Genomic DNA, 72,089 nt, shown 5'->3' with positions numbered 1-72,089 from the left:
TAACCCACTATGACCCATTTCCTCTGCAGGCTTGTATTTTCCAATCCTAACTTAAATGGATTCTTCTTTTTCCCACAGACAGAACTCTCTTGGGTGCATTAAAGTCTTTCCACTCTTCTCATCTTATGCTCTGCCAATTGAGGTTCCTCAGGGATTTACCCTAACCTCCACTTTGTTTAATGCATTGGTTAGCACTTGGTGCTATTATCTGGTCTCTTGTCTTTTGCTCTGCTGGCAAACACCCAAACTCATTGTGTCATTCTCCGATAAGTCAATTTCTAAATCTATAACATTCTAAGCCTGCATGTCTGCAATTGGCAAATGGATGTGCTTCAATTCTTTAAAACTTAACGGAGATAAAAGTGACATGATGTTGGTTGGGAAACAGACGTCCTTTTGATATCATTGCTGGTGGGCCAGTGAAGCTAGGGAGCCACCAGAGCCAGCAGTAGTGGTAAGAAGCATAGCTAAAACCCAACATCTGCTTCAGCTGCCATGTTTCAAAGGTGTCTGATGCAAGTTTTTGCTTACTGAGAACTTTGACTAAGATCATTCCATTGCTACCTTTACTCAAAAATCGATTGTCAAGTTGCTATTTAAACTTCACTTGTACTGATAGAGTGCACTTTTCTGCTCCTAGCGAATCACAGGTGCCTCCCCCATATTGTTGTGCTCTTTCCAAATGGAGGGTTAGTTTTCAACAGAGGTGTGTAAACCGCGAGCAAACATCAGTCAATATAACTTCAAACAGTGTCAAAACCCATTTGGTTCCACAAAAACGACAGAGTAGTCTTTTCAAACCATAAAACTTAATTAACAGATTAGTCAAGTTAAATGTATACTTGATAAATCATTAGTCTAAGGGCCATATTATCAAGAACGGCAATAATATTATCGCCGCGTTAGTGGCAGGAAACTGCCGCTAATGCGGCGATAAGGGGCTTGATAATATGACCTTGTGAATTCCCATATAACCCCAGGTTCACACCAGAACCTGGGCTTCTACAAGGGCATATGATCAAGCCCCTTATCACCGCTTTAGCTGCAGTTTTCTGCGCTAAAGCGGTGATAATGTTATCGCCGTTCTTGATAATATGGCCCCCAATCTTTAGTTTCAACAAATGTAACCAATACAAATCGAATTTTAATGAGCAAATGCAAGCTCTAAACATTTGGTCAGTCCTGAAAGCAAAACATATACAGCTTAGTTACATAAAGGAACCTCCCTACTGCTAAAATAAACAAGTCTATAGAAACCCAGGAAATTATAAGCAGAAGATGTCAGTTGGTAGAATTCTAAGATTGAACCAAATCTTATTTGTTCGAAAGTTGAACTCAAGAACAAGCATATTTGTTCGACAGTTGAACTCGAGAACAAGAAACATACGACCAAATTAATTGGGATTTCATGATACGTACTTTACAATGGTTCAGTTTTGGCCCATAATTCATTTCCTATGTCAAACTATTAAATACAAATCCAAAAGCATGTGTTTTTGTTAATGGTCTTTTTCCCCCATATTTCTCTCTCCAAAGAGGCACTCGTCAGGGCTGCCCCATCTCCCTACTTCTTTTCTTACTATGTATGGAACACTTTCTTGAACGCATTAGAAGAAACCCACTTATTACTGGTTTTTCTCTAAAATCTCACCAAATTAAACTTTCTGCATATGCAGATGATGTTCTTATTTATATGTCCAATTCTACGTCTTCTTTACCGTCATTCTTACGCGCAATTGTATTATTTTCCACTGTCTCAGGTTATAAATTAAATTTCTCCAAGACTGAGATTTTGCCCTTAAGCTCCTCATGTTATAGACAAATGTTTGATTCTACCAATTTTACATGGTGTCCTCAAAAAATCAAATATCTAGGTACATGGTTTTCCTCTAACATACGTGACACACTATCTCATAACTTTACTGCTTTAAAACTAAAAATTTCCAATTTGTTAAACTCTTGGTCTCCTTTATTTTTATCATGGTGGGGCAGACTTGATACAATTAAAATGAAGATTATACCTCAGATATTACTCACGCTATCAATGTTACCCTTCAAAATTCCCAAATATTATTTTACCCAACTTAACACTATATGTACTAAGTTTCTTTGGAGTAATAAGCATGCACGCATTGCCCTATCCAAATTGATTTGTCCCAAAACTGAAGGGGGGGGGGTCAGATTTCCTGATTTCAAATTATATTACAATGCTTTTTTGATCCTCAATTTTATACTATATCTAAGGATTATCAAGATTCTTCTAAACCCTCTTGGGTTACTGTTGAACGTTGTTTGCCTAATTACATCTCATTTCATAATTATTGTTTTTATGACCAATTGTACATTTATTTCCAAGTATCCAATTTTAAAATACTCTCAATACCTTTTGCATACACTTTTCTTTAAGAATTTTGACAATTATCAGTTTTTTCTTGCCTCATCACTATTGTATAACAAACACATCAACAAGCCATTTTACTACAAACATGGGAAAGAAAAGGGTATTTTTTATGTCTATCAATTGATTGTAGATAATAAGATTTTGCCTTTCAATCAATTGCAAGAAACTTTTAACTTACCTGATTCATGTATTTTGCAATATAACATTTTAGCACCAATTCTCCAGAGTGCTTTACAAAAGTTCAATTCACTATTAAGCCCAGTTTCATTTTCACCTGATACACCTTTATATCAAATCCCCTCTGATACTATTCCTAGTGCCTCTTTTACTTATAAAACATTATCCAAATGTAATGGCATACAGGCTAAAACAGCTGTTGAGCTTGATTGGGAACAGGATTTATCAGTAACATTATCTATTCTCCAATGGGATACGTTTTGGCAAAAACTTTTCAAAACCTCCAAAGCTGCTAATATTACACAATCCCTATATTTTACTTTCAGTAGAGTTATCATTACCTCCCTATGTCTACACACATTGGTCATGTTCTAGTGCTGAAGGTTCTTTAATACATTTACTTTATTTACTTTATTACTGTTCCAAGACTTATGCTTTTTGGAAATCTGTCTGGTTAAAGTGCTTATTGATTTTTTCTTATAACATTCAATTTAATATACATAATGTATTTCTAGGTACGATGTCTCCTGATTTTGATCTAATTACCTCTAAATCAATTTTATTTGATTTATTTATTGCTGTAGCTTTTAAGGTTATTTTAACGTGTTGGAAAGACATCTCTAAATTTTCCTTTTTTGCTTTGGTGGAACCTGCTATTCGATGAACATATAATTGCTTTGGTGCCCAATAATTCAATTCATGTAAAAATCAAAAATGATCTCTTATGGCTACCTTTCACTACTTATCTGTCTTCAAATTCTCCTTCCCCATAACTCATTTTTATTTCCAATAATGTTTGTATCTTTTTCTTTTCTTTCTCTCTTTCTCTCTCTCTTTTCCCTTGGTCCCTCCGAATCCCTCTCATAGCCCCTCTAGGTGATACGATCTAAACACCACTGCTCGGGTTTTCCTCAGCATCCTCTGCCATCAATCTTTTTCTATCCAGCTCAAAAACCTTCACCGGCTCCCTGACCCCAAGCAAACCATCGTTAAATCCTTGTGCTTTGTCTACGGGGCCTTCTCCAACAAAGGCTCACTGGATGTATGTCAGCTACTTCACTTTACTTTCCTGCATGAAATCTCTGTTCCTCTGTTGTCTATTTTGTTTGTGTTCTGCACGTCAAACTATTTAGACAGGGCAGATACTCAGTTAGCTGACTAGTTACTAAACTCTTGAAAAATCAGCCTCTGGAGTGCCGCCTTAGTTCAACTGAGAACCTGCTATCTGAGAGAATTAGAGTCACCTTTTTTACAGATGACTATTGCAGCAGTGGGAGTCCTCAGTTGGTACAGCTCCATGCTTTACTAAACTTTAAATAAATATGTAAATTTTGGGTGGGTGTTTCACTGTCAGGTAGAACATTCAAAATCAAGCTCTTTATTCTTCTTGTGTCCCACTGGTTCATGTGAGAAGGCATTTGTTTTAACTTTTTGTAGCCAGATATTGCCACTCACTGTGAATACGTCTTCACTGCCTGAAGAGACACTTTTCTTTTCACACGTGATTCAAAGTCAGACTTTTTATCCTTTGTTACCTTATTGATTGTCAGTATATTTCCATCACTTTTAAGATCCAGAACACTGTTTTGGGTAACCATGCTCTCTTTTAAGTCCTATTCCCCAATTAACATCTTCATGGATTCTCATTTTACTAACCAAATCCATGGGCAAGTTTAAAAAAAGAAATCTTTTATGAGGGAGGGGGAGGTGTGGTGGGAGGTGAGGGGGAGGGGGTTGCACTTGTTTTGTCGTTGGGGAGGTTTGTTTCATGTTTTCTTTCATGTTTGTGTGGCACCCTGATCGCAGGACCGCACTGGGAGGCGCGCTCACCATCCGCCCCCGCCAGGGATATACTCGAACCCCGCTACTCTAGGGCTTCCTTGACTGACCATAGACCTTCCGAAGGTGGACCGGTGACTGGCCCCTGCAAGGTTTTTACATGGAGCGTGAATGGCCTAGGGGAAAAAATTAAAAGAGGGTTGGTGATGGCACATATTAAACGGGTGCACCCCAATATAGTCCTGCTCCTGGAGACCCACCTTAAAGGAATGAAATGTGGGTTTCTTGCAAGGGGAGCCTACAAAGTATTGGCACATGCAGGATACACAGCGGGCTCACGGGGAGTAGCTATCTTGATTAAAAAATCCCCTCCCTTTACGGTAAATCGAACCTGGACGGACCCCCCAGGGGACTTATGTAGGAGTATTAGGAACATGGGGGTGGCAGAGGGTCACAATAGCCTCGATCTACGCTCCTCTGAAACTCCAAGCCAGGACCTTCTCCGGACTGGCTAATATCCTGTTAGACACACCAGACACATTTACCATCATAGGAGGTGACTTCAATGACGGCATGTCCATCCCCATGGACCGATCAGGGAATCGTACTGACAGCCTCCCGACTACACCTCTGGCTAGGGTTGTGATTACATTAGGCCTGACAGACGTGTGGCGGCTGGACCCGGATACCAGTAGCTACTCATATTACTCAGGGGCACATAAGGTACACTCGAGACTGGACTATGTCTTCCTCCCCCGACACGCACTTGGGGCTTATGACGAAGCCGAGTACCTGGCAAGGGAGATTTCGGACCACTCGCCCCTTTTGGTCCGGTTGGGTGGGATGCCTAGGGCCAGCGGTGGAGGTTGGAGACTGACAGCATGGGATCTGCAGAACAATGAGATACTGCAGGGCCTTAGGGCTGACACGAAAGTGTACTTTGCAGAAAATGTGGGATCGGTGCAGTCGGGAGTTGTAGTGTGGGAGGCCTACAAAACAGTGCTCCGGGGCAGGGCCCAAAATTGAATATCATAGGGGAAGCAGAAAGCGCAAGAGGAACTTAATTCCCTGGAAACCCAAATAATAGATTTAGAGCGACGATATCTGTCGGAAAGGGACCCACAGGTGCTCCGGCGCCTGACTGATATCCAACAGCAGTATAAATCCCTGGTAATGGACGAGGCCAAAGCACAGGCACTAGCGACCCTACACAGATTATATGACGTTGGGGACAAGTCCAGGAAGCTACTAGCATGGCTGAGCCATAAGGAAAGGGATGCTAGGTGGATAGAGGGCGTGGTTGATGGGCAGGGGCAGCTACAGAGGGGGGATGGCCAGATTTTTCAAACGTTTGCTTCCTACTTTAGGGAATTCTACAAAGCCAGGAAATTGGGGGAGTCAGAAGAGATCATAGCTTACCTGACTACTATTCAAACCTCAATCTTAGCAGACGAGGACAAGGAGACAAATGAAACCGACATATCGGCCAATGAAATTAGAGAGGCAATAACCAGACTCCGTCCAGGGAAGTTCCCGGGTCCAAATGAACTCCCGGCTGAATTTTTAAAAAAAGGAGTCGACTTGTAGACCGTCCACCTGCTAGCACTGTTTAAGGACGCGGCCCAAGAGGGCATCCACCCACTTGACCTACGGATGGCCACGATCATACCCATATATAAGCAAGGCAGGCCCCCTGAGGAATGCGCGTTTTATCAACCAATCTCCCTCCTGAATGTGGACGATCTTGGCCCTACGACTGTGCCAGGTGATTTCAGGCCCAGGAAATTCCGCAGGGTATGGGGAATATGGAGAAGGTATCATGGTCTTGATGGGGGTTTGGGACCAGACTGACACACTTAGAGACCTACTGAGTAAGGGTTTGTTCCAAGTTGGCGTGGGGGGGGGGGCATAGGTCCTAGAAATGAGGGGAATTATTGCAGAACAAAAGAGTATGGTAGACTTATGTCTTGTAGGGGGAAGCCGGATCATGTTGAACTGATGATCATGATGTTGTCACTATGGGTGGTGGGTGGGGGCAAGGGGGGTGCCTGGGTGTGTGGTTAATCAGTTGTGACTTGCCAGCTGTGTTTGTGTTGGTTAAAAATGCAAATAAAAATATTTAAAAAAAAATCTTTATTTACATTTTTTAGCATCGAATAGGGTAGAAAAAAAATTAAACATCTGCACGTACCCACAAAGTAAATGACCCCTCCACACATTGTATAGTTACATTTTCACAACATATTCCAATGCTCATTGGAGGAACTCAGAAAGCTGAGCTTGACTTAAATTATTTTTAAAACACTAAGAATAAGTTTGCTGTCTTACACATGACCCTGGGGCACATTAAGTGCTGAATGATTTGCAAGGGAACAGCCTGGGAACTGAAGTCGGAGGGGTTTTGCAATTCCTACCAACCACAGATATTATACCTCTACATCTTAGGGATAAACACCAATAGAAATCAGAAACCAATGGTATTGGGTGAAGAAATTAATTGGAAGCTGTCCTCAAAGTACCTTATCTGCCTCAGAAATTATAAAAGACTCGAATCCTGTTTATGTTGAGCCAAATTTCTAAAGGTTTTTCTCAAGGGTCAGGGAAGCTGGCCTTCTAAAGCTCTTAGAGTGATAAAGGGTGCAAGTTTATAGTGAAATAAGAACTAGCAGGTGGTAAGACTGACTTTGGCTGAATCCCTTGTTGAAGAGAGTAAGAAAAGTGACCCCAATGTCGATGCTTCAAGTTTTTCCTGCACAACGCTTTTGGTGTCAAAACCCAAGGATTAAGTGAAACCTCAAAGGTAATGCACCCTATCATCACCTCAGTGACCTGCCTTAACCCACTAGTACATTTTCAGTTTCGTCATTAAGACTAAAGCTAAAACTATGAAAGGGGGGTGGGGTCGCACACTACTCACACACCGGCGGTGTCGCCCCTAAGGACTCTGGTCAATGTAGTAAAGTGTTCGCGATGCATCATCTTTCGATCTTCTGCTATCTTCGCTGTCTTCGCCATCCCTGCGTGTTTCGGGGTATTACCCCTCATCAGCAGGGATAGGCAGTGTACTGGGGTTGCCGATGGCTGCCAATATCTGCCAGGTATAGTACCACTCAGGCGCGTAGGTGCGGGATCCCAGGCTCGTCAGCCCACGGCCTATCCCTGCTGACGAGGGGTGATACCCTGAAACACGTGTCCAGGGATGGTGAAGACAGCGAAGACAGCAGAAGATCGAAAGATGATGCATCGCGGAACACTTAACTACATTAACCAGAGTCCTTAGGGGCGATACCGCCGGTGTGTGAGTAGTGTGCGACCCCACCCCCCTTTTTGTAACTTTAAGCTCCCTTGAGCCGCCGGCTGACGAGCCTGGGACCCCGCACCTACGCGCCTGAGTGGTACTATACCTGGCAGATATTTGGCAGCCGTCGGCAACCCCAGTACACGGCCTATCCCTGCTGACGAGGGGTGATACCCCGAAACACGTGTCCAGGGATGGCGAAGACAGCGAAAACAGCAGAAGATCGAAAGATGATGCATCACGGAACACTTAACTACATTAACCAGACTCCTTAGGGGCGAAACCGCCGGTGTGTGAGTAGTGTGCGACCCCACCCCCCTTTTTGTAACTTTAAGCTCCCTTGAGCCGCCGGCTGACGAGCCTGGGACCCCGCACCTACGCGCCTGAGTGGTACTATACCTGGCAGATATTTGGCAGCCATCGGCAACCCCAGTACACGTCTATCCCTGCTGACGAGGGGTGATACCCCGAAACACGTGTCCAGGGATGGCGAAGACAGTGAAGACAGCAGAAGATCGAAAGATGATGCATCGCGGAACACTTAACTACATTAACCAGAGTCCTTAGGGGCGATACCGCCGGTGTGTGAGTAGTGTGCGACCCCACCCTCCTTTTTGTAACTAAAACTATGAAACTGGTGAGACTTGGACAGACTTATGGTTCATCACTGTCCATGTCAAACGGAACCTTGGACTTGATAACCCATACCCCATAGACTCACACTGATTTTTCAGATCCCCATTGATTTTTAAGGACACTTTATTTAACCATTCATGATTCCTCACCTCTAAACAATTTTTTCCTAGTGGTGTTGTTCTGTAAATTAATTATTTCTTTTTCCTATGCTGGTTTAGTTTCAGATCTTAACTTTTGTGTTGTTTTGTTGCTCCCACAATACATATTTTCTATGAGGGAGGCCTGGTGTGTATAGTAAGCCCAGGATTCTTCACTGGAATCTGCTTTTACTTTCTAGTCTCAGCAGTGCTTTATTTTGTGGGAGACAATCCACTGCTCTCGCCCTAGGTAATCATCTGAAACACCCTGAACACCTGAACCAGAATTCCCACAGGACTGAGAACCTGGTTCTGCAGACACAGATGAAGATTTGCCAGTGAGGAATGAGGTTGCAGAGTAGTGACCAGTGGAAGTGGTGGGTGTTCTTATGTGTACATGCACAAGATAGCCACCTATCAGAGCAGGCTCCAATTTCCAAACACTTGAGTATCGAGAACAAATTGAAACTCATTGCAAGCTCTTTTGGGTTCTTAGCCCTATAAGAAGTTCAGCAGAAGTTAGAAAATGTAATTATCAAACAAGTGATTGCTATCCATGGCAAGAATACAGAAAAGACCATGGCAAGGATGCCACTTCCTATTCTGAGATAAAGGGCAGACACCATATTTCAGAAATATCCACATCTGCTAAAGCAAATGTTCATCGACAAGTATGCCACTCCAGATTCCCTGATTCAAGGTTGGGAATTGTTTGTTTGCAAAAGTGACATTTTTCGCATTCATAGTGTAACAGACTTTTCCTTTTTGAAATCCAAAATGATCGAAATGCAGTAGATGGGAGACTATAAGTTGTCCTTTCAATGCGGGAGCAATAGGCAATCTCACAGGCTTCTGGAACAATTATGAAAGAACTGATCTGTGTATCATTTTAAGAGCATCAAGCTGAATTTAAAGTATCTGTTACTGACTTCGCATAAATAGGTTTTCTGATCTCTCTTCAAGGCACGAACTTTTCTGCATAATAATTGAGATGTGTTCTTCTCTGATTCTGGGGAACTTGCCATTTGCTATTTTCCATTTTCCTAAGACAAACTTTAATTAACTAAAATTAAATTACATTTATTTTGGAACTGTGACATGATCCTTTTAGCATCAACTTGAGCAAGGGATTTTAAATAGAAAATACCAGCTGTGACATTGCAATCAATACTTGTCTGTAAGCATTATGGCTTCAGACATTTATATGTAGTACAATATAAGAGAATGCAAAGTTCCTACCAAATGTCTTAAAAATAAAAAGCATTGGCAAAGTCAATATGACTCACCGTTGGGATGTTTGAATTCTGTCAATTGTTTTTAGTTATGCTATACAGCATCAATAAACCTCATGAGTATGGCAAAATTAAAGAAAAAAACCTATTGTATTATTTTGTAGGGGCACACGGACCACGCATGAAATGCTCATATAAAATGATGTGACTGTTTTTTTCTTTCCATTTGCCTATCCAATACAGATCAGCCAAAAAAAAAGTGGGCAAAAGCAACATAGAGGACAAAGCAGTCGGGGTGAACAGCATGAGCATTTGACAAAAAGCAACACAAGGGTCTAATGGGGGCTGTAGCAAAATGGGGGTTCAGAAGCAACACAAAGGGCTTAAGTTACGATGTCGGTCGGAGTTGCCTCCGACCGGGACCGTTGCAGTCTCGGAAACACCTGACCTCCGGTCGGCTGTCCCAACACCGTAATTACAATGTGACCGTACATGGTGCGGCTGCATACTCCCATTTCTTGTGCTGCACCCATAAACCGGCAGTAGCACAAGCTCCCATAGAGAAATGGGAGATTGTGTTAATCCCTGCACCGTGTAGCAGGCACCTCAAGGTGCTTGCCACAGAGTTTAGGGGTGCCCCCTCTGCCCCCAACCAGAGGCTGCAAGGAGAAGGGGGCTATGCTAGGGGCCCCTAAACTTGCTTTCCGGCAGGCTTTCCATGTTGGACATCCGGGTATGGAAAGCCTGTCGGAAATTCAGCACCTTAATCCCAACAGTGGAAACGCCATCCATTGGGATTACGTGCCAGTCTCCAACTGCCCAACGAGTTCATTGAGCCCATTACAATCCAGCCGGAATGACCGTCCTGTTTCAGTTCCGACCACCTAAGTTGTAATTAGACGGATGGAATTGAAACCGCAGTGAGGCCCAAAGTGTGCAAGGGAAGAAAACAGGTGAGAGGGAGAACAACATGGAACATCACATCAAGACTTCATTCAACATATCATACAGCCTGTAGAAAATGCACTTAAGTATAGTGATCACATATTGGTTTTCAGAGCCACACACAAAGAGCATGACAAACCTCTCATACAAGTATGTTGTTTGCTCAATGATGAAGGCTTAACTCTGATTGCTGACAAATTTAAATTCCACAAGAAAAGCTTGAACTTCTTTGGTCATGTCCTTTCTGATGGCGGTATGAAACCTGATCCAGCTAAAGTGCAGGCACTCTTTACTGCAAATCACCCACAAAATATTTCTATGTTACGGTCATTTCTTGGAATGGTCAGTTAGTGTTCAGATACATATAAGACTTTTGCAACAGTCCGTGCACCGTTATGAGAACTGACAAAAAAGAATGTGTTTTTCATTGGTCACGTGAATGTGAGAAGAGCTTATACAAATATCAAACTATTGAGAAAGGCACTGAAATGGCTTACTTTTATACTTCATACAGAGTTTGTAGCGTCGAGACGCCTGCGGGTATTCGCTGCGCTCTACAAATGTCAAAAATAGAATAAAATAAATAATACATTGATGCTAGCCTGGTCAGGTGAGGTGCTATCCTTGCACAACCAAATGCCAGAAGACATATTGTAGCATACGCCAGTAAGAGCCTGTCACAAACAGGAAGTGCTTTCTTGTAACCAGAGAAAGAAAGTTTGGCAGTGGTCTAGGCTTCCGAATATTTTGATGTGTTCTTGTACGGAAAGTCTTTCACAGTAGTGACTGATCATCAAGCACTGTTGACGATATTTGGCAATCCCAAAGCCCACATGTCTGCTCAAATTGAACCTTGGGTTTTGAGGTTACAAATATACAACTTGGGTCCTGACAGACTGTTGATGACTCTGTTTTTACTGATGATTCCACCTCACCTGTGCAGAACACTGACAATTCGACTGCCAGTACCCGGCTTCCAGTGAGCCGATCTGAACATGTGATACAGGCTCCACGATGATTAATTGAAGAATTATAATTGCCTGCATATCTATGATCATCTATATGTTATTCATGTATTTATTTGTGTATTTATTTATGTAACTATTTTGAAAAGTTGTAACATTTTTTTCAACAAAGCGGTAAATGTAGAGTCTTTCAAATAAAAGAATGTTGGAACTCTTTTGGTTCCCACTGTAACTTGTAGGCCTGTGAAGTGAGCATTGAATGGATGAGTTGAAGGCAGTCTTAGAGTGTTGAATTCTGTCTTGCACACAAAGGAATAAAGACGTGTAAAACTACACTCTGTTTGTGGTGTGGTTATTCGTGAGTTCCTGGACTGGTAGGATACTACAGACGGCGGAGCCCAGAATGGCACGCATATCAAGGAGATGGTGAGGGAGTAGCACACGAACAAGAGAGAATAGCGTGTAAAGAGAAAGAGGAGAACACTAGGGAGACAGCTAGAGAAATCATGCACTCCAGTAGAGTGCGTCAACAAAAAGAAAATGTAGTGCCTAAAAAAGCGAACAGTGTAAGGACACACTAATGCACCCATGCACCAGGTGAGGGAAAAGCACAAGAGGGAGAAAAACCCACGCACACTAATGAACAAGAAGCAAGCAAACGAGAATGACAATGAAGACATGAAATTGTAAGAAATGGGCAACCTTTAAATCCACCGTAAGTTAACAAAACATCTCACATCAGGCAGTGCATGTGCTGGGTAGTTAACAGGACCTCAAGAATTGTAGGATAGCAGAATTCTAAATGATGGACATCTGCTATCGAAATGCTGCAGACTATGGAGAACACATGGAAAGGCTGGAGGAAGAGAATGTAAATGTAAATGTATTTGAGCTTGTAAAGCGCACTGCTACCCGTCCGTAGGTTTCCTGGCGCTGTGTAACTCTGGGGAACCCGTCCTGGCTTTCCCAGTGGGATGGTCCCTGCTGGGAGTCCCCAAGGTGGAGCCAGGCATCCCCGGAGTTGATGGGGCCGTTGTGGAGATTAGGCAAGCTAATGCCCAGAGTTGCCGAGTGGAACCCCTGATTAGAGTAAGCACCGAAGCGAGAATTATCGAGTCCGCTGACCCAAGTCAATGACCCACGAAGAGAAGAGAATGTAAATGTGTAAAATCAAAAAGTATAAGTGACCAATGAAAGCCTGCCTCAGGCTTTATGTCTTATTGAGCTACAAGAACTTCCCATAAACCCATGAGGCCAGGGTATACATTCTAAATTAGAATAATGGCCCTCATAGGTAACATTTAAAGGATGAATATATAATTTATACGGCTAAATGGCCCTTTACAACTAATGCCATTATCAATTAATCATGAATTCAGACCACCATGATGATTTCAAACGTTATCATATTCATTCATATAAAAACATTATACATTCACTAAATAAATTAAAGAACGTGTACAGTGCCCCCAGTGTCCACAGTACAACAGAAAAAAGAGAATGACTAAATAAATACATGTCAAGTCTAGTTTTCATTTATATTATGGAACTTTGAAGAGATCCACATAAAAACAATTATAAAATATACATAGACGCATAAAACACAAAAATTCACATAGTACGCATAGGAAATCCTAATCCATATTAAAACTACCATACTGTAACAACCTTAACATCAGTATAAATTTGTAGGCGATTGTATAGATGACTATAAGCAAATGGGCCTCAATCATTTTCGACGGTATAGTAAAAGCAGCGGACAGACAAATAGGACATAGTTCAAATCTTGGACCCCATTATGGCATAAATTACATTCATGGGAGATTCCATACCATTTGGCCATGAGGGGATTGAGCGGGAGAATACCCAACCTCAATGGTATCCAGAAACGTCTCACCAATGGGGCAAGTTCCAATGAATGTATGGCTATACACTATTTACTGTGATGGAGTCAGTTATATACTTTTTTCAGGCAGGTCTCCCTGTCTAGGTGAAAACTTCACACCCAGGTAGCCTGTTTTACGGTGGCTTTTAATCGTGACACTGGTAGTGTAATGACAAAGTTGGAATCTAAATGTAACTGATGTGATGACAAAGTTGGAATCTAAATATAACTGATCAACCATGAAGAGGAAGTTTCTATATACTATTGACTTGTCCCCTTTGTCTTCTAGAATTTCTTTCTTTATAAGTGACCTTAGTGAATTTCCTTTACGCCTTGCTATACAGGCAACCCCGCGAACTACCCCAGCCAAACCCTAGATATACGCACTTCTTATGCCCATTTCCAGCTATAGGACAGATGCTGATATTGCAGAATTAACCAAAGAAATGTTTCTTAATATCTGCCCTTCCATCACATTTAAGAAGCCCCATTTAGCCATTTCAATTGCCTTCAAACCATACAGTAGGGAACCTGAGATTTTTGTTTAATAGACCTTGAGGAGATAAGAGAAGTGTCTTCTATCCCTATAAGGAACACTCAAACCTTTGGCCTGTGTCTGAGCTGTCCTCTTGTTCTCAATATGGTCCTTATTATCACTAATATTGCCACACATTATCATCCGCTAAAATGTATACGAGTTTACCATTTCAAATTTTTGGGACCCCAGAGACCTAGAGAATTTATTGTATTTTTGTCTCGTCTTGACATGAAAACACATGAATTTACTTTTTGAAATGTTAATTTTCAGGTGATGGGTGTCAGCAAAATGTTGTAATACCCGCAGGTGGCTATTTAGTCCTTTAGGGTTAAGGTCTAAAATTATTATATTATCCGCATAGAGTATGCAGGCTACTGCTCTACCGCCAATGTACAGCGTTATACCCTTACTCTGGGAAAGATGGTCAGGGAGATTCTAAGGGCCTCATTTATGAGGCCGTGCGTCACTTTTACGCCGCCGGTGCGTCACTTTTTGTGACGCACCAGCAGCGTAAAAAATGTGCCTTGGTGCACCATATTTACAAAGTGACGCATCTAGGTAGATGCGTCACTTTGTAAATCCCTGCAATACATTATACCTATGCCAGGTATACTGTATGCAGGGGGGGGCGTTCTCAAGCAAGAAAGGGTCATAGAAGTGACGCAGTGAAATGTATAAGATTTCACAGCGCCACTTCTAGGACGCAAATGCGTCAATTTCTTACGCCTGCCTCACAGCAGGCGTAAGACTGACGCAGGCCCTTTCACATGGGGCTTGCCCCATGTGAAAGGACACATTGCTGGAGTTGCGTCACTTTTGTGACACACTCCAGCAATGCGTCACTTTTGCGCCATACAGATACGTCAGAAATACTGACGTATCTGTAACTCCTTGCGCCATGATGCGTCATACTGTAAATATGACGCATCATTGGTGTCGCAAGGAGGGCGCAGTGAAAAGTGACGCATCGCTGTTTTCACGCAGCGATGCGTCACTTTTCATAAATGAGGCCCTAAATATATAGCGAAAAAAGAATTGACGCTAGGAGGCACCCTTGTTTTAAGCCATTTTGAGTTGTTATTTTCTCAGAGATGCTCTGATCACCACCTAAAAGTACTCTACATCAGGAAGAGGACAGGAGTGCAATTACTAAATCGAGCAGGGTGCCTGGTATACTCAGCCTTATGAGCTTCCTTCAAAACAAAGGAGGGTCCACTTTGTCAAATGCTGTGGAGAAGCATATGAAGGTCTTATAAGTAACTCCTCCTCATACACCCACATACTTCTCATTATTCAGCTGAAGGCCTGCTATATTGCTAAGCGTTCCATGCTTTCTCCGATTTGCTCCACAGGGATTATATTGTTATCTTCTTCCCACTCGTTTCTGTGATTCAGAATGTATTTTATAGACATTTTGCCCACCCCATCTAAGAGGGCTAACTGTCGTTAGATCCCTGGCAGTTTTTGATCTCACATCTTATATAATGGGAATATGATACTTCTTGTCCAGAATGACGGGACTTTCCAATTCTTGTAGCAGCTTTTAAAAATCTGGATTGGTATTTTGCTCCAGAGGGATGATTCTTTTTATATAGCAGAGATAGGGACTTCATCAGGCCCCCTAGACCCTCGCTTGTTCATTGCACCTGAGGCGGAAGCCGGGTGTGGGCGAGTGACACGCATAGCGCCGACATACTAGCGGTTTTTATACATTTGATGCACTTGTTTTTAACTTATTCCCTCATGTTGTGTTGTGTTGCTATTTTGCACAGTCTCAAAAGCTGACTACTAGCTTCTGTGTTTATCTTGCTATTTGCTCCACACTTTGCACTTTTAGGCACCTGAGGCGGAAGCCGGGTGACCTTAGATCTTTCTGTACTTTTAAAAATCCTTTTCCCCTACCTTGCATCTCTTAATTCTCGCGCCGCGCTGCCCTGCCTGCAGCCTTCCCAGCCTTCCTGACGGCACATAGAGGTGCTTAGGGAGTCCCTGGGACCTGCTGATGCGCATTTGGTGGCGGCCATCTTGGTGGTAGGCAGTTGCACGGGCGGCAGTCTAGTGGTGCAGCTTCGCACCGGACGGCCAGCGACGCCCTAAAACTAAGTGCACTACCCTCCGCGCAGCGGAGGCGCGCGGCGGAGGCACCTAAGGAGCGCCGAAGGAAAGCCAGTCTGCGCCCGTCAGCGTCCCGGAGGCGGCTGGGCGCAGGCCCGGCTTGTAGGTTACCCCTCAGGATGATTACTTTCACTAGGGACGAGCTTCTTGCTCTCAGACATACGAACGACATCTGTTCCAAGGTCTTTCCGGTGTCGCATCGGTCAAACAACAGGTGTTCGGCCTGTGGCTGGCAACCTGGCGATCGTTGTATCGCCTCTTAGACCCCTCCCTCTCTTAGCACCAGCTGTCTACTGCTCAACACTAGATATCTAAGCAAGCATGCGCTTGACATCTATAATCTCCTGACAGACTCTAGATCTGACTGTCTGTTCCTGACAGAAACCTGGCTGGGTGAGGGTGCTGGACCTGACATTGCCTCTGCCATCCCCCGAGCCATGTTATCTACAGGAAAGACAGAGTCAAAGGGAAGGGGGGTGGTGTAGCCCTGGTTATCGATAGGAGCATTGCTTGCTCTATTATTCCATCGGACAACATCACAGGCTGTGAAGTTCTTGCTTCTCCCTCTCTCTTTCACCTCATCAATCCTGTACCGGACTGCTGGTTTACAGGCCCCCTGGTCCTATGGGCACTTTCTTTGAAGAACTCCACTCGTTGATCTCTACATTATGTCTTAGATCTGACCAGTGCCTGTTACTGGGCGACTTTAATATCCATATGGATAAGAAGGACGACCCGGACAGTATTAAGCTCAATGACATCACCTCCTCCTTACAGTTTCAACCATACCTCTGCTCCCCCACACACTGTAAAGGACATACCTTAGATCAAATTTTCTCTACCGTCCCTGTTGTCCTGTCCTCCCTTGCCCTCGTTTTATGGTCAGACCACTTTCTAGCGGATTTTGCGATCCCTCTTACTATGAAGAAAGTAGCTAACGGACATCGGCGTGATGCGCTTCCTTCCAGAGCTTTTCAGCACATCTCCCCAGCCATGCTGTCCAAGGCCTTAGATACTCACCCCTGCCTACTAACAGGATCGCTCGAAATCGACCTTGATCTTCTCCAGGACTGGCTGACGCAACAACTGGCCATCCTTGCCCCCCCCCATTCCGCCAAAGCCACGCTCAGTCAGGTCCTCTGCTCCTTGGTTCTCCCCGGCTCTTGCCGCCAAACGAAGACAATGCAAACAAGCCGAACGGACCTGGCGCAAAATGTATGACGCCAGCGCCAAGGAAACCTATAGGGCAATGACCAGGGAATATCATCATGACATCGCGGCTTGCAAAAAATCTTATCTGGCCAGCAGAATTGATGGTGCCTCCAACTCCTGTAAAGAAATCTTCAGGATAGTCAAAGATTTCACCTCCCCTCCCTGGTCCACCCCCAAACTGATTCATTCAGAATCTTGGATCTCCGAACTGGCAGACTTTTTTACCAACAAAATCAGGACTATCCAGACCTCTCCTGGTACCGCCACTCTGAGTCCCCCTCTCCTCTCAGGATCCCTCGATCCTCCCCAGACCTTGACCACTCCCTCCCTCTGGAACTTTCCTCTACTATCTCTCCAGTCCTCCCTTGACCTGCTCTCCAAACTAAAATCGGGCTCCCCTCTCGACCCGTGCCCTGCTAAATTCCTGGCACAAATGGCCCCTACCCTTAATCATCTCATTAACCCCATCCTTAACCGCTCGTTCAATACAGGTGAAGTACCACAAGCTTGGAAGCAGGCCCTCTTTTTGCCCCTTTTGAAGAAAGCCAACCTGAACCCTTAATCACATGTCAATTACAGACCTATTTCCCTTCTGCCAGCTCTGGCGAAAGTGGCGGAAAAACATGTCCATACCACTCTGTCCCACTTTTTAGAATCCAATGGTATTTTGCACAAATCCCAATCTGGCTTCCGCTCTAATTTGAGCACTGAAACAGCTTTGCTCGAGGTCACTGAAGTGGTTAAAGAAACCCTGGACAGGGGAGGAAAAGCTATGTTTGTGATGCTTGACCTCTCTGCAGCCTTCGATACCGTTCCCCATGACCGCCTCCTATCCAGACTTTGGGAGGTAGGTCTAAGGGGGACGGTGTTCAGATGGTTCATGTCATTCCTCTCTGGCCGCCAGCAAACGATCTGGGTTCCACCTTTTTCTGCCGCGATGCCGCCTCTGGAGGTCGGAGTGCCGCAGTGCTCAATTTTGAGCCCCTCACTCTTTAACATTTATATGACCCCTCTGGCGGCACTTGCGGAGGACTTTGGGGCCCAGATCGTGTCGTATGCTGACGACACTCAACTCCTGTTCACCTGCGACAGGGGACACGACTTCGATGGGGCATCTATTCGGGGCTGCCTTGGGGCTGTGTTTGACTGGTTTAGTCAGTACAGCCTCAAGTGCAACTCCGACAAATCCGAGGTACTCTTCTTCGGCTGCCCCGCTGACCCCAAATGGAAAGAGTGGTGGCCGGCCGCCATGTTCCCTCCCACTGGTGACTCAAAGGCTGCAAAAAACCTGGGCATTCAAGTTGACAACAACCTCTCCTTCAGGGCTCAGGTGTCGGGCCTAGCCGGCAAATGTTTTGCCATCCTGAAGATGCTGAGAAAGTTCCTGCCGCTTCTATCTTTGGAACACAGAAATATCACGGTCCAGGCCCTGATTGGCTCTTGGCTGGACTACTCTAACATTCTTTACCTTGGACTGCCTGACTATCTCCTATCGCTTCTTCAGGTGGTGCAGAACTCGGCGGCCCGCGCCATCTTTGGCCTCCCTAGGAGAGCAAGGGCCAGTGAGCTTCTTAAAACTCTTCACTGGCTTCCCATGAAGAAGCGGATCACCTTTAAGGCCCTGACCATCACGTTTAAAGCTCTTCATAGCTCAGGTGCCGGCTATCTTCAGAAATGGGTCAGCTTTTACTCTCCATCCAGATCCTTGCGCTCTTCAACCCAGGCCAAGGCAGTCACTCCCATGATCCGTCGTGCTCGCTGTGGTGGGCTCTCTTTCAAACATCTCGCCCCTCGGCTGTGGAATGATCTTCCTCTCTCTCTCAGATCCAGCCCCAATCTATTGGCTTTCAGGAAAGACCTGAAGACCTTCCTCTTCCTGCAATAACACCGCCTTGTTGAGCTATGCCCCCTTCATTCGTCCGTCTTTCTCCACTCTGGACTTGCTGAGGCTCCGACAGCGCCGGGACACTCCTCGGAGTAGCCGTGCGCTATAGAAGCACCCCCTTTAACATAACATAACATAGCAGAGATAGGGACTTCATCAGGTCCCATCGCGGCAGATGTACATTTGCCTCGTATTGCCAGTTCGATTTAACTAATTGAATGAGGCTAATGGGAAGATACACCCATTTCTAGATAGGTGCATTCAACCTTTTCTCTATTTGCTGCATACTGCTCTGTAATTAAATTAATCCAGCTAGCTTCTTTAATAGACAAGAGAAGCGATCTTAGTCTTGAACAATAACATCATCTGTCCCTTAATCACTGCCTCTTTCAGATCCACCAACAATAGGTCACATTCCTCTCTTTGTGGCATGCATTGAACCTTCTCCTTCTCCTCTTTAAGAGCAACACCCTAGCATTCCTCTTCAGGGAATATATCAAATATTGTTTTCTTACAAGGGTATTTATTTCTCTATTAAGCAAGGGGAAGGGGTAGGCTTAAAGTTACTCTTGGCTGGTTTCTGATGAACCCTTATTAACAGTTGCTTCATGAACATGGAGAAACTTGCCAATTCATCTCCCTCCCAGACATCTAGATTTTCAAGAGTAGTTTTTAAGTTTACCTTTAATTCAGTGAACATTTTATGGTTCCACTGTGTTCTTCATGTTTTTTGCCAAATTTAGATGAAGTCCCATCAAATGTCTAGGAACAAGTGGGAAATATACTAAAGGCCAGGGAGAAGATAAACAAGCTATGATCACTAATGGGTACATCCACGAAACTTGAAAACGCTCAGTAAATAAAAGGAAGCGCAACCAACCACCACATAATCTAGGGTTGTATCTCCCCTTAAAAATGTAGATATGTATTGTGCAGGTGAATCAGAGGGTAGTCTCTACAATCATTACTATTAAAATGATCCAGTAGGAGTGACCCTCTCTTATTAGTTCTTATCTATGGTGGAAAGGTAATGGGGGGATTCACAGGGCTTCTTCTTTTTCAACATCACATAATTGTTTCAAAGAATAATTAGCTAATTTACAATGTATGCCCCCTACCAGAATTACATGAGGAGTCTGATCCTTAGAGATACCTCTTGATAAAAGAGAAGACCTCATAGCACAAGTGCATTGTATGTGGCCTCAGGTGGAATATATACATTTACCAATAAGAGGCGTGGCACACGCCACTTCCCACCAGGATGGAACAGATTTGCTGCCGTAAATAAATCAGAGGAATCTCTATAGTATTGCTACTACCATGTATACCTATTGACCATGAGAAATGCTACTCCCCATTAGCATGTCTCCTTCTATGTGGCCTAGGTTTACAGTCAATGGAAAAATTGTTGTCACACAATGTCTCCAGGAGGCAGATCTCATCTGCTTTTAGTACGCTTACTTCTTCCTGCAATGCTTTACTCCCACTGCATTCCAGGAGACAATCTTTAACTTATTGCTAATTTTGGGGCTGCCATAGGCGATTAGTCATACATGCACTATTTAGGTCACCGGGCAGCCAATTCAATATTTGTGTTTCCTCATGTGCACTTAGTCAGAGATTATTGTAGATTCCCTTTATGCCACCCGTCTACCATTGTTTCCAAGGTGTACTTACAGCCCCCTGACATCAGCCCTCAGATCACCAATATAGGGCACGGAGGAGGACAGTCCCCTACCCCCGTCAATACCTTGACTATGGTGCATGCCTGCCTCCTTCCACCCCTCTTTTCCAGTATTGGGAATACATCAATACCTCAACAACACAGGCATTTAGAATTTTGTAGAATCGTTTTTACAATAATTGTTGAATAAAAAGCCACCATTGATTTGGCTCCAACTCCTGTATGTTGCAAAGAAACTAGGGGGCATATCATCAAGAACGGCTTTAAAATTATAGCCGCTTTAGCAGCAGGAAACTGCCACTAAAGCGGCAATAATGGGCTTGATAATATGCCCTTGTGAATTCCCATAGAAGCCCAGATTCACACCAGAACCTGGGCTGCTATGGGAATTCACAAGGGCATCTTCTCAAACCCATTATCGCCGCTTTAGTGGCAGTTTCCTGCTGCTAAAGCGGCGATAATTTTAACGCTGTCTTGATAATATGCCCCCAAGTTATTATCTCTGCTTTATTTATTTATTTATTTATTTATAAAGTTTTATATAGAGCGAACATCATCCCGAAGGATATCAGAGTGCTTTACAATTCGAGGGCAATGACGTAACAGATCAGTGCATGAATCAAATAGGGAATATACATAGGCATTGAATCAAATCGTGCACATAACAAAGACCATATATAAGCCTTTGCTAGACGAAAATGTGCTAGGCATTGAAACATAATGACAAAGGGGAATGGATACAATAGTAAAATACCGGATTGACAGCCATACTTGTAGTGTGTCCAATGCGCTTAGAGATGACATTCGCTCCTCTTATTAAGGTAAGAATTTGTTCATGAGGACTCTTTTTGCTTCCAGTTTGAAAGCAACCTTGGAGGAGATTTTCCGGATTTCCGGTGGAAGAGAGTTCCACATTTTTGGAGAGGAGCCCGAGAAGGCTTGTTGACATGTTCTCTTTTTGCAGAAGATCTGGGATTTCAGGAGGAAGGAATAAGCACGCCTCGATGATCTACCCCCTCCGGATAGTTTGAACTTTTGTGGCAGGTAGTTTGGAGTTTTGAAGTGGAGGGCTTTGTGTGATAAGCAAGCAATCTTTAGTTGAAATCTAGCTTCGAAGGGCAGCCAATTTAGAGATTTTAGGACCATGGAGATGTAGGCATTTCGCTTGGTGCCCGTAATCAATCTGTCTGCAGCGTTCAATGATGCCTTTAGAGGGGCCAAAGTGTATTTGGGGAGGCCGCATAGCGTGGCACTGCCATAGTCAAGCCTCAGTAGAACAAGCGCTTGGACCACCTGCATGAAATCGGCTTGAGGTAAGAAATGTTTGAGGTTCCTGAGTGTTCTCAGAAGGTGGTTAGCTGCCTTGATTATGTTGCTGATATGGGTCTTCAAATTCAGATGCTTGTCCAGTGTGCTTCCTAGAGATTTAGATAAGTCAATAATGCTGGGGGAGCAGTTGAAGGCTGTGAATTGGTTCACCCTGAGGTCAATATTAGGAGTGTGTTTCGGGGAGAAATGAGGAAGAATTCTGTTTTAGAGGTGTTTAGCAGGAGGTGGTTCTCATATAGCCAATTTTGAGTGGTCAATAGGGTGGAGTTGAGTGAAGTGATGTTGTCCGGGGAGGAGATTTTCAGGTAGAGTTGGGTGTCATCTGCATACATATGAATGAATGAAGTAGGTTTTATAAAGCGCGTTACTACCCTGAGGCCTTGTAGCGCTTAGGACCAGACAGAGCAGGGGAAAAGGCATGACAGGTTAGTGGGGGTTAGTGAAGAGATGAGTTTTGAGAAGTCGGCGGAAAGTCTGTAGGTTGGGTTTCCTGCGAAGAATGGAGGGCAGGGAGTTCCAGAGAATGGAGGCATTCCAAGAAAAGGTATCACCACCCCATCTGGATCTACAACTTTCCTCATAGTCGCGAGGAAGGCAGTGCTGGAATGAAGACTCCTGGATGGTTGGTAAGGGGTAACCAGAGGATGGGTGATGGCAGGTCCAGTTTTCCAGATAGCTCCGTTGGCCAAGCACATGACCTTGAAACGTACTCTGGACTGAATTGGAAGCCAATGGAGATTCCTCAGAGCAGGTCTCACTGATTGTCTCCCGGGAATCTCAAGGAGTAGGCGGGCCGCACAGTTCTGGATTACCTGCAGTTTTTGAGTGGTGGCCTGTGGGGCGCCCAAATTGTATTGTATTGTATTGTATATGGATTTATTAAGCGCGATTGCTGCCCAAGGGCGTCCAAGCGCTAAGTCAGTAGGTGGAGATGGGCAGTGCAGAAGAGATTAGAACTCGGTGGATTTAGCAAACAGTAAGGTTTTCAGCTGTTTGCGGAATGAGAGCAGGTTCGAGTTGGACCGGAGTTGTAGAGGAAGTGTGTTCCACAACTTCGAGGTGTTCAGGGAGAACATCCTGCCTCCGGCCCTAGCTCTCCTTACTCTGGGTACCACCGCCAGGAAAGCCTCCGTGGAGCGAAGGTTTCTATTTGGGTGGTAAGGAATGACTAGATTGTCATTGATTGCTGGGCCTGTCTTCCAGAAGGCCCGATGGGCAATACATAGTGCCTTAAATGCCACTCTCTGCCTTACTGGTAACCAATGTAGACTTTTTAGTCCGGGTCTGGCTGACTGGGTGCGTGGGATCTGTAGCAGGCTACGGGCTGCACAGTTCTGTACCACCTGCAACTTCCGAAGGGTCATCTCAGGGGCCCCCACATATAGGGCGTTGTTCGAGTCTAGACGGGACTGGATCAGGCCTTGTACTGCCACCTGTTTGGCTTCCGATGGTAGAAGCGGGAGAACCTTCCTCAGTGTTCTAAGTAAGCCAAAACATGTGGCCGACAACTTGGTGGCCTGGGTGGAGAAAGAAAGACTTTTGTCCAGCCATACTCCTAGACTCTTTACACTTTCCTTAGGGGTGGGAGGGATACCCAGACAGGGGGGCCATAAGGAGGTGAAAGGCACTGGTGAGGCTGGTCCCAGGAGCATGAGCTCCGTTTTATCTCCGTTTAGATTGAGGGAGGAGGTAGTCATCCACTCATTGACGTCCTCTAAACATTTCAGCAGGCCTTCCGGAGTTTGCCTGCAAATACAATGCTTTCCCGTAATCCAAACGGGACAAGATGAGAGTTTGCACCATGATCCTTCGGGCCTGGAAGGGAAGTAGGGGAGGATTTTCCTTAACATCCTCATCAGGCCAAAGAAGGTAGCAGAGAGCTTGGTGGCTTGATAATTAAAGCAAAGGGAACTGTCGAGCCAAATGCCTAGGCTCTAGATTTGGTGCTTTGGGACAGGCATCGTACCGAGACAGGGCGGCCAAGAGCGGGCTAAGGAAGGTGAAGGAGACTTGCCCAGAAACATTAATTCTGTCTTGTCTCCATTCAGCTTAAGGTGGGATAGTGCCATCCATTCGGCAACCGCCTCTAAGCAGATGCCTAAATCGCACGATGACCCTTTGGGGTGATTTAACGCAACAACCAACTGTGTGTCATCTGCGTAGGTAATAATTTTTATGCCGAATGGAAGCACTATCCCAGCCAGTGGTGCCATATTGGTATCAAAGAGCTTGGGGCTCAGGGAGGAGCCCTGAGGAACCCCACAGCTCAGAGGCCAGTGATTAGAGGTGGCCATAGCCTCAGAAACCTGGAAAAATTGGTCCTGTAAAAAGGACTGAAACCAGGTAATGGCCAGGCCTGTCACGCCGAGGTTTTGTAATCGCTCAACTAGGGTATTGTGATTCACAGTGTCAAAGGCGGCACTGAGGTCTAGAAAAATAATTGCTGCAGGGCCACCCGATCCAAGAGTCTCCTGGTTTCTTCTATAACTGCCACAAGAGCTGTCTCTGTGCCTAACTTAGGACGGAATCCTGTCTGGGAGTCATGAAGTAGATTATTAGACTCTAAGTAGTGAACTAGGATGGAGATATGTTTCTCAGTCAGCTTGCTCAGCCAGGGAAGAAGGGAAATGGGGCGATAATTGGCCATGTTAGAGATATCTAAATTAGTTTTTTTCAGTAGAGCTCTGACTGGAGCACATTTCCATGTCACAGGCACCTTTTCTGAGGAAATGGAGGCATTAATAGCATTCAAGATTACCGGACAGTGGGTGAACCTGAGGTTACCTGAACGATAAGTATATTCAACAAACTTTCATCTAGCAGGGGGAACTCCGTGTGAGAACACTGTGAATCAGGATGGGAACTCTCGGTGCTTGAGATAATAAATTCAGTCTGGCAAGGTAGAAAGGATTGGGATATCACCTTAATTTATTTGATGGAAATATTCCGCCTGACTGTTGCAGCGGGCTTGTGTATCCTCTGGGTTGGGGGATTTCTACGGTACGGTAATGAGAGATTTGACAATACGGAATATTTCCTTGGGTGAGTTTGCAGCTGCGCTAATCCTGTCCTCGTAAAATGAGGATTGAGCGATCTTGATTTCGGCCTTGTAATTCCTAATAGCTTCTCTATATACATTTTTCCTATCGTCTGCTAAGTTCAGTCTCCAACTCCTTCCTAATCTCCTACACGTTTGTTTAAGCTCTCTTCATTTGGGGGAGAACCAGGGTGCCAATTTATGTTTAGAATTCTTATAGGAAGGTTTCTTTGGGAGTGGTGAGTCAAGCGACTTTTGTATCCAGAGATTGAAGTTGCTATCAGCCTTCTCAGGGTATGGGTCCGAGATGGGGGTAGAAGTGGCTAACAATGTGGACCACTGACTGACGGAGAGGTTTAACCACTTCCTTTCCAGCAGTGGAGCAGCAATTTGCGTGGCAGAGGAAACTGAGGATTCCCAAACCAGAGGGACTAATAGATGATCAGTTCACGGAAGAGAAATGGGGGTGTCAACTAAAAGATTCTGAACATTACTGAGCACAGAGCCCTTCTGCACAATTTGGAGTGTTGGTTAGAAGTTCAGCGGCCAGATGGTTAGAAGGGTCGTCCAAGTGGATGTTAAGGTCCCCTAGAACCGTGAAGTTGGCTGGACTTACAATGAGGAAACCATCAAGTATAAATGCAATAGAAAAATCAAACTTGTAAAAAATCTCTGGGTGATATTTTACAGTGCTTGCATAATGTTTTATACAAGCAGATATGGATGGTTACTACAGTGTTTGAGCAATTGGTACTGTGTTTTAAAATTTGTCATTTGTATATAATTTCAATAGGTATATATATTATTTGTATTTCTTTGTAGCCCTGAAGAAGTCTCATGAAAAGAAACTAAACGTGTTGGCTACGTTGCTGTGAATATGTTTTTATATCATCAATAAAGAATTCTTAACACACAACATGTCTGATGCCAGTTTATTGAATTTGTGAACACCAGATGCAAACTTGGCTAATTGAATAGTGTTTAAACCAGTGTTGCAACTTATTTTACTTTGTTGGATCAGAACAGACCATCTTTGCTTAATACAATATATAGTGGGTGCCGATCTTCTATGTACAAAAGTGTGTGGATTTTTATCCATTTATGGGGACCCAGGAGGCTGTCTTTCCCTGATCGGGTGCACCACTTTCCTGGATTATATCCCACTTTTTTGATGGGTGCCGTATCGAACGTCTAGGCCTCTTTTTGTAAATCGCTTGCTGGGTTTCTTTCATGCTGACTTTACTGTTTGTTTTTCCTACTTAAGAAATGAAATCAATTTGAGTCTGTGCTTTTTTATGGACATCCTTTGCAATTGTGAGAGGAATCATCTCTAGTAAAATCATTTGGACGGCGCCAAATACCCTGTCTTTCTTTTTGTTAATCAGTTCCTTTAATATAGCTATCACTGTGTCCAGAGTAGAGCCAGACCCCGCTACAAATGTTTCCAACAGAGTTAAGATGGAGGAAAGAAGTCTCTCTAAACAAAGTAGGAAAGCTGAGATCTTTATTTCATGAGTTGGGGGGTACACGGATGATTGACCATTACTTCCAGATCTGGTGTCTCTAAAATGGTGATAATAAAGGAGAGTGATATGATGGTGTACTGCTAAAACGTTGCAGACCAGTAGGTAGTGTCAAAGGGGGTAAAGTTCAGCGGCTGTTATTTATAGTCCATATCTTGTTACCCATATTTTCTACAAAGGTCTATATCTATATCTGGCAACATAAAATCTTCCTCCAAGGTACCTGAGGCTACTCTTTGAGAAGGACCCTCCTGTGATGGAGATGCTAACACTCTCACGAAGGGGCCGAATACGATGGCGGGCGGATCGCCCCCACCGGGCCGGCGGTGGTCACGCCGGCCCGGTGGGGGCGATCGGCCCGCCATTGTGACAGCAAGTACCCCACCGCCACATTATCATGGCTGGGGGGTCCACAGCGGACGGAAAGACCGTCCACCGCTTTTACGCCGGTCGCCTCGTTGACCGGCGGAAAACGGGTTTAATATGGTGGTGGTGTCTGGAAGACACCGCCATCCATATTACGATGCAGGCTCAGAGCAGCCTTTCAATAGCTGCATTGCCGCCATGGAAAGGCTTGCGGGCCCCCAGGGTGTTGGAGGGTAGGGGTTGCACATAGGGGCTACCTATGGTACCACCCTGCTTTTACATGTACAATGTGGCAGGCACCACGCGGTGCCTGTCACGTTGTGCATGTAAAAGCGCAACATGTATATTTTACATTGCAGTGGGTGCTGCTTGCAGCACAGCCTGCCTCAATATAAAATATACAGGATGCTCCCGCCACACTGGCGGGCGTATCATAATTGATATGGTGGGACCGCTGCAACTATGGCGGGTGGTCCCTTTTATAGCTGCGATGGTGGGTGGACATTGTCAGCCACCATTGTAATCGGCCCCTAAGATAGGAGGTTGATGTTGGCATATCTGAGACCGGACATGGAGAGGAGTAGAATTTAGGAGTGGGAGCAGGATCCGAGCTTAGGGGCAGATTACGATGGCGGGCGGGCAAAGTCCTGATCAAGTCCTGAAGTCCATTTCCAGAACATGCCTCATATTTTTTTCTAGAAGCCAAGAGCCAAGTAAGATTAGTTCATTAGTAAGGGATTCAGTTTGCGTGCTTTGAGAACATTTCATATTTTTACACGTGAAGACTAGACTTGGGGTTAATACACCAACTGCAGATTTTTACCTAATGTTACAGTGCTATAAACCTTGCCTAACTGTTCAGAATTCTAGACTCACTTAGTTCAGTAATGCTGTATTGGCTGTTGCTTTTTCCACCATAGTGATCCTACTCATAATACATGTCACCCAGCACATAAGGCCTCATTTATGAGCACTTTTGAGGCTCAGGAACATCACTTTTTTGATGTTCTGGTGGAGCAATATGCCTCAGCTTATTTGCTTTCCATGACCATGTAAATATGTGCCTCTTTTATGCAGAACACTGCGGGTATTCCCAGGCAACACCCATGTAATCTGAAGCATTCCAAGATTTATTAGAAATTGTAACCCTAGGAATGCATCAGAAACTAATGCCACACCATGGGTGGGATTAGGGAGGTGCAACAAGGAGAAATGTTTTAATTTCTACTCATGTTTTCACCTTTCTATGTGAAAGCAGCACACAGAGAAAGAGGAAATAGCCTGAATTGATTGATTTTGTGCAGGAAGGTTTCCTTTCCTGCACCAAATCAATCAGCCCCGCAACGCAGGCACCCTTGCACCATGGTGCAAGGAAGCCTGCGTTAGCGCATAGCATTCCATTGTGCTCCAGCGCAGGGGAAAAGAACAGGAATGCACTGTATCTCATAGATATGGTGCATTCCTGCCCTTTTATTTAAGATTCGCTGCGGCACTGCCCTACGTCAAAACCTCATAAATGAGCCCCATAGTGTGTTACCACAATGTGCATGCATACCAACACATATGGTATGGGCAAAGCAGCATAATACATGACTCCTATGTCTGTTTCTCTCATTCCCTTTTCCCATACTCATCTGTCTCGATCAGTCCCTGATTCTTTGCGATCATACTTGCAGATCAGTGAGGGAGTGATTGATCCACGGCACTACCACAGCTCAGACCTTAACAGTTCAGCTTTTTGAGAGGCAGCAGGACAGGCAGGAACTACTTGACTGCAACTTTCTCAGCTGCCGTCATTTGCCACCATTGAAATAGGTCCTGACCTCAAAATACATCAATAACCATAGATGAAGTAATGTTTTTTAGCACTTGATTCTCAGAGTAGTGAAACAGTTCATCCCAATGCTAACTCAGGGAGCTATTGTGGATTAGGAGAATCAGAACCCAGATCACACAAATATCATACAATGATTCAATATCTAACTAATATATAAAGGAGCACAACAACATAATACACATATAATGAACAAGATTAAGGTTTCTATAAAAGTTACTGGAAGACGTTCAAAGGCTGTGGGTGATGATAGTGGTAAGTACCAATAGGTAGGGGGTGCCCTTCTGCCTCTGAGTAAACGGTCCCCGCCTCCCACAGTCACTTTGTGCTCAACCACTAAGATGTCTTTGTGTACCCTGGGACACATTGCCCATTGTCAATGCTTTTCTTTGTACTGGGTCTCCCACACACTGTGGTATCCTTTAAAGTCACCTTGGGCAAGTGCCTTTCATGTCGTGCCATTAATCAGTTATGCAATTTTCACAAGTCTCCCCCAACCATAGGGGTTACTCAAGTGTGCTTACAAACTTATATTTGATTCTGCATGACCCACAAATGATGTTGCTATGCCAAGCACTGTGCTCCTCCTATGCATGGCTCTGGATACTTGAGTCATTTTAATGTAGCTTCTGTACCATCATCCCAACATCAGTTATCCCAAGTCGGGATACGGTCATGGAGTCTATGGTGCTCCCACGGGGATTAGATATGGTGCTTGGTGCCTGTATAACAAGATACCCAGGCGTCAGTAGTCCAAACACTCAGGTACAAAGATGATGGCAAGAAGGTAAGGACAGTTGGTTCAGTGAATCCACTACAGTTGATTTAATGTTTCCCGCTCTCAAAGGGGTTTTGGACAGTGGTAGGATTAGGAGGAAAATTCAATTCTTCTCCTGCCATTCGCAGTTAGGCTTCTCATTTTAGGACAGGAAATTCTGAGGTGGGTAATAAAACCATGTGAAATAGACTAGCAGTGCACTTGGCGGACGGGAAAGCAGTCTGCCCACCACAGATCCATTCGGGCGGTTCTGTCCCTGACATAGCTATCAGTGCCTCCCAGATGTTGTTCAGTCCTCCTGCACAGCTTCTTGTTTCTCCCGATAGCTGTGCCTCTGGGTAATTTTACCAGGAGCTCCTCTCTGTAGGCATCCATCCAGTACCCTTTACTCTGTAGTGGTAAGTCCTTCCTTGAAGCCTGCCCCCAAGCAATACTTATGGTGGGACTGTAGCAGGAATTCAGGTTAGTTCTTGACATGAAAATAGAGCTGGATGCTGAAGACACCAGCCCTTGATCTCAGATGGGTATCCCCAGCCTGGACCGAAGTCTTTCCTTGCGGATCAATGAGGAATACTGATCTAGAGATTCTACCTGATATGTATACCTGGCTAGCAGGCTACAATGTGTACTGTAAGGTTCTGCTGTATGTCTGAAGACTCTTGAATCTCAGGGGGTTAACATCACTTCCCAGGAACTGATCATCCATCAAATGTTTGATGTGGTATCTGGCAGGAAGAAGGGTGGAGTAGGGTGCATTCTGACTGGAAAATGAAGAACAAAGGCTCAAAAGAAGAGAAGATTTCCCTACCAGGCTACTACCCCCACATGTGTGCAAAACACTTAGCAGGTGGAGGGGAAGCAGTAACGAGGCTTGTGGTTATTTTGCACACCAAAAGATCATGTGATCCCTCCCATCTTTCACTTTCTATTTAACCTACTTTAAAAGTACATTGGGAATGTTCTTGAGGCTCTTTTCAATTCACATCTCTGTCTGGCAAGGCTCAGGTCTAACCTTTGTTTTTATAGTCACTTGCGCACAGGCTTTCCAGGATGCGCTCCATTCTCAATACATCACATACACAATCATTCTCCATGTAAATCTTATCACACTTGTACAACACACACATACACTTGCATCCACGTACTTCAGTGAAAATCAATGGGCGATCATTTTTTAAATGGGAGAAGCCAGAAAAGTTCTCCCATTGAAGGTAAGAGGTAAAAGGCCTGCCCTTCACTTATAATCCACCACACTGCCACCAATGTCTGCCTTACCCAACAGGGGAGACGACAGTGGTCACTCATCTAAGATGTTCCTGCCAATAGCTGGACTCAACGGGGGTAGCTTCTTCTGGCCTCAAAGAGAGGCAAAGGGGACTTCTTCCTCTAGCACTGTGTTGCTTAACACTCCGAAAGATCACATGGGAGCAACAAGTGCATCTTCGAAGTGTCACTAACGATAGTTAATAGCCAAGTGGCATTAAAACCCCTGGCATACAGGAATATTCAAGGTTGTGAAATGCAGGGGAACCTGGCACTCGCAAACCTTGCAGCGGAGTGGGAGAGGACTCGATCTGAAAGAAGCAGAATTCAGGAGCACAAGTAGGGTCTCAAAATCTAGGAAGTAGTTTCAGAGGAAAAGAATCAGGGACACAAATCAGTAAAAGATGGCTTAGAACCCACTGCCAAAAAAAATGCTGAATCTTCTGTCACACATGTTACTGATGACTCTAGCTCAGGGGAAAAGGAAGTGAGAAAGAACCATGTAATATACAAGAGTTTCTTTGTCATGATGTTTTGGAGACAAGAATGTTTTAACTTGGCTTGGAGGCTATGATGATGCATCCTGGAAAACAAATATGCCACTCCCTATTCCTGGAGAATATAGGCTGGGAAAGGAACTATATTGTGCCAAGTCCACGAATCAGATGAAGTTTCAGAAATTATGTCAGAAGAAAGATGGGAGGTAAGTAGTATATTACAGAGCACAGAAACAGAGGCAGGAGGGCAAGTCAGACGGCTCCCAAAGCCAATGCAACAAACACGGGGGTCTGACTTAGTTACAGAATGAACTCACGCTTCAATATCCTGCTCCAGAGAGTCATGCCAGAAGAAAGGCCAAGATCCTTGGAACACTGAAATGTGAATCATTAAATCACACTGTCTGCATATCCATGGCGCATTCCTTAACTCCTCTAGAGTGCGGCAACTGTTTCCCTGTGAACCACAGAGCCCAGCTCTGAGGGTCAGATTTACTAATGTTTTATGCAACTGTAGTAGGTTGCATCCTCTCATTATTGCTGATGCTCTGTAGAATGTTGTAGTTGCTAAGAGACTGCTGTTGCTTAGTGAGATGGAATGTATTGGTTGGGTGAGACACTTCCAACTGCTGAGCCTAGTGGAGCATCCTGTGTGCTCCACGACCTTGTAATCTGAATAAACCAGTACAAGTACATCTGCCTCCCGTCAAATTACTACAACATTTCTGGCGACGATTAATGAAAGAGTGACAGTGATTCAAGCAAGTATCTACGCTTCATTTCAAGTCGTCCTACTCATGCCAGCATGCCTCGCATTCTGTTAACTTTACTGATGAAGACAAAATAACTTCGCCACTTTTCAAGCCTTCAACCTTCCGATGTCTACTGGTGACTGGTAGGGCGTTTCTGCGCTGTTTATTTCCACTGTTGTACTTTTTTTTAATTTGACATATTGAGGCCCAGCAGCGCATTACAAATTAATTTATTATTAAAAAAAGAATTGCGGTTTCACCACAAAAATACTTAGGAGTCTCCAAGTATTTTTTTTTAACATTGAGGCCAAACCGCTTCTCACCGCTACCTTGCTGCTTAGCAACATATCCTTGTCGCGAGCGATGTTGATGCTTGCGCTTGGGACTGTGTGACGCTGTTTGTTTCTTCCTTCATCGTCATCGCTGCATCAGCGTTTCTGTGCTTCAGTACGTTCTACGTTGCCTACGTCTTCTCGCCAGTGTCATCTCCACCATTGTTTTGCGTTCCACCGACTTAGCAACGCTTACTTCGTCTCCTGGCTTGCGTTCCACTGCGCTTTCCACAGCTTTTGTTCATCGCAGCACTTACTTCATGTATTTACTCATCACGCGGTGATGCGGTAAGGCGCACACACTAAACTCCTTTTCACTAGTATCTGGCTCATCACGCGGTGATGCGCACACCTTAATTTTGTTGGTTGTGTTTCCTGCATGTGTTTTACTCGGTGATGCGCACACCTACACCTCAGTTTTGCGGTGATACGCACACCCTTCAACATCAACTGTGCTCATCACATGGTGATGCGCACACCACAGTGTTTTTCTTCATTATCTTTTTATGCGCATGCCTACTTTGCCTAAAACATATTTAGCCTCTGTTCTGCAGTTATTCTACAGTGTCTTCGGCTTATTTCATCATCAGTTTTGCCGTGACCCGCCAACAGTGCTCATCATTCGGTGATGCGCACACCACAGTCTTTTTGGTCATCAATTTTTTTTTTATCTGAATTCTGGTTTTCTACATTGACCATTTTATTTTTTGCATTATATTTAATTTGTGAGAATGATGATAATAGTTGTTTCATGAGTTATCTCTCCAAATAGCATTTTTGAAGTTTTGGTGTGTATTCTTCTCTGACATTTTACATTGAAACATGTGTTCCTTGCAAGCAGTCAATCCACCTCCCTCGTTTTTAGACGCTTCTGGAGAACCACCTGTGCTTTAGGAAAAATGGTTTGACGCCTTCGAGACGTGTTTAGGAGCAATTGGAGCATCGAGGTATGCAGCCGAGAGAAAGAAATTTCTACTACTTCATTCTTTAGGTTTTGAAGGCAGATCAATCTTTAAGCATCTACCTGACCTTACCGCTGAAGAAAGTAATGGTCTTGATGAGTTTAATCTTACTGTTTTGAAACTCAAGAAACGGTTTGATAAGCAACCGAGTCTTATTGTTTTAAGACATAAGTTCTTCAAAAGAAAACAAAGTGAGGATGAAGATGTCGATACTTATGTTTCTTCTTTGAGGCGTTTAGCAGCTGTATGTAAATTTGAGAATTTCACCGAGAAACTTATAAGGGACCAATTTGTTTGCCAGTGCAAGGAAAAGAGTATTTGGCAAAAACTTTTAACTCTAGCTGATCCTTCTCTGGATGAAACTTTAAGGGTTGCTAAGAGCATTGAAACCTCGATGTCCTCCGTGAAGGAACTTGAAGACAAACCTACTGAAAAGACTAGTGACAGTGTCAATGTTGTAAAGAGTGTTAAAATCGCACCTAAATTTAAAAATACCTTTTCTAACGTTACTCCCAAATTCAACAAACCTGAGCCTAACCTTTGTATTAGGTGTGGCAATCTTCCCCATGGTAAAGATGGGATATGTCCTCCTATTTCCTTTACTTGTAATTATTGCAAGAAAGTTAGACATTTTGCAAAGGTTTGTCTAAAAAAAAGTGTGTAAAAAAACCTGTAGGTTGCGTTGTTGAGTCTGATGGGGAAAGCGATACAGAAGTTGTTTCTGTAATAAGGGAAGTGGGAGATGAATGTGCTCAGATTGGGTCTAATCTAGAAATAGTTGAGGGTGATCCCTCTAATTGTAGAAATCCCATTGTGGACATTGGTATTGGAGATAAAACTGTTTCTCTCTTGGTTGACTCTGGTGCCCGGATCACCATGATCACTAACAAATTGTTTGAGGAAACGTGGGGTGACTCCATCAAACTTCTTGAATGAATGAATGAAATTATTTGTAGAGCGCACGATGGCCAAAGCGGCTTCCTGGCGCTGAGAGCTCTAGAGAACAGAACAGACAGGGCCAGGAGGTTTAGCGGGGGTAGGCCAGGGCAAACAGAAAAGTTTTTAGCGCTTTACGAAAGTGTGAGAGAATGGGGATAGAACGCAAAGAGGGAGGAAGGGAGTTCCAGAACCGGGGAGCAAGAACAGAAAATCTAGTTCCACCAGTGCGAGATTTGTGGAAACGGGGAACAGTGAGGAGGGCAAAAGAGGATGAACGAAGAGTGCGGGCAGGGATGTGACGAGAGATCAGAGAATTGATGAAAGCCGGTGCAGAGTGATCAAGGGCCCGATAAACAAGGCACTTTAGCTTGAACAAAGATCTCTGCAGAATGGGTAACCAGTGGAGGGATTTAAGGACAGGAGTGATGTGATGGGTTTTGGGTAAGTGAAAGATGAGACGGGCAGCCTGATTTTGGATAGCTTGAAGGCGGCGGGTTTCGTAGGCAGGAATGCCTGCGAACAAGCTATTGCCATAATCCAGGCGGGAAGTGATAAGGGCAGAGATAATGATTTTAAGAGAGTCCAGAGAGAAAAAGCGGGAAATTTTTCGGATGAGCCGAAGGGAGAGGAAGCAAGAGGACACCACGGCGCTGACCTGGCCGTGCATGGACAGGTCCTGACTGACTTTGATGCCCAATGTTTTAACGGAGGGAACCGAAGTGGGAGGGGGGCCAAGAATAGGGGGCCAGAAGGCAGGGGACCAAAGCCTGGATGAGCCGCCAATCAAGACAAGCTCAGTCTTATCTGGATTGAGCTTGAGGTGGTTGGCGCCCATCCACCCAGAGATAAAGACCATAGTGGAATAGAAGAAAGATCGAGAATGAGAAGAAGAAGAAAGATCAAAGACGAGCTGGAGGTCATCAGCGTAATTATACACAGAGACCCCCAGCTCAAGAAGGGAAGAGATAAGTGGATGGATGTAAAGATTGAAAAGAAGGGGAGAGAGGGAGGAACCTTGGGGAACCCCACAGGGCACCGGGAGGGGGGGAGCGGAAAAACCGGGGAGGTGAACAGCTTGAGAACGTCCTGTCAAGAAGGACGTGATCCAAGAAAGGGCAAGGCCTTGTATGCCGCGGTCCAAAAGAATGTTATGGTCGACCGTGTCAAACGCAGCGGACAAGTCGAGGAGAATCAAAGCTTGGGGAGAGTTGACGTCGGCCTTGGCTTTAAGCTCGTCAAGGACGGCAAGCACCACGGTTTCGGTCGAATGACCCGAGCGAAAACCCGCTTGATGAGAAGCAAGGAGTTGGTTCTGATCGACATAGGCAGAGAGACAGGAGGTGACGTAAGATTCTAGAATTTTAGCAAGAAAGGGAAGAAGAGAGATAGGTCTGAAATTGGAGGGGAGAGAAGAATCAAGACCAGGTTTTTTAAGAATGGGGGAAACAATAGCAGATTTAAATGAAGAAGGGACCAATCCGGTGGAAAGGGAGGCATTGAGAAGGGAAAGAGGGGTGGAAGGACAGGAGGAGAAGAGAGTTTTAAGAATGCGGGCAGGGGCACAGTCGGTGGGAGAGCCGGACTTGGTTTTAGTGAGCAGAGCTAAGAAAGAGTCTAGGGAGAGGGGCGGGAAAGAGGAAAAGGAGGATTTAGGCGCAGAGGGAACAGAGTGAATTGGAGTAAAGGGAGTAGCCAAAATGTTAGATTTAATTTTAACAATCTTCTCGATGAAGAAGTTGTTTAACGAAGAGCAGAGAGCCTGGGAGGGAGTAAAGTGAGGGCAAGCACGATCAGAGGTGGCTAGATTTTTGACCAAGGAGAAGAGTTCCTTGGATTTATTGGCCGATAGGGTTACTTGATCGGAGAAATACTTGGTCTTAGTGGCCAGAATGGCCTTCTTATACTCCTTAAGAGGAGATTTGTATTTGGCCTTGAGGTCGGGGCAGTAGCTACGGCGCCAAAGGCGCTCCGAGCGTCTAAGTTCCAATTTGAGGATCTTAAGTTCCGAGTTAAACCAACGGTGGGCCTCATGAGGACGAATGGACTTGACTAACTTAAGGGGGGCTACTAAATCGCATGCAGAGGAAAGCCAGTTGCCAACTGCAGCGGCCTGTAAATCAAGGGAAATGCCAGTAAGGTCGGGAGGAGAGGAAGCAAGGGAATGAGAGAGGGAAGACAAATCAACACGATTCCAGCTACGAGAGAAAATGTTCTTGGGACGAGGGGGTTTAAGAGGGGAACCAATGTTGATGGTAAAGGAAATGAGGGAATGATCGGACCAGGTACAAGGGAGGATGCTGGGGGGGGAAACTATGTCCTGGGATGACCAGACTTGGTCCAGGATGTGTCCAAGATTGTGGGTAGGGACCAGTACATGGGATTTAAGGTTGAGGCATAAAAGAGTGGCCGTGAGGTCCTTGGACGCTGAGTCCTCCCTGGGGTCGCCAGGCCAGTAATTAAAGTCGCCTAGCAGGAGAACGGAGGCGTTGTTGACTACAAGCGTAGCGAGAAGTTCCTGCAGGGAGGCCACAAACAGAGGCATGTTCAGGGGAGGGCGATAAACGAGGACGACCGTGAGAGGTGCAGAAAGATTAGAGGAACGGGCGACCAGAAAGTCCACTCCAGCTATAGATGATTGAGAGAGAGGCTGGAATTGGATAGTGGATCGAACAATCATAGCGACACCCCCCCGGTCTTGCCCACGGGGCGGTCAGCCCGGAGGGCATAGTAAGAATCGGGAAGGATGGCAAGAATGTCGGGAAGAGAGGCCTCAGAAAACCAAGTTTCCGTTAAAAACAGAATATCTGGAGAGTCTGTGGTAAGAAGGTGAAACAGTTCAAGTTGGTGCTTGCCTGCCGAACGAGTGTCAAGGAGATAGGCAGAAGCAGTGTGAGGGGGTGATGAGGGTCCAATGGGGGGAGGTCCGGAGTCCTGCGTAGGCAAAGGAGGAGTGGGGCTTGAAGGCACAGCACAATCTGAATGGGAGACATAGATATCTAATGCCACAAGATGCTGCATAAGGGTGTGGGGGAGAGGCACACGAGCGGTGCAGGAGAGGAGTTGTGCAGGCGTGTATGACAACAAAGAGGCAGGGGGTGAGGTCCCTGGTCCCGGCCCGTCGCGGACGGGCGCAGACGGGCTTGACTTAGGCGCAACTTCGGCGCGCCTTCGTCGCGCCCGCTGCGCTCGTCCGCTGCGCGGCCGGGATAGAAGTGCCATAAGTAGGGAACCGGAAATAGCAGGGCGTGGCAGGGGGTGGAGGGACAGAGGAGCTGCCCCGCCAACCAGAGAGCAGCCCAAGATGGTCACCACGCCCGTCCCCGCCCTCGTGACCTGCCCGTCAGAGGGGGAGGGAACGCTCGGCGTGGGGCGCTCTGGCGGCGACAGAGGAGGGAATCCCAAAAGGATAAGGGGTGCGCGATGACCTCGGCGCAGCCCCTGAAGCAAAAGGCAAGTGAATTAAAAGTGTCCAGGCACTGTTTTTAAAAGGGAAGTTGCGCCGCGCCTCAGCGGCGTTGTTGCTCCCGGCGAAGCCTCGGGCGATCTGTCAGTTCAGTAGAGCTAAGGTGGGACTCGCCCGACAGGAAGGTATTGCCAGGGGGGGAGGGACAGAGGAGCTGCCCCGCCAACCAGAGAGCAGCCCAAGATGGTCACCACGCCCGTCCCCGCCCTCGTGACCTGCCCGTCAGAGGGGGAGGGAACGCTCGGCGTGGGGCGCTCTGGCGGCGACAGAGGAGGGAATCCCAAAAGGATAAGGGGTGCGCGATGACCTCGGCGCAGCCCCTGAAGCAAAAGGCAAGTGAATCAAAAGTGTCCAGGCACTGTTTTTAAAAGGGAAGTTGCGCCGCGCCTCAGCGGCGTTGTTGCTCCCGGCGAAGCCTCGGGAGATCTGTCAGTTCAGTTCTTCCCTCTGATCGCTCTCCTGTTTCTTACGAGGGATGCAAGATCGATCTTTCAGGTTATTTTGAAGACAAACTATATTTTAAAGGCAGGTTTATCAAGGGAAAGATCTACGTTGCAGTAAAGGGACTGAACATTCTTGGCTGGTTTCATCAGGGTTTGTTTGGTATGATTTTGAGACCCGGAACTCTAGAACAAGTTCTAGTTGTTGATTGTTGCAATGACCTTAAACAAAAGTGGAAAACTAAGTACCCTTCTGTCTTTAGCAATTCTCTCTGGAAGGTTAAGGGTTTCAAACACAAAATTGTTGTCAAGAAAGATGCCACTCCTGTCAAGCACAAGCTCAGGGGTGTTCCTTTTAGTGTTAGATCCGATTTGGAGAAGGAGTTAAAAGAGTTATGTGCAAAAGGAATTATTGAACCTGCTGAGTCTTCTCTTTGGTTATCCCCTTTTGTAGTTGCGCGCAAGAAGAATGGAAAACTTAGGGTTTGTGTGGACTTGAGGTCCCTCAACAAGGACATCTGGATTGATTCCCATCTCCTCCCAAAGATCTCTGATCTTTTTGCAGCCAACAAGGGCACCAAATGTTTCTCCAAACTGGATCTGGCAAGCGCCTATCACCAGGTTGAACTTCACCAAGACTCCAAGCATCTCACGGCATTTGTTTCCACTTTAGGCACTTACCAATATAGCAGGATGCCAATCGATTTAGCCTCAGCGGTGTCCGTGTTCCAAAGGATCATGAACAATATCCTTCGAGACTTAAGTTCAGTTTTAGTATTTCAAGATGACGTCTTGGTATTTGGAAATGATAGCTTTTCTCATGATGCGACGTTAGATAAAGTCTTGACTTTATTTAGGGATAATGGAATCGTACTAAAACCTGAAAAGTGTGAATTTTCTTGTGATAAAGTTGAATACCTAGGCCACATTGTATCACAAGAAGGGGTCTGTCCTAAGCCAGGACTGTTGTAAGCGATTTCCAATGCTCCTGCCCCTACAGATAAATCAGGAGTCAAATCTCTACTCGGGCTCTGTGAGTACTATTCTAAATTTGTTCCAGACTTCGCAACTATTGTTAGACCCATTAGTTCACTATTAAAAAAAGGTGTCACATTTGAATGGGGAAAGGACTGTGAAAGTGCTCTTGAACACGTTAAACTATCTTTGGCCCATTGTAAAGCTCTGAAGCCTTTTGATCCTGCCCATGAACGTTTCATCACTGTTGACACTAGTCAAGTAGGTTTAGGTGCCTTGCTCACGCAAAAAATAGATGGAGCGGAACACACCATCGCTTTTGCTTCCAGAGTATTCAGAGGGGCTGAACATCAATATTCAGTTATCGAAAAGGAACTCCTTGGTTTTTCTTGGGCAATAGAGAAATTTTGCTCATATGTGTGGGTAAAGAAATTCACCCTTCCCACGGACCATAAGCCTCTTGTAAACATCCTTGGTGATGGGATGAGCAAGTGTTCCACACCCAGGATACTTAAGATGGTTACTAAATTATTACAGTTCAATTTTGAAGTCAGGTACATACCTGGTGGACAAAATTTAAGAGCTGATTTTCTGTCTAGATTTCCAGTTAGCGATAATGATCAAGAGAATGTTAGATTTGACGTCCTCATTGATTAAGATTGCGATGATTGTTTTGTTGCTGGGGTAGATATTCATTGTCACAATGTAGGATCTGCGGGAGACTTGAGGTCTGCTTTTCTCTCTGATTCAGTTCTTCAAGATGTTTGTGATTGGGTTGCCAAAGGTTGGCCTCGCGAGAAAGTTCTTTCACCTTTACTTCAACCGTATTGCAAAGTCAGTCAAGAATTGACTATTGAAGATGTGCTGTTGTTGAGAGGCGAGAAACATATCCCTCCGTCTTCTCTCAGACTTGGTATTTTAAATCGAGTGCATGAGGGACATCTTGGTGCCACTCTCACAAAACGTCGTGTTCGAGACGTTTTTTGGTGGCCCTCAATGAATGTCGAAGTTGAGAACATGGTGAAAGAATGTGGTGTTTGTTCTTCCTCTGATAAGTCATTTAGGGTAAACACCCCTCCTTTGAAACCTATTGAGTGTCCTGAAAAGCCATGGGTGAAAGTTGGCATTGATGTACAGGGCCCGTATGATGTCCTTAATGGTCCCTACAAATACATCTTAGTTTTAGTTGATTACGCATCTAAGTGGCCAGAAATAAGATTGGTTAGGGAGGCCAATTCAAAAACCATTATTGAGTTCCTCAGTGATTTTTTCCTGAGGGAAGGGTTTCCTGAATTTCTAATATCGGATAATGGTACGCAGTTCATCAGCAAAGAATTCCAGAGTTTTCTCAAATCTGTTTCTGTCAAACACATCAGAAGTTCACTTTATCATCCCCAAACCAATGGTCTCGTTGAAAGGATGAACTGTGTGGTTGGGGATTGTGTGAATGGGCCAAATATGGTCACCACCATGTTAAACGAGCCCTTGAAGATATGATGTGGTTTTACAGAACTACACCTCATTCTATCACCAAGGTTGCTCCGTTTGTGCTCATGAGAGGAAGGAACGCCAACACTTCATTTAGACCTGGATGGATGGGGAATTTACTCAAGTCCAGCACAAGTGTTGATGAATTGATGTTTAAAGTCAAAGAGAATGTAACCCTTTCACAAGGGAAACAAAAAGTTTGGTTTGATATAAAAAGGGGTAAAGATGTCTTTTCTCAATGTAGGGGATTTGGTTAGAGTAGAAACTCCTGTACACACGAAGAAGGGTGAAAGTAAGTTTGGAAAGCCACAACGTGCAATGAAAGTTTATGGAAATGCTGTTCAAGTTGAAGGAGGGTACTGGTGGAATCTTTGGAAAGTTTCCAAGGTTTTACATAGCTCTGTTTTGAATGCCAATAAACACGATGAAGATCTAAATTCAAATCGAAGTAGTGTTGGTGTGCTTTACACGGTGGTCCAATTACATATTCACTCCTAAGTGATAAAAGTTTAAGGAGGAGTTCGAGAAAATGTGTTTTGCCTGCTCGTTTTAGATTTAAAATAATTATTATATTAGCTATTCACTGTAAATTTTATTATGTATTTTATCACTTTGCTATCACTTTAGTTAAGTATTTTTTGTTGTTGTTTTTTTTGAAGGACAAGGGAAGGTATGAAGTAGGGTTCATCCTCTTATTATTGCTGATGCTCTGTAGAATGTTGTTGTTGCTAAGTGACTGTTGTTGCTTAGTGAGATGGAATGTATTGGTTGGGTGAGACACTTCCAACTGCTGAGCCTAGTGGAGCATCCTGTGTGCTCCACGACCTTGTAATCTGAATAAACCTGTTCAAGTACATCTGCCTCTGGTCAAATTACTACAGCAACCTCAATTGTTGAGCTGCATTGTGTGAGAGACGGAGAGAGCAGGACAGGGGCATAACTACGTTGATATGACATTGCTGCTCTATTGCCAAGTGACTGGTGCCCAGCTAGCCTGCCTTGAGCCATGCTCACACCTTTGGGCCAAGTGTAAAAATGTCTACATGAGTCTAACATAGGTTTTGTGTTGGAAAAGTGCTATACAGAATACCATGCTTCGACTTCATTTTCAGGTTTTTCAAAGTTAGAATATTTTACAAAAGAGAAAACTTTTTATAGAAATAAAAAAACTTCTGAATATAGGGTGGTCCTAAGCAACTAGTGATTTGTTTCTTTGGACGCACCTGACAGCCAACCTGCTCAGGAAACCTCTCCTCCCAACTGTTCGAAAAGCATGGAACTAACATAGATTTGTTTGGACTCTTGTTACAAAACTAAATACAGCACTAGACAGAAACATCAGGAGAAGTGGCATGAGTGCACATGAAAAAACAAAGACTACGAGACACAAATAACAGAAGGCGGCAATCAATCAATCAATCATAGCATTTGTAAAACGCATTACATACATGTGAGGGTCTCAAGGCTCTAGGGGGGGGGGGGGAACACTGCTACTGTTCGAAGAGCCAGGTCTTGAGGAGTCTCCTGAAGGTCAGGAGGTCTTTGGTCTGCCGTAGGCAGATAGGGAGGGTGTTCAACGTCTTGGCGGCAAGGTGGAAGAATGATCTGCCACTGGCGGGCAGAGGTGTAGTGGCTGAGTCGGCTGTTAAAGTACGCTGGTCCGGTGTCATGGAGTGCCTTGTGTGTGTGGGTGAGGAGCTTGAAGGTTATCCTCTTGTTGATGGGGAGCCAGTGCAGGTCCTTCAGGTGGGGTGTGATTTGGTGGTGGATGTCGAGGATCAGGCGTGCGGAGGCGTTTTGGATGCGTTGGAGTCGTTTCAGGAGTTTGGCACGGGCTCCTGCGTAGAGTGCGTTGCCATACTCCAGTCTACTGCTGATGGGGGCCTGGGTAGGAATAAAGAAAACAGATAAAAAAGAAAACAGGACTGTGAAATAAATCATATAGCTCATTTGTATATTTTTTTCAACTATGTGCACCCTATAACACATCTCCTTTTTTGCCCCTGCCACGGGGAACTGTAATTTATTTATAGTAATGCTTTCTGCAAATGTTAATAGATAGGGCTTTGTGTCAAAAATTATAGGTGGTTGCATTGAGTGCCCACATACCACCCATGGCATGTTCCCATGACACAGAATAGCAGATAGCACTACCTTGCATTACTTTTGGGCAACTTTCGGTGTTAAACCAGTTTTTCTGGCAAATAAACCTCAAACCAACACTTTTCGCTGGTCTGCTGCAATTTTGGTGATTTTGCACCAGTGGAAAGTGCTGATAAATGTGGCCCTAGTTTCAAGTCACTTACTCTGTGATGTCCATAGTGAACATGAATGATTGTCATTCAAACTATGGAAAAAAATCAAAATACAGTGAGGATTACTACAAAAAGGATACTCATAGTAGAGGTGCACACCCATTAGCCATAAAGGGGACATTCCATCCCAACAGAAGAAAACAGGAACATTAGCAAAACATGCAGCCACATTTGTAATATCACTGTTCACAAAGCATTCCATCCTGGCCACAGAATATAAAGTATACATCTGTTTTATTTTAGGAAACAAAAAAATATTCTGAGAGTGTTTTTTCACCGCTAAATCAAAAAGCTCTCCTAATTGAACAAGACCTTCTGAAAGCTGTAACGGGGGCATTAAGGTTAAGCGAAAAGCCTAGAGCAAGCACATTTAACTATGCCATTGGGGATTAGGGCAATGATAACTGACACTGCATTAATCTCCACAGAAGCAGCAGATAAGGACACATCTAATAGTGTCACCGAAAAACAAAAATCAATGCTTGCTGCACAGTCTGGCGGAAAGTAGCTTTAAAAAGGGGAAAACGCAACCTGAACTGAAAAGAGCAGAAATGTTGAAAAGAACAGAACATCTGCAAAATTAGTTGGTTGACCTCTGTAGGCAACTTCCTGCCCCCTCAACCTTCTTCCTCATCACCGATCTTTGGATGTAAACCTTGTGCTTTCTCAAGGTTCATATTCATTGATTCCATTATATCGGCATATGTTCATATATACGTGTTCATTTACATGTGTGTACAGGTTTTCCATGAATGCATTTCACAGTAAACAAGCTATTGAGTTTAGAATTGTTTTTCAACAATAGTTCACCTTGTACATTAGCAGATATGTTTTTCAAAATATTCAACACGGCCCTGTCCTTGCCAGAAAACCAGAACTGGGAGAAAGAACATCTGATTTAATTGTTATTGTCATCACATGCCCATTATGTTTACAGTTGATTATCAAAACACTCCAAAGAAAAGGCAAATAAGGGAATGATAGTTAATTAACTGCAGTAGTCATTTCTTGCTACCAGGATCTGAAAAGTCTGCAGCGATGACTGTGGGCAAGGGAGGGTCAGCTAAGCCAGGCAGCTGTCTCTTCATCTCTTGGCTGAGAGCTGATTTCCCTGCCAATCAGAACAATGCTACCGTTTGTTCTTTTAAGGGATGCTGGGAATTGCCTTAACACTCTGACAGGCTTTGTTAGTCCTAGAGATAATTAAACTAAAGAAAAGTTCGAGGGGTTGGCAGATTTTCATAACCCATAATGAAACCCTGAAAATGTGTTGAATTGCATCTACCGATAACAATATTGGGTTTACTTTTCTAGTTCACATATTATAATATTAATTACATATAACAAAAGCCTACAAATAATATATAAAAAAATGAATAAATACATTTATAAACAATTATTTAAAAGTAGCAAATATTAACAAAGAAAACAATTATTTAAAACAAATCTATGTATTTTCTTTCCAACCCTATGACACGACACAAATAACAAAAAACTTCAACATGATTAATTACATTTATTTCCATAATTAGCATAATTAATAATCAATTACAAAAAGTCTTATTAATAAAAATAAATAAACATTCATTAAGTACACTTGCTTTAACACTATAATACACACAGCACACACCTAAATTAAACTATAAAACAATAAAACACCATTAAACATTATTTTAAAAAGAAAAACAATAACTTTTAACACATAATAATAAAATATTTAAAAATGTATTTAATACCCACCTTTTACGCATTTAAAATGAAAAACGCACAAAAAAATAAACAATTACACATGAAATAATTAACATTAATTAAGAACTACATAATACTTAATTAAACCCAAAATACTAAGCACCCTTTACTCCTATAAACACCACAACACACAACTAAAATGAATTACACAATTACCATAATCATTACATATTAATTAAGTAACATTAATTAACAACTAATTATTAATTCATCAATTAAAAATAAATTACTCCCCATCCTTCCCACACTTTACACCTATAAACACCACAATGCACACCTAAAATTAATTATACAATCACCACAATTAATTACCAATTAACTAATTAAATTAATTAATAATTAATTAATAATAAATTACTTTACCTATATAACACTATAACATCTCAATTAAATGAATAATACATTAAATTACTTCCCACCCTATTAGCCTATAAACCCACAACCAACTACGGAACTAAAAACACAAAATTCAAATAAACAAATATTAAAAACTACTAAAAATAATCAAATAATTTTATATAATTAAAATACTTCCCATCCTATTCCCCTATAAACCCACAACCTGCTACAGAACAAAAAACGCAAAAGTCAAATAAAACAAATGAATAACTACTAAAAATGTAACACATATATATGAAAAATACAAACAAATCTTATACATAAATACATACATCACATACATATACAATATATGCTAAAATACATAACATTAATTAAAAAAAACATATTTTTAACCATTTTATTTTTGCAAACAATATTTTACACTTCGATATTTATACATCGATATTATTTACATAAATTCGATATTATTGACCAGGAGAATTAGTCTGTCGATATTTCTGACCCACAATATTTTTGACTCGATATTTGTGTTAATCAATATGTTTTTTATTTGATATTCTGTGTCTGCTCCCCTTCCTGGTGCTACGCCCTGTTGTGTGGGACAGGTAAGGCAATCACAGGACCAGAGCACTCTTACTCAGTCTTGGGTACAAACACACACATGCGTCGACCCCTTTTAATCATCACCTGACATGCACCAACTTGTCATTGTGATGCATGACAACATATGGCGGCGTGCCAGGTAGCAGACTACATTCCTTGCCAACAATATAATAACACAAATATGAAAGAACATAGAGAAAATATAGCAGCTCTCAGTATTCCATAACGTTTCTTATCTGCTGGAAGGGTCGTGAGTTTTCTAGGAGATCATACATGGTTATATGGCTTTGGGAAACAGGACTTCTTCCAGTGTGATACCCTGAGGTGACCAGCCATGCTCACAAAAAAATGCACTTGATCATAACTGTGTATTGGTCTGTTCTCCATAAATAGTTATATCATTGAGCCTTTGAGTATTGCAAACCTCATCCAACATAAAGCATGACCATGACCCGATGTCAAAGCATATTAATAAAAGCATATTTAGTATTTTTGGATAAAAACAGTATTTTCTCTTTGGTTCTTTCTCTTTGCAGTTACTATTCATGTAAATGTATATTTATTGATTGTTGCCTTAAGTCTTCACGCTGATGTTAAAGCATGCCACCTTGGTGGGTGGTTGAGGTTCATTGTACGTCAGAGATAGTGACTTAAACTCTCCTTAAGTATCATTTGTGGAACATCACAATTTGTGACTTAATTATACAGTTTTGGAAGGATATGTGAAGGATGGAAAAGAATGGTCTCGCTCATCCTTTTCGCACAGGTAATACCTTGAATCTTGAGGAACAACGGAACACTACGGTAGGTATTCTGTGAGTTCAGTCATATAGACGCCTCAGTCATCTGATGATCTAGCATGTTACTTTTCAGCAAGATTGTTAGCGACTGGTTTGTACTTGGCTTCAAAGGCATACCTCTTGAGCTGGAAAGTTCATTTTTCAATCAGTAGTAAAGGAAATTGTGATGTTCCCCTCAATAGGGGGACTAGTGGTTTGTGATCTGTGAAGACTGTGAAAGCCCTCCCAAAATGGTACAAATGGAAATGTGTGCATGCCCATCTGTTTACCAGGGCTTCTCATTCTATCTGAGAATATCTGTTTCCATACCTGCAAGCGCTTTGCTTGCAAATGCAGTGGGTTTCCATTTTCCCTTTGGGTGCTCTTGAAAAATGACAGCTCCTAGTCCAACACGACTGGGTCTATAATCAGTTTTTTCTTTGGTGTTCTTCAAGTTAGCTTCCTTAATGGTGCTATATAATGCTATTTCATGCCCCTTTCGCCATGTCCGAATGGATGTAGATTTAATGAGGGGCTGTGACAGACTGACCAGAAACAGATTAAACCTACCATACCAATTGATCATCCCCAAGAAACTCATGACTTCAGAGGCAGTTTGGTGTATGTATACTGGCGCCATTTTGATGTTGTCAACTTTCTTCAGGTCAATGCTGAGTCCATGTTCCAAAAAGCTGCATCCATAGAATTATTTCATGTTCTTCAGAACCTCACATTGTTATCTGTACAATATGAGGCTGGCTGGAATGTGTCATGAAGTCTTGCATTATGTTCTGCCTATGTGTGCCCATAAATCAAGATATCATCACTGACACCCACTAACTCACTTACATTGCCAAGTATTGCATTTTGAAAGACTTCAATGTCAGTGGATCCTGGAGCTCCGACTTTTGTATCCTCTAAACACATTGTGAATTGAAAAAGCTGTGATATACCTACTGTCTCTATCTAGTATAAGCAAGTGGACCCTGTTTTAGGATCTAACATTGAGAACTACCTTGTTTCATTTAGGTCTGTCAGTATGTCATCAATAGTTGACTACATGTTTCTTTCTTTTCATATATCTGCTTTGAGCATTTCAGTGTCTATGCAGATTCTGATGATTTTGGACTTGGCTTGCTTCGCAGTTGCTACGGCGAGGTTCTGCGGAATTCCGCTAATGGTCGGAAAATGTGCAGGTCGCACTGCAATTTAGCTCCGGTAGCATGAGCAATGCTGAAAACCAGTGCAAACAGTGTCACGCGTTGCGCAAGAGCGCAGGGCCATTCCAGTTGATTTTGTTGCTGCTCAACTGGCAACAAATCTACGCAAATGACATCCCTCTGACAGCGACTGCTCACGAATGCCGGCGACCACCTGTGTAAGAAAATTACGATGAGGGTCACTAAATCTCACTTGCTCTCACCAGCTTGCACATTTTGGAGGCTTGCGGGAGACAATTCCGCCATGCACTGGTTGGTGAAATTTGGCTAGAACTCCGCATTAAAGAGTAGTGTGGAATTGGCTTAAATGTTGCAATTCTGGTTGCTGAGCAAAATATTTCGCCCACTTCTAATCAAGATGAGCTTCCACATGTCATCAATATCAGAAAGTAAATTCCTTATCCTTACTAAAAAGGCAATTATGAATAGTTGGCACAGACTCATTCATTACAACTTTCTGTGTCACCCTTATTGGTCCGCATGAAGGTGGATGCATTGTAGTTGGTGCCATTATCTGGACATGTTTTTGTGCACAAGGCCTGCAACTGTACAGAAATAGCAACATATTGGCGGGAAACATTTGATAACTTACCCATGAATGGTTGCAGTAACTTTGTACCATGCGCCACTACAGTGAAGGCATGCAGGTGTTTGGCTATTGCTCTCATCACAAAGAGTCAGGTGGTGAAGGTCCGGTTCAAGAAGCTGGACTGGCTGAAGAATCTCAGTTATTGTTTTTTATACATTTTTTAATTTTATTTATTATTAGTCAAAAACAGTCAGTACCAACAAAGCAGAAAATAATTTTATTTGGAAACTAAAGAAAAAAAAGGGCAAATCGAGAGGGTTCATATCATTGCAATACATTACACAATACATGAGAGAGCAAAGGAGAGAGAATTGTTTTTATTTCATATGCAAGTCTGTCAAATATCAAATCAAGCTCAATCAAAACAGTGAAAGAAGTAAAAAAAAATAATTGTGTAGCAATTCCCACAGTCCTAAGGCAACCGAGGCTTAGATTTTACAGCCACGGTGTGCAAACAGTGACATTCTGAGATTAGGCAAAGGCATGATTATTTTAAATACTAAGTAAGTGCCCCCCATATATATCCATTCCTAACCTGCACTTATAGTGCACCTAGAGGGCATAAAGACTATAATCTAAATTATACATAGCATACAGTCTACTCCTCCACATTTCAAAAGATGGTGGTTCCTTCTCCCTCCACAATGGAGCAATACAAAGTCTGGCCTCTGCTACAGCAATACAAATAAAGTATATGAATTGATATATCCCTTGTTCCACCATAGAGCCATGCAGTACTCCCCACATCATCCCGTTAGGGGTAACCACGATCTGTTCCCCTGTCACCTCTGTCAGAAATGCTTCCATTGTATTAATCAAATGCTTCAAATCTGGGCATTTATAAAACATAAGAGTACTATCAGCTTGATCTTTCCCACACTGCATGCATCTATCCTCATTTAATCCCCCCCCCCACTGTGCTATTTTGGCGGGCGTATAATAATAATTAAATATAGTTTTATAATGTTGTGATTTAAGACTGGAGGATACCATAAGTTTATCTGCCAACACAATTGATTCCTGTAGGATATCCTCTTCCTGCTCAAGTATATTGTTCCATTTGAAATTCTGTTTTTCGAGATCGTCGCTTTGTAAATCAATAAGACTCTGGTATAAATTACCAATCTTGCCATGCTTCCTCAGTACCTCCAACAGAGTACTTTTCCTAGGCAAATTCATTATATATACTCTTCTCGTTAAATAATCTCATATTTGTAGGTATTTAAAAAATCAGTTTGAGGGAGATAGCATTCGGATACCAGCAAGGAATAGACCTTAATAGCCCCATTGTTAATCAAATCACCTAAAGTCAATAAGCCCTTTCTTTGTCATCTAACCATAACAGCGTCTGGAAAGATTAATGGAGTTAGCGCTGGGGAGGAGGTAAGAGTGTAAAAAAAAATATGTTCCAATCTTTAATTGTTTATGAATCTGTAACCATACTTTATGAATAGCTTGGAGCACCTTAACTCGAGTTTTTTTTGCAGTAGCTAGGCTCTCAATTTTGGCAGAAATTCCTTTCTGCTTTTAAACTGAAAAATATTATGCCTTTCACTCAGTTTCTCCAATCAACAAAATTCTCATTTGTTGTAGTAAACACACACAATAATAAAACAAAAAATCGGGAACAGCCAACCCCCTCGAATTCTTGGTAAAATCATGTACTTTATTGCACGGCGGGGCTTGCCTTGGGCCCATAAGAAGCTACTACAAATGGATTGTAGTTTCTGAAGTTGCTTTCGAGTACGTTCTAGGGGGACACATGTAAAATAATACAACACTTTGGGCAAGACATCCATTTTTAAACATTACATCTGCCTACAAAGGATAGATGCAAGCCTTCTATTCCATCCAGATCCTGATTTTGCATATTAAGGGTTTCCAGTTAGATATTACCATCTTTTCCAAACATTTTCTAATATGAATCCCCAAGTATGTACCCTCTTCTGTAACCCTGGGATCATTAATACATACTTATCCAGTGCAAATTATTTGTGTTTTGTCTGTATTTAATTTAAATCGAGAGCTTTCTCCAAATACGACTGCTAATTGTTCAATCTCTGTCACAGTTTTAGCTGGATCTGATGAAATAACAATAATATATGGTCTGCATATGCTAATATAGTAGCTCCCTTTCCGGTCATGTTGAACCTCGTTTCTAATCAATTTAAAAAGTGGGTTATATATAAAGCAAATAATAAAGGGGAACAGGGGCAGCCCTGTCAGGTGCCTCTTGATATTACAACTGAATTAGACTCAAGACCCAGCGCACATATATTGGCTTTGGGTGATCTATACATGGTCCGCAAAGCCTGAATAAATCCAGGCCTGAAACCTTGCCACCTCATCGTAGCCTATAAAAACTCCAATAAGACACGGTCAAACCCTTTCTCAGCATCAAGTAGCACTACTCCACAAGGTTTTTTCTGTACATTAGCAAGAACCAACATAATGACTACTCTGCTGACATGATTGACTGTGCCTTTTCCAGGGATAAAACCGTGCTGTCGGGTAGATACTATGGGAGTTATCACACGGAAGAGACATGTTGCCAACAATTTTGCATAGATCTTTCCATCGCAATTTAAAAGCGTAGAAGGTTTATCTTTTTTTTTAAATAGCTATACTGGCATTGTCTTATGATGCCAGATCATCACCTTTCTGTGCTTCCTGAAAACCCGTAAGCATTTCTAGTTGTATTACAGTTAAAAAAGCCTTATACATTTAAAGCGGAATCTTTTCCGGCCCAACGGCTTTCCCTGTTGCTAAAGATCCAACTGCTTCCTATAGTTCTTCCAGCATTATAGGTTCTTCCAAGTATTTTAGAGTCTTCTACGCTTAGTGTCTTCCCATATGGATCTGATCAAATGTTCTTGAACTGTCTTGATTTCCATGCTCCTCTGTGTATAGTCTCTCATAAAAGTCCCTAAAAACTTCTAAGATCTCTGACGGTGTTTCGACAGTTTTCCCGTTAGTATCTTCAATTGCGGTGATTGCTTCTTTTACCTGCCTACTCCTAATTTTCTTAGCTAGACATCTTCCAGTAGTCTCCCCATACTCGTAGCATTCTTTTCGGTGTGTTTGAAATTCTCTGGCATTATCTTTTGCCCATTCCTCATTTATCTTAGCTTTATTAAGGGCTACCTCGTCTTGTCCTTGAGAGATATCCATATTCTCCCTCACAGAATGAGTTAGCCCATATTCAGTTGTTTAAGGCTGTTGTACAATTCCCGGATTAACTGTCTCTGCTGCTTTTGGACATATAGTCCGAAACTCAGAGCTTCCCCTCTAAGTGGTGCCTTTGGAGCATCCCACACAATAAAATCTTTAGTGGTATTCCGTGTTTTTATCTAGAAATTGTTTAAACACTGTTTTATATGTCTGACATACTGATCATTTAACAATAACTTCTGCTCAAAGTGAAAAGCCCCCATGGGTACGAACCACTCCTTGCATTTTAATTTTTAATACTACTGGGTTATGATCTGAAGTTATTCTTGGAAACGTCTGTGCCTGTGCTCCTGCCAGAGATGTTTTAGTAACCAAGAAATAATCCAACCTTGCTAACTTTGATGAGGACAGGAGTAGTGGGTATATCCCCGATCTGGCTGCTTTAATTGGAGCCAAGCATCGGGCAGCCCATGGTCATATATAAGTTGCTGTAAGGCCTTATAAACCTTAGGTTTTCTGCCATAATATTTATCCCCCGAAGGACCCTGTGTGGTCTCTTCAAGTTGAATATTAAAATCCCCACATAGAGTCAGTGGAGATGGCCATGAGGCCAGTTCGGTATTTAAAAAGTCTAGTATCTGAACTTCATCGTCATTTGATCCATACACCAAGCAGATTGGTATTTTTTCCCAGCTACACTACATTACACAATGGCCCAATGGCAATATTTATCCAAAAGCCTTTTCCCTACTGTTAACTTCCGGATTTTAGCCAATATAGCCACTCCTCTGGTTGTAGTTCCTTGCGAGGTGCAAGCCAATACTTCATACCCTAATTCTGAGAGTACCTTATACTTAGACCTAGGAATATAAGTCTCTTGGAGAAACATCATATCAGGGGACATGATTTTAATCTCTTGCGCTAACCTGTTGTCACTTAGCTCTCTCGTTCAAACCTCGAACATTAAATGAACAAACTGAAAACATATTCATCATTAACCTTCTTTAAACTGAGAATAAGCCAGCTCCCTCTCGCCCAAAAAACAGCTTACTTTTTTTCATTTGCAAACAAATATTTATTGACTCTTTTATCCCCTTTTTCAACCCTTGTGCCCCACCAGCAGCCATCCCCCCTTGCAACCCATCCTTCTCTCCCCTCCCCACCCCTTTGTCTCTTCTGCTAGCAGAGACCCTCCCTGCCCACCCAACCATAGAGGCTGCAAGACCCATGGGTCTTGGATAATGGAGAGCACTACCCCACACTGCCCGCTTCCCCGTCCCCCAAAAAAAGTGACATTTTCCCACTGTGCACTACTAAACATGCATATTCCAGCTTGTTTAAATATACGTTGATAAAGTTAAACCAACTCAAAATAAAAGAGTATAAATATCATCATTGAGGAGTAGAACACTCATAAAGTAGAGTATCCAGGGTAGCAGTCCGCTTACTGTAAGCACATCCATACTCAGCTCAGTACATTAGAGTTTAATATTTATTATAATGATGCTGCAGATATATATGAGATGCTGCTGCCGCCTTCCTCCGGCCATGAAATAAATGGAACTCCTGTGCTTATACTTATTAAATCTGGAATGATCCTTCAACCTAGTTTGTACTGTTGCCCATGGCTCCTCACTGAATGGGATTCATGAGTGTTGGGTCAGCCCCAGCAACTGGATGCTAGTCTACGAGATGCACCGGAACTGTTACCTTCATTTCAATGGAAAACCTTCTCCTTACTTGCCAGGTTAATCAAGCCCAACCATATGTTCAGTACACCTGTGTCAATATAATGCTAAAAGTCTAGAAATGTTTATGTGGCTGTACTGTTGCATCTCTGTAAAGGTGAAAATAGAGTTAAAAATTATTTAGTTCAAATAGTTTTTTACAGTGTGAAATTTGGATCCACAATAAACAGCATTGCTTTTGTGTTTCCCTGCTTTTTTTTTATCACAGAAGAACCTTCCTTTCTCTCGGTGGCTGAGTTCTTGATGGCTATGTGGAATGTGTGTGGCACTGCATTGAAGTTCTGCCACGAGCTCTACAGTGCCTTCTTTTAGAATGCTTCCCAAGGAGCTACTTATGTGCCCACTGAAGAAAACCCTGAAACCCTTTCCACCTATGACCATTGCAAAGGTTTTCAATGATGGACACCTGCAGGCTAATGTTGACACCCTGCTTTTGTAATCCCCCTTCCACACCATTTAAGAAGTATCTTACGATACAAGGTCACTTCACTCTTCACTGACTGGTTGACACCCCCCCCCCACACACACACACACTACCCTTGTCCAGCTAGAGTACAGTATTTCAGCCACAGAACTCCTAACTTTGCATCCAACATTTGCAGGTCTGGATCATTCCAAAAGGCTTTTATTGGCCTGTGTCCTGGTTGCATGAGTTCCTTGTGATTCCAGAGCTGAGCCAGTGAAGTGAAGGGGTGGTAAAGAAAACCCTCCAGTTTCCTGAAGAAACGCTAGAACCGGCTGATGAGCCACTGATGGTATTTCAGTCAGAGAGAATATCCCATTGATGGAACTGTCGTGTAATTTTGCACTTCTTGCAGGAACAGAAATATTCTCTGCCAACATCTGTCTGCCAACATCTGTCTGTAAAGTGATACGCAAACAAATGATGGACAGAACGCTGAATAAATCATACATTCACCCCCAGGCAAGAGATCTAGCTTAAATCTATTGTTCTTTTGCTCACCATGCCACCCCAGTTAAGACCCAGCCATATGCAAATCAGTCTTGACCCTGCACCTCATGGGAATAGTCCAGGCCGAACTGCCAAGCCAGATCCTCCCTGGACCGGAAACAAGCATCCTGGGGCCGGTTTCTGGGCATTACCCTTCATCAGCCAGGCTAGCTTGAATCCAGTGGCACAGTGAGAAATTGACCCACTTTTGGGCATACCCATCCCTCTTAGTGTGAAAAATGCTACGCAAATAAATGATGGACAGAATGCTGAATAAATCATATGTTCACCCCCAGTCAAGAGAACTAGGTTAAATCCATTGTTCTTTTGCTCACCATGCCACCGCAGTTTAGACCCAGCAATATGCAAATCAGTGTTGACGATGTGCCTCATGGGAACAGTACAGACCAAACTGCCAAGCCAGATCCCCCCTAGACCGGAAACAAGCACCCTGAGACCGGTTTCTGGGCATTTCCTTTCATCAGCCAGGCTAGCTTGAATCCAGTGGCACAGTGAGCAAGGGACCCACGTCTGGGCATACCCATCACACTTATGGTAAAAAGTGCTACGCAAACAAATGATGGACGGAACATCTGTCTGTAAATCAAGCCCCTAGGCTGCTGGCTGGGAAGGGAACTAAGGGGCATATTATCAAGCAGGGCGTTAAAAATTATTGCTGTTTTAGCGGCAGAAAACTGCAGCAAAAGCAGTGATAATGGGCTTGATAACATGGCCTTGTGAATTCCAATAGAAACCCATGTTCTGGTGTGAACATGGGCTTCTATTGGAATTCTCCATGGCATATTATCAAGCCCATTGTCGCTGCTTTAGCGGCAGTTTTCTGCCGCTAAAATGACGATAATGTTAACGCCCTGCTTGATAATATGCCCCCTATGTACAATGGGTAAGGCGCTATCTTGGCGCCCTCTCTCCCACCTTCTGCCCTCTTTTCTTCACTTTGCCATTTACATCCCTTCTTTCTTTTGTCATTTCTACCACTGTATTTCCGCATTCCACCCTCTTCTTGATTTCCACCCCCCCCTCCTGCCTTCACTCTCATCCTCTCTGCCATTCCCAATAGTTTGATCTCCCCATCCCTCCCGCTATCAGTATATATGTAGTATCTTCATCTCCTGCCTAAATCGTTCTTCTTCTCCCTCTTTTCAGTCCTCCCATCCTTCTTGCTCCAGCGCTCTTCGTAATTTTTCCCTTCCTCTTTCCCTGCTATCCCTTCTCCCTCTCCTTTCTAAGGTGACTGTTCACTCTGATGTTTAGGCTTATGTTTTCCTTATGTGAGACAAGGCCACTTCTGAATTTGCACTTCAGCTGCCTTTCCTGGACCTCTCTCACCTGGCGATACGTTGCCTCCACAGTATTGGCATCTCATTATTTAGGGATATTTAATGACTATACGTACCATTACGTTGTTCCTAACTATAGCAACGAATGTATCTAGGATCCTTTTGACCCAGCTCGAAATTGTTTGTTTTTGGACAAAACATCACCAAATTTAGTTTGTGCACCTATTTGCACTAATGGTAATTTTTTCCCTTTCTTTCAGTTTTCTGAGATGCTTAAAATATATTATTTGGGTTCTGAAAATTACTTTGTCATTCATACACCAGAGCCGAACATATATGGCCCTGATATGATTATTGGACTTTCACTATAATTGATATGTGTGGTCTTCGCCTGATTCGTTAATCGGGCTACTGTTTGTGTATATAATGTCTGGCTAAAATGTGTTTTTCGTTTGAGTATCTTATTTGCCCTAGTGAGCACGGCACCATTATCCCACTTGCCTTTCATTTGTTTAATAGGAATTTAAGGAAACTGTGCGTCTCTTTTTCTTTTTGACATGAATGGTGTGTTGTTAGTTATTGTAAAATAGTTGGTGGGATGGACCACTGTTGCTTTACTGCTATATACATATTTTCCTTTCTACCATTAAGTTACCATGTCTGAAGGTATACACTAAGGGGCCTATTACGATTGCGGTTTTTCCGCATCCTCCGGGCCGGCGGAAGCCACCGCCGGCCAGGAGGAAGCGGAAAAACCGCAGCGGACCCACCAAAGACCCACCGCCACATTAGGATCGCTGGTGGGTCCTGGTTTCCGTCCGCAGCTTTTCCGCCGTGGTTGGCTTACAACTGTGGCGGAAAAGCTCTAATATGGTGGCGGTGTCTCTCAGACACCGCCAGCCATATTAGGATGGGCTTTAAAAAATGCTTTTCCGCTGCGGGTTTTCCGCCGTGGAAAAACATGTGGAACTTCACTGCGGGGGCCCGTTGCGGGCCCCCTGGGTGAAGGGGGGTGGGGGTGCACATGGGGGGTACCTATGGTACACCCCTGCATTTGAATGCAGAAATCGGCAGGCACCGCACGGTGCCTGCCGCATTCGGCATACAAATGCAATGTATGCATTTTTACCATTGAGGCGGGTTCAGCTTGAAGCCGCACCCGCCGCAATGGTAAAAATAGAGGATGTCACCGCCAGGGTGGCGGACAGATCCTAATTGGACAGGAGGGAACTCCGCAGGGCATGCGGAGTTTCCCTCCTCCTCTATGGTCGCGGATGGACTCAAGTCCGTCCACGATCATAATAGGCCCCTAAGTCAGGATGTCTGCACACGCATGTGTCACGAAGCATGTAAGGTCACCCGACTTATAACTCTGTCATGACGCACATATAAGCATGCGTCATGGTTGAGTGTCAGTAGCCATCTTTGTATAGGTTTTCTTTGTTAGAAAACTTACTGCAATAATGCCAGCCAGGAGCTTACATGTGTCTTGCCACCTGCAATTGGCAAAAAGATTGCCAAAGGCAACAGTTCTACCTTTAAGAGACGAGACATTAACTTTGTCCGTACTTGTCACTATTCCCCCCCCCCCCATCAGCATTTGTAGAACTAATCGGGCATCTTTGAACGTGATCAACAGCATTTGAGTCTGCCTGTATTTACACACATTGGCACGCCAAAGACTGACATATTGGCTTTGCTAGTGCTTGTTTTTTGAGTGGAACATTTGTTTGTCGTCTGCCATGCGCACTCACATCCTCTGCTTCCCACGTGCTGTTTTCAGATGCAGGCAGAAGGGGAAAGTACAGTTCTTCCTCGCGCACTATGTTTCATCCGGCGTATTTGCACAGGGGAGGCTGGTGGGAGTCCTTCAGGCCCTGAGGTGATAAACCCCCTCGAAAAAATAGCGGGATTATAAAAGATGATATTTTATAATTAGTTTCACATGATGGTATTGCTAAATTATACTTTATCAGAGGGTACAAATGTAACATTATTTCAATTCTCTCTAATATAAAACACACATAGGGCACTTTGACTAGAGTGGAAGCAATTATATGTTAATGACCTTGATGGGAAGTCTCAGTGGATTTTGACACATTGGTGCTGATGAGGCAGTTGAATCCAGCCCGGACTGACACTGTTTGCCACAGGGCATTTCCAGGTGGCTGCAGCCTTTGGAGGCCATGTGTTTTAGAGCAGGGGACAATGCTGGCGCCTCTCGCCTCTGTCATTTTCTCCAGCTTTCCCAGGTAACTCCCCATGCGAGTGGACATGGGGGGTTCAGGAGAGAAAGAGGGAGATGAGAGGAAAGGGAGCAAAGCCGGGCCAAATCCGAATCAAGAATATAGGAACGAGCTTTTGTGCAGCTATATCCACAAAGGGGTTTTATGACATCCTCTGGTGCTTCCATCAGGAATGGTTACTTTATTCTTGATTTGCTGGAAGCAATCCAACAGCCGAAAGAAATCCAGTAGTCAAGTTTTCTTCCCTATAAGGCTTGCATTGATATGGTCGCATTGGGAAATAAATACGTTGCCCAAGTGGTGAGATACTGCACACAGTGTGATCAAATGAGCAGGTTGCAATACAAGAAACAAAACAGAAGGAACCAAGTTAAAGTTCTGTGGAAACTATGGATAGTGTAAATGTGTTTCTTGTTAAACCTAATACAGACTTTATTAAATCAGTTGAGGGATCTCCAGGAGGAACTACCATAGGATGAGAAACGAAAATGTGAAATGTTAGGTTTTAAAAAGAGTTATAATGATGTGTGGATCCCTCCAAATATATACTTCTTGACTCAATGCTATATTGCATGGTCGTTATTTGCATATTTAAATGGCCAAACACATCTAGCAAGGTATGCAATGACCAGGACTTTTAAAAAGTACTAGTTTACTACTATATTCAGAAATGTTGCAGAAGATTTATGTCAAAGGTGTTGTTGGACGTGGCCCTTTTCGCAGGGTTATTCCCAAATATTTTGCCTTTTTCCTCTTATTTTTTCTGACCTGTCTTTGTTGGCTTTTGGGCTCTGGGCCCTCTACCACTGCTAATCAGTGCTAAAGTGCAATGTTCTCAGTGTAAAATGTGATATATTTGGATAACTGATAAATCCCTAGTACAGTGTACTGTGTGTGTTCAAAGCCTGTAAATCAAATGGTACTAGTGGGCCTGCAACACAGATTGTGTCACACACATGAGTAGCCCTGCAAACATGTCCCAGGCCTGCCAATGCAGTGTCTGCAAGTGCATTTTGGCATTTTCACCGACCTGGCAAGTGCACCCACATGGCAAGCCCAAATCTTCCCTTTTATTACATGTAAGACATGTAGTTTTACATGTTTGCTCTCTTTAAAAATGAGGTGTCACTAAAACATTTGTATTCATGTTAGTGCTGATTTGAGTAAACAGCAGCCCAGTGCTGGTGCTGCCCAGGGGGCCACATGTAAAGGTCAGGAGGGCCGCATGCAGCCCCCGGGCCGTACTTTGAGTAACACTGCTCTAGACAGTCACACAAAAGGGGGCTGAGGTGCGTACTGCATACCCTGATTGCCCATCAACAGGCTGATGGGCCTTCCTGAGCTAGAATGGTGGTGGAAGGAGTTGTCACTTACACCACCTGAATAGCGGTGTGCCTGGCCTCTCACAATACTGTCTCCACCCCCCTGTAGTGTGTCTGGAGTTAGGTCAGGGAAAGGCAAGGTCTTGTGTGCTATAAGACTTTCCTTTGAAGTTTGTCTATTTCAAAGGCAGAAACTAGTATAAGTACTGGAGCTGTGACACCATACATTTAGAACACTTGCAGATCAAGAGGCAACTCAGCAAGAGGAAGAGCTGGAGAGCTGTGGGGAGGAGTACTGCCCCTTTGCTGTCTTTCTTTGCTGGGGTGGCCTGCAATGGCTGCTTCTGTCTTGGAGAGACTAAGGATTGGGCATTTGCGTTGGTATCCTGCTTGAGAAAAATCTTTAAGGGATTGTGTGTGTTTGCCTCCTGTTAAGAAATCTCAGAGCCATCAAAAATTTCACCTGCAGCATCCCTGAAGTCCACTGCTGGGAGTTCTAACCTGCCAAGTGGTTCCAATTCCAGTTCTAGGTCACTAGAGGTAGTTAAGCTGCTTGAAGAACTGAAAATCTACACATCGTCCCTTCAGTGCCATTTTTTCTGCTGCAAGCTTACTGTGCATTTGAAAAACCAACGCATCTCAGCAGTGCAGCTGAAAAGATCGACGCAGCGCCTGTCAGCGGCTGAGATAACTGCCGCAGCACGAGTCCATAGCACCATCTCTCCGACATCATAGACTCCTGCTCCAACTCCAATGCAGGCCCTGCTGTGCAGCTGAAGGAACCAAGACAATACCTGCTCGTGACTTAAAGAATCAATGCAAGGAGAATTGCAGTTCAAGCGGAAAAATATAACATTCTAACCATAATACTTCATAGGCTATAGTGATGAATAAATCAAACATTAGAAAATAAAGCCCACAGAATTTCTGTCATGCCCAATTCAGCCAAAAATGGGCGTAATTTTATTTGCAACAATCATTAGAAAAGGAATAATAATTTCAATACGTATTTACACTATGTACACAATAAAAAAGGTGACTGATGTGCCCCAGTGTTGTGACCATAGCCAACAATGACATATTTATACAGTGACAGTAAAAAGAAGTAGTTGGTTATTGGAATAATAAGGGAGGTCCCTTGGAGATGTAGGGGCACATGCATCATCAGAAGTTGCATTCGCAAACAGTGCGAATCGCTAAAATAGGCCGTTTGAGAATGCAATTTTTGATTTTGGAATGCATCAATATATTTCCAAAGTAAGAATCGCATTTGGCTTTGCGATTCCTTATTTTTTCGCAAACGGGATTGCGAGTTCTTAATAAATCGCTAATTTAAGGAATCCTTAAAAAATAGCAAAATCTGCTATGCATGAAAATTTGCTATTTGCGATTTTGTTAGAAATCGCATTTAAGAATTCCTAAATTAAGAAGAAGTGTGAGCAGGTGGTATTTTTTTTTCCTCACAAATCATGCGCAAATGATTTAACCACTATAAAAGAGGTTCCACAGTCCCTCGGGAACTCTTCCAGGATGGCAGCAGTCATTGTGCTGGCACGTAGTTGGCGTTTGAGACAGCAGGGGGGAGGAGAAGAATACTCAATGAGAGAATATTTAGACTGCGCATCACTTTGTTTGGGCAGACACAGGCAGACATATACGATAAGTATAGGCTGAATGCAGACTCCATTTTGGAGCTCATAGCAGAATTAGACCCCATATTGCAAAGGCAAACAAGTAGGACTCAAGCCATACCCACCCATGTACAGGTGGTATGTTGTCTTCATCTTCTAGCCTCTGGCTCTTTCCAAGGTGTTATTGCTGTTGCAGGTGGTGTTTCACAGAGTGCTTTGTCTAGATTTTTTAAAGACTTTCTAAATGCAATGTTCCATAGGATAAATCAGCATATAAAGTTCCCTACCACTCAGCAGGAGTTGCAACAGACAAAATTAGACTTTTACAACATGGCCCATTTCCTACATGTAATAGGATGTGTTGATGGAACACATGTTCCCATTTGTCCCCCTTCTGCAAATGAGTATATTTTCAGAAATAGGAAAAATTACCATTCTTTGAATATTCAAGTAATCTGCAATGCAAAAGGAATCATCACTGACTTAGTTGCCAGTTATCCAGGGAGTGCCCATGACTCATACATTTTTAAACATAGTGCCATCCATGCTCGTCTGCTTTCTGGAGAATTTGGAGATGGATATTTACTAGGTAAATGCAATTAAACAATGTCTTAATTTTTAAAAACTATTATGGTCTTGCTAAACATTAGTACTCATTTCCAACTTTTCCCTTTCAACTTATGAGATAGTGCATATGGTGTGAGGTCATACATACTCACACCTTTCCTGACTCCAACAACCCACAAAGAAAAGCAGTACAATCACGCCCATATCTCTACCCGCAGTGTCATAGAGAGAACCTTTGGCGTCATGAAGTCTAGGTTCCGCATACTGCACAAAACTGGTGGCGCATTGCAATATCGGCCGGATGTTTGCTGTAACATTGTTGCAACATGTGCTGTCCTGCATAACATAGCTACTAGGAGAGGCCTTGAACTTGATATGGAGGATATGCTACCGAATAATGACAACCAGCCTCAACAACCCCATGCAAGATTACATGGTCCTGACGCAGCTGAAGGGAGGAGAAGGGCAGAAATTACGCAAAACTATTTTTAAAAATAGGTGAGTTGAATGTAATTTTAATCATATTTTTTAAAAACATTTATTTTACAAATAAAGTAAGAGCTTGCTACTTCAAATACAATACTGCTTGTAAATTGAAGAAAAACATAAACTTCTTTCAAACTTGAATTAGTCAAGGTCTACTTGTAAACATTATAAGAAATCATGACAATAATAACAACATATAAATGGCAATAATTTCTTCCCTCTGCGCAAACCTAAAGCTTTTGTTTTCACATTCTCAGAAATTGAGGGTTTTCCTGTGCTTTTGTCTCGGCCTCTAGTACTACGGCGTTCAGACAAATCTTTAGGTTTAATTTTGACACTGCTTCCATCATGATCAATGCTTAAACCCCCTTAATTTAGAATTATCAAGGTTCACTTTAGGTTGCATCTCAGTAGCAGCACTTTTCAATGAATGAATGAATACTCATTTATATAGCGCGTGGTTACCCGGAGGCATCCCAGCGCTGAAGTGTACCAATTCATCACCCGAGAGATTACAGAAATAGGAATGTTTTTAGCATCTTTCTAAACCTAAGGTGGTTCTCTTCCATCCGAATAGGGTCCGGCAGGTTGTTCCAGAGTTTAGCTGATTGGACAGAAAAACGTCTGCCACCCATGCGGATTCTCCTTATTCGCGGGACTGCCAGGAAGTTCTTACTACTGGATCTAAGGGTCCTATTGGTTTGGTAAGGGCAAAACAGAGATTGAGTTAGACCAGGCCCTGTCTTGGTCAAGGCTTTATGGACAATAGTCATAGCCTTAAAGTCGACCCTTTGTTGTATTGGCAGCCAATGGAGTTGCCTGAGTGCTGGTTTGGCAGAAGTTCTACGCGGTATCTTTAAAAGCATCTGAGCTGCGCAATTCTGTACCGTCTGTAGGACCCTGAGTGTCCCTAATGGTGCTCCTAAATATATTGCATTAGCATAGTCCAGGCGTGTTAAAATCAGGGCCTGGACTAATATCCGCCTTGCTTCGAACGGAAGCAATTCAATGATTTTTCTAAGGGACCTCATCAGGGCGTAGCAGGTCGCTGCAACCTTCTGAGCTTGCACCAAAAAGTTAAGTGCTGGGTCTAGCTAAACCCCTACACTTTTGATTTTCTTTTTGGGGGAAGGGGGGTGACCCAGAGTGGTCGGCCACCATCCGTCAACCGCGGAGGGAGCGTCATGTCCCAACATCATGATCTCCGTCTTTGTTCCATTAAGTTTCAAGAAGGATGCATCCATCCACTCACGAACCTTGCTAAGACAGGAGGAAAGTTTATCATAGGATGACATCTGGCCAGAAAGAGTGATGATAAGCTGCGTATCATCTGCATACGTCACTAGTTGCACTCCCCAAGGTAACACCACCTCAGCCAAAGGCCTCATATAGATATTAAATAAGGTCGGGCTGAGGGATGACCCCTGGGGAACGCCACAGCGAAGATGCACAGGTGGAGAAGAGATGTCATCCTCAAATACAGAGAAGGTCCCGTCTGAGAGGAAGGATTGCAGCCATTTCAGCCCGGTTCCAGTGACACCCACATCATCCATCCTTTGAATCAGAATAGGGTGATTAATGGTGTCAAAAGCCTCGCTGAGATCTAATAACAGTATGGCTGCACAACTGCCTTCATCTACAATCCTTCTTGCTTCCTCAATAACTGCCACCAGAGCCGTTTCAGTGCCTTGTTTGCACCTGAATCCGGTCTGGGTAGGGTGCAGTAAATTCTGGGTTTCTAGATGGTTGGATATCAGAGAATTAACATATTTTTCTATGAGTTTGCTAATTGTGGGCAGCAAAGAGATAGGGCGATAGTTAGCCCAGTCGTCAGGATTGAGGTTGGGTTTTTAAGTAGTACCTTTACTCTTGCATGTTTCCAGTGGAGGGGGACTTCCCCAGCTGAGAGTGAAGTATTGATCACCTCCTTAATCACCGGGGCCACAACATCAGAGACCAGGTTGAGCATGGTGGGGGGTGCCACATCAGTCGGTGAACCTGATTTAAGGTTACTCAGAAGCGATTGAACCTTAGAGCAGTCGAGAGGGGGAAATGTCTCAAGGAGATTCAGCTCAAAACTCAGAGGCGAGGCTAATATACATGGAGTATCACGAAAAGTAGAATAGATGTCTGTTATTTTTGATACAAAGAAATTAGCCAGTTCCCTGCAACGAATAGATGCAAGACTGGGGCCAGCAGTGGGAGTAGATGGGGTGGCTAAGGACTTGAATATTTTAAAGATTGCCCTGGAAGAGCTGGAGGCAGAGGTAATTTTTTCCTGGTAATATTTGGATTGAGTGGATTTAATCAATTTTTTATAGTTGCGAAGAGTAATCCTATAGATATCCTTACTGGATTTTTGGTAGTCTTTTCTCCAGAGCCTCTCTTTCTGTTTACAGAGTTGTTTAAGGGTTCTAAGCTCTGGGGTGTACCAGGCTTTTTTGTTTGCTCCGATACGATGGGAAAGCTCAACCTTAGGTAGGGTCTGGTCTACTGATTCCTCTAGCCAACGATTATACCAGTCGTTAGCGTCTGAGGGGTCATTGCGAATTTCAGGTACAGTTTCTAAAAGGTTGAGTGTCCATTTCTCAGTGACTAATTTAGACCAGGGTCGCCTAGTTTTTTTTACAAAACAAGCCTGGCCTGTCTGTTCCTGGCGGGTAAGGGAAAAGGACAAAAGTGAGTGATCAGACCAGGGAATTAAGGTAGAGTTTCTAAATTTGAGCGAGCTAAGATTAGTGTAACAATGATCCAATATATGTCCTGCCTTATGTGTAGGGCCATGGATAATTTGACTAAGTTGGACTGTGTTTAATGCTGTCAGCAGATTCCGACAGATCGGGGTATCTGATTTATCTAACTGAATGTTGAAGTCTCCCAACACCATGAAATTGGGGGAGTTGCAGGATAGGTTGATGACTGAACTTAATAGATCTTCACAGAACTGTCCCGTCGCCCCTGGAGGTCTGTATACCTAAAGGCCTGAAAGCGAACATGTAGAGGAAAGGGTAACAGAGAACATCATACACTCTGCCCCAGGGATGAAAACTTTCTCTATTCTACAACTTATAGATTTTTTATGCGCTATGGCGATCCCTCCTCCTCTTCCATCCATCCGATCTTGCCTTACCATAACATAATTCAAAGGGAGGGCCCGAACAACATAAGGGTCAGAGCCATCGTTAGTCCACGTTTCTGTGAGGAAAAGAACCTCAATGTCTGAGTCCTCCAGTAACATGGAGATCTCTAGGGCATGTTTGGGTAGAGATCGGCAGTTCAGAAGAGCCAGTAAGAAAGGGGGTTGCTCAGAGAACCTGATGTCTGGGGTAAAATGATAATTGCAACCTCAACAGCACTCGTGGTTCTTATCGGTATTTAACAGGATACAGGTCGGTCCGACCTTACCTCTTATAGGCAGGAGTTGATTTCTGTCATATGCAATCAGAGGTCTATTGACAGGTGAAGAGCCAGGGGGGCTGGCCCCTGGTCCCGGCGCGGCCCGGACGGGCCCAGACGGGCTTGCCTTTGGCGCGCCCGCTGCGCCCGTCCGCTGCGCGGGCGAGATCCTCCATTCATTTTATAAGGAAAAAAGGGTGGGAGGGTGGCCTGACAGCTGGTGCGGGGATCGGAATACCCTCACCTAAAATGGCGTTCCTTCCTTATTTCGCCGCTCCAGAGCCTAAATCGTTCTGGGCGGGTACCAGGGTTCGAGGCCAGTGAGTGCCAGGAGAATCCTTGATTTTAAAAACACGTTTCAACACAGTAAAATATTCCTCAAGGATTCTGGCAAATAAACAACAGATTTTAAGATACTAACCCCCGGCTTTCCGCCTCAGGGGACAACAACTTGGAACACAGGTCTGAGTTGGCGTGCTGGCGCTGCTTAAATAGCCAAGCAGGAAGGCGGCCTGACAGCTGGTGCGGGGATCAGAATTCCCTCACCTAAGATGGCGTTCCTCCCTTATTTCGCCGCTCCAGAGCCTAAATCGTTCTGGGCGGGTACCAGGGTTCGAGGCCAGTGAGTGCCAGGAGAATCCTTGATTTTAAAAACACGTTACAACACAGTAAAATATTCCCCAAGGATTCTGGCAAATAAACAACAGATTTTAAGATACTAACCCCCGGCTGTCCGCCTCAGGGGACAACAACTTGGAACACAGGTCTGAGTTGGCGTGCTGGCGCTGCTTAAATAGCCAAGCAGGAAGGCGGCCAGACAGCTGGTGCGGGGATCGGAATTCCCTCACCTAAGATGGCGTACCTCCCTTATTTCGCCGCTCCAGAGCCTAAATCGTTCTGGGCGGGTACCAGGGTTCGAGGCCAGTGAGTGCCAGGAGAATCCTTGATTTTAAAAACACGTTACAACACAGTAAAATATTCCCCAAGGATTCTGGCAAATAAACAACAGATTTTAAGATACTAACCCCCGGCTTTCCGCCTCAGGGGACAACAACTTGGAACACAGGTCTGAGTTGGCGTGCTGGCGCTGCTTATATAGCCAAGCAGGAAGGCGGCCAGACAGCTGGTGGGGGGATCGGAATTCCCTCACCTAAGATGGCGTTCCTCCCTTATTTCACCGCTCCAGAGCCTAAATCGTTCTGGGCGGGTACCAGGGTTCGAGGCCAGTGAGTGCCAGGAGAATCCTTGATTTTAAAAACACGTTACAACACAGTAAAATATTCCCCAAGGATTCTGGCAAATAAACAACAGATTTTAAGATACTAACCCCCGGCTTTCCGCCTCAGGGGACAACAACTTGGAACACAGGTCTGAGTTGGGGTGCTGGCGCTGCTTATATAGCCAAGCAGGAAGGCGGCTAGACAGCTGGTGCGGGGATCGGAATTCCCTCACCTAAGATGGCGTTCCTCCCTTATTTCGCCACTCCAGAGCCTAAATCGTTCTGTGCGGGTACCAGGGTTCGAGGCCAGTGAGTGCCAGGAGAATCCTTGATTTTAAAAACACGTTAAAACACAGTAAAATATTCCCCAAGGATTCTGGCAAATAAACAACAGATTTTAAGATACTAACCCCCGGCTTTCCGCCTCAGGGGACAACTTGGAACACAGGTCACAATGACAGTATACCTTCACAAAGTTCACCACAACATTGTCTAATGTCCTTCTGTATTGAAATTGTATGTTTCATAAGACGTGCATTGCTGGTAGTCACTCTATTTAAAGCCCTGGCATATGTGTGCATGCTCATCATTGTTCTCAAATATCTATTGCAATTTGCAATCTTCTGTCCTTCCATGCCATGACAAATAGTCTCCAATGCATTAGCTATGCGGTCAAAATGGTCAACAGACGCCTTATGAGCACCTTCAATAACTTTTGTTAATGTTGTCAAACTTTTACTCATTGCACTAATGTCATCACTGATATGACTCAGTTTCCCTTTCATAATCCTCATATCCTTCCCTTGCATAGGCTGCACTTTCAATAACTTTAATTCCACATCACTTGCATGGGCGTTATCTTCTATGGAGTTACTTAAATTTGAAAGACCTTGGCCTTCATCTGAAGAACTTTTGAAGCTTTCTGCGACGACTTGACTTTGTATTAGCAGTGCCAGTGATTTCAGTATTTTGCTTTTTAAGTTCTGGGACATTATGTTCATCTGCAGTCTCAGAATACAGAATCTGACGCACTCTCTTTCTACCTTGCAATGTGTGCACAGTTGGTGAAGTTGAATCTGAATTGTTATTTAAAGTGTCCTGTAAATCCATGCTGGTTTCTTCAAAAACAATTATTTCTGTTTCCTTTTCAACATCTATAAATGATAAAGTGCATTCAGTATGTAAATGATTTGAAATGACATGTATGAAAAGTCAATGAAATTCACAATTTTTATTAATAAACAATATAACTGCAAGCATTTGATCTATCTTATTAGTGATGTTTCAATTTTCTATTTAAAAAATGATTTTCGTTTACATTTGACTAATCATGTTTAAAAAACTACAATTCCCATGATGCACTGCTTCCTTCATAGAAATGCCTTTTAAAACACCATATAGCAAAGCATAATGTCCTATTCTTAAGGGATATGAAACCTGAGCATTAATACAATGTGTAACTGCATCCTGCAACCAGAGGTATTTACAATGTTACTTATTTAACTGACAAAAATCTTACCTTGTGAAGTGCCAGGATTCTCAGAAGTGTCTACTTGAATCACTCCAATGACTGCTTCTGTCACAAGGGTCCCCTCAACCAAATCCTCAAGGGGGGTAGTTGGTGTGTCCCTGGGAGTGCCTCCACCAGTTTTCTTTACACTTGTGATCCTTGTCACAATCCTTTCCTTTGCGCGAGAGCGTAATCATACCACCTTTTTTGCAGGTTGGTGATATCTTGGTGGGCAACCCGACAGCATTTACTTTAGCTTGAATGTCCAGCCAAAGTTTTCTTTTCACTGCTTCTGGAACCTTCAATGGCTGCTTTCCAAAAAGCTGTTCCTGCCTCTGAGTGACCTCCTCTATTAATATCTGCAACTCTTGCTCACTGAACTTTATCTTCCTTTTTCTGGCATTAAGCTGTTGACTTGCACTTTCTGGCTCCATTTCTCCCTCTGCAGCTCTCCAAAAACACTCCTTCTGGTGCAGCAAACAAAGCTGAACTGACCAACTGCCACTCTGCAGTTCAAACTGGGTCTCAGGTGTGTGCAATCAGTGCGTAGGCTTCCTGGGTGTGTCCTCAATCCAATGCATGAAAATGCGAATTCGCAATTTTGCGATTTTTTTGCGAATTCGCAAAATGCGAAATCGCAGAAATATCGCAAATATAATTGCGATTCGCAATTTTTTGCGATTTTTACCGATTCTGTAAAACAAAAAAAATGTTGATGCATACAAATTTACGATTCCTTAAAATGTGCAAATTACGAATCGCAAATTGAACCAATGATGCATGTGCCCCGTGGTTTTTATACTTTTTAGAGATTATTGCTAAGGTTTTGGGACTCTCCCTTCCTTTGTTGTCAACAAAGTTTTGACCCTCTTGAGTTATGGGGTCACTTCAGGACGGGGGGTCTGGAGACTAGAATAGGACATGTGATTAAAATTTGAAAGGGAATAAGGGTGAGCTGTGAGTAGGAAATAACCTATTGTGGGCTTACCCTAGGCACTCAATATTGGCTGAATGTGTAGAGGAGTCAATCTTCTTTTAAAACTTGTAGCCAGGCGGCTAGTGACCGGGTGAGACAGTGTGGCACATTATGATATGATTAAATTCCACCTGTGGGCTAGAAACTGCTACACAGCTGAAAATCTTACCCTATCGTAATGTTCGCAGGACTCTCTCAAATGATCTGTAGGATACGATCCTGCAAAGAGATTACTGACATCCAGAAGATACCTTTCAGAAATGTGCAGTTAGGTGTGCACTCATGTGATACCAGGACAAGGATTGTAAAGGCTTCCTGTACTCCCCTGAAGTCAGTGTGGCCGGTCGAGTAGTTGGGACAGTCAAGGTGTTTCCTGCTGCTCTCATCAGTTGGGAGCGGGTCTGTGGAAACAGAGCGAAGCCGAAAGGATTGGGCGGTCAAGAGATAGTTGGACAATAAAGTAACCTATTTGAGGCATTCCTTATTCCCTGATCAGTGCATCCATACGTTTCCGGGCCGCAGTGAAAAGGATCTGGCTATATAGTCCCCGACGGAAGCCGGTTAGGGTACTTGAGGTAGGCGCATGTGCGGCCACAATGTGATTCAAACAAGCCATCTATGCTCGGAAGTGGGGTGGTCATATTGGATCCTGGGTATAGGATTGGCTATATGAACAGATTGCAAAACTGTATAAGGCCTAATTTCTGTAAGGCCGGCATCGGAACGTGGTAATACCAGTTGCCTGTTTCGGATACACTGTAGCACTAACCGCATTGTGATGCGGTGACGCCTGTAACCGTGTTGGATAAACAGGTTGGCAGCCATGATTGAACGGGCACTGTGAAAAGTGGGTTCATGGTGGATGAAATGGGCATAGTTAATCCACATTCTATCGTACCAAGGCATGCATATAATTAACTGTGCATAAAAGACAGAGTGGACAAGGAACAATTGTTGCTAATTGCCACTCTTTGCAGATTGTGCAATGGGTCTATGAATTCAGTGTAGTTGGCTCATAGTTCCATAAATACGGCAGTATAGTCAGGGAACCTTTAATAAGACTGACACTTGATTTCCTATAATGTGGATATATCTAGTTGCAAACACTAGTAATTATTGGCTCTATCTTGTTACCCTCAGTGGAATACTAAACTCCCTAGTAATGAGGACCACATCTATAGCGTTGGGTGAAATAACTCTAATTGAGGATTACAAGGATATACATATTAAACACCATGGGCCTCATTTATGAGGCTGTGCGCCACTTTTACGCTGCCGGTGCATCACTTTTTGTGACGCACCAGTGGCGTAAAAAATGCGCCTTCTTGCGCCATATTTACAAAGTGACGCATCTAGGTAGATGCGTCACTTTGTAAACCCCTGCGCCACATTATTCCTGTGCCAGGTATAATGTATGCAAGGGGGGCGTTTTGACGCAAGAAAGGGTCATGGAAGTGAAGCAGTGAAATCTATAAGATTTCACTGTGCCATTTTTGTTGCCGCTAATGCGTCAGAATTTTATGCCTGCTTCATGGCAGGCGTAAGACTGATGCAGGCACTAACAACGTGGGACTTGCCCATGTGAAAGTACACATTGCTGGAGTTGCGTCACTTTCGTGACACACTCCAGCAATGCGTCACTTTTGCGCCTACAGATACGTCAGAAATACTGACGTATCTGTAACTCCTTGCGACATGATGCGTCATATTATAAATAGCATGAGGCAAGGAGTGCACACTGAGAAGTGACGCTTCGCTGCTTTCATGCAGCGTAGCTTCATTTCTCATAAATGAGGCCCCATAGGTCCATGCCACTCAGGTGTGTGTCATATGTGCATTGTATGAAGCAGTGCAATGGACATAAGGGCATCAATCGATTACAGAGGGAGTATGTACTCCTTTTAGTGTACACAAAGCCTAGCATTATACATTATAAATGTGAGCAAGAAACAATTACACAAGGCTCGAACTGGAGGAGCATGGACGGTATACATTATATATGTTCCATATTTACCGTAATAACATGTGATTCCAAATTGTGTTGCCCAAGATCTAGCCACTGTGTCTATCTCTCGGCTATATCATATCAAGAAGTACTGTATAGAGGTATGTTTCAGGAACAAAAATCAGTTTAAGCTAATGAATAGTGAAATGTTGAAATGTTGCCACTTCAATGTGGGGTTTTGGCTTTCTCGGTAACTTGCCAGCGTATCTCATCTGCAGTGTGGATATATCTTTATAATGTTGTACCAATGGTGCATTTCAACTAAACAGCGTATTCTGGTTCTATTTTGGCAGATACGGGCCTTTACTGCCCTATGTAGATGAGGTCGCAGAAGCACCGAATACCGTCGGTGACATTTGGGGCGCACAGTTAGTGTGGTTGTGTAATGTCCGTTTCATGTACCTATGTGTAAAGAGTTTGGTGTTTGACGTGTATTGGCAGGCTATATAGTTGCCACACTTAAAATGGCCAGAGATGGGTGGTAGTGACCAAATTTCATTGAAGGTGGCTTTGGGTTTGGGAATGCTGGTATCTGAGTGCACATGATGGTCCCTTATATTTTTGCATTTCCTGTATGGGAATATTGGCAGTTCTTGGCATGTGTCGAGCGTGTTGAGTGTGGGCCAATGTCTCTTAATGGTCTTTACTATCTGTGTGCTCTGAGGACAAAAGGTGGTGATACTGATATTTCTTTTCACTGGGGATTTTGATTTGCTCTTCAATAGTTCTTCACAAGGGCTGACACAGGCTCTTTTCATTGAGGTTTTTATCAGCCGCTTGGGGTATCCTCTTTCTCGTAATTTAGCACTTAAGATATTTACTTCTTTGAAAAAATACTCTTTATCCGTGCAGTTTGTTCTTAGCCTTAAGAACTGCCCATATGGAAGTCCATCTTTCAAGGCTCGTGGGTGAAAGCTGTTGCACTCCAACAAAGTGTTGCACTCTGTTGGCTTCCTGTAGAGGCTGACAATCAAGAGGTTATCTTTTTTGAGTATTTTCAAATCCAGGAAGGGAATGCTCTCTTTGTCAGCACTGTAGGTGAAGGTAAGTGCTGATTGGCAATCGTGGAGATAGGAAATAAATCTCTTCAGTCTA

This window comes from Lissotriton helveticus, chromosome 4_1 (genome assembly GCF_964261635.1).
Source record: "Lissotriton helveticus chromosome 4_1, aLisHel1.1, whole genome shotgun sequence".
In the NCBI taxonomy this organism is placed as follows: Eukaryota; Metazoa; Chordata; class Amphibia; order Caudata; family Salamandridae; genus Lissotriton; species Lissotriton helveticus.
Note: the sequence above shows the minus strand (reverse complement) of the source record.